This window comes from Pelobates fuscus, chromosome 13 (assembly GCF_036172605.1).
Source record: "Pelobates fuscus isolate aPelFus1 chromosome 13, aPelFus1.pri, whole genome shotgun sequence".
In the NCBI taxonomy this organism is placed as follows: Eukaryota; Metazoa; Chordata; class Amphibia; order Anura; family Pelobatidae; genus Pelobates; species Pelobates fuscus.
In genome coordinates this window covers 78,257,120-78,318,067 of record NC_086329.1, presented here as the reverse complement: position 1 = coordinate 78,318,067, position 60,948 = coordinate 78,257,120, and the positions used below count along the sequence as shown (strand labels likewise).

The following is a 60,948-nucleotide window of genomic DNA, read 5'->3' as shown; positions in this document are numbered from 1 at the left end:
TAAAGGTTGTCTATTAATATTGCTTAACCTCTACAATCTAATATTTGGGGGGAAATCCTAGGAATAATAAAGGTTAATTTTTTTTAGCAGTGTTAAAAGCTCCAGTATGTGAAGCTGTAAATTCTGTGTATTCTGCAATTCATATCTTTATTGGCACACACCTACCACAGGCATTTACGACCTCTGTGTGTCGCTTCTAATTACATACTTACTAGCATACCAAGACAGGAGTTGGGGAGATAAAGACAACAATCCTATCATCCTATAGCTCCATGTTACATAGAGCCACTGCTGCCCTGAAGATTAATCCCCTACCAGTCGATGTATATCCTAAAAGCAAAAGGAACCTTAGCCCTAAAAATGTATGCAATAAAAAGGTCTAAAAATGAATAGTGCATTAAGAGAAAATAAAACCATCTCATGGTTATGGAGACGAGTGAAAGAGTTAGAGAAATATACTTAACAATATAGGAAAATACCACCACTTGATCATTCAGTAGACATAATAAATGGGCCAAGGAAGAGTGGCTTATAAATGTCTCCACCCCAACGATTATTTTCCACCAGTACCTGACAGGTCTAGGGCTAGTGTCCGGGTTAAGGATAATATGCTAGTGTCAGGATTAAAGCCAGTGTTCCAATTTTAGGGCTCCTATAATTGTAGGACAGAACCAGGACATACATATTCCAGTATGCCAAAGATTGGTGGGAGTTAAAATATATGATCTCACTCTAATTAGATTATCTTTAACACAGTGACGATTTCATGATTTCTACAGTCCTACACAGTAAATTATATTTCTTACAGAGGCAGTCCAGGCACCATAATCTCCACATGCCGATGTTATTGCTATGGTGCCATTAGATTGCATGCAGTGTCCCCTCCCAGTAATCCTGCTAGGCCATGAATGGCAATAAAATATGGCCAAATGGATACTTCTAATCCAAAGATACAGCATTAGCAATGGCAAAGCAGACTGCTGGGCACGGTTCATCAAATTGCTTGCTATATGCTGGGCTGTCGTGCTACAGGACCCTCGGGTTTTGTCAAACTATTTAAAAAGCGTTTGACTAAGAACTAGGCGACGGTGCCCAAAGCTTGATGATACCATAACCACAACAATGCCGAGCACTGGTTATGGTGCCTAGACGTGATGTTCAGCATCCTATTGACAAAGATTGTTTATCAGACATATTTTTCAGTATGTTGGCTTTTCCGTTCACCTCATGATGATCTTGACAGCAACTGCATGGGTATTGGTACTTTCATATTGTTTAATATATACTTTAACTTGGACCTCTAGATGTCGATTACCCATCCTGGTTGAGTTTGAGATTAACAAACGATAGTATCCATTTCTCTGTCTACTATAATTCTCTCTCCTGTAATCTATAGAGTGATATTATGACGGATACCTATGCTTCTTATTTCTATTAGTGTTTTGATCACATGACTTAAGTTACTCCATCTTTGTCTCTCCAGGTACTCCTTAGTCCTCTGTTACTCACCACCAATTATTAATAAACCAATCCGTTTGGTCCGAGGAATATTTCAATGCTTTTCTTAGAAGCCGCCAGTAGAGCCTCATCAGGGTGAAACCCGCATTGGGCATTTTGGCTGTTAGTGGATAAGCTAGTACTTATGCGGTTGTAATTAGGACTGAATTTCACTTCCATATTCTCTCCTCATTGGGTGGTTTTCTGGCTTAGTTCTTAAACTAGTTTATATTAAAGATAATTAGTGTAGTTTGCAGATCAGCCAGTAATTTTCTGTGTCCTCATTCCTTACTTCTCTACTACCAAACAAGAGATACAATTAAAGATTTGTCAAAAGGACACATACGAGTTAGCATAGAAGACTTATTTTTGCTTAGGACTCATGCGCAAATATGGTATAATGCTGACATCTATTGGCTACTCAATGCAACTGCACTTACTCTCTCTCCTCTCTTTATCACAGGGCTTTAAAAGTTAGTGTATGCATATCTTGCGATCCTCTGGTAAATTCTAGTTACTTTAAGTTCAATTAAGACCAAAAATTACATCAACTTTTTTTTCTTTAATTTGCGTCAATTTGTTGTTTTTTTTGCATTTAGTAAAACTTACATTTTAAATTGACCTATTCCTGGATCCTTTTAGTGTTTAATTAAAGCGTTACACCCCATCGGCTCTCATTAAAGCATGGTCCATTAATCAGAATCTGTTTTGGTTGTTTCTGACCTTAAAAGCAATTATTTGCTTTAAAAAGTCTTAAAGGGAATTCAACAAAAAATGAGACAATTTAATGTATCCAATCACGGCTGCATTTGCATTCAAATAAACACAATATAAGAAAGAAACTATAGAGCTTATACTACAAAGACACAAAACATGAAATGCAAGATATTCAATAATGTGCAAAGTGCTATGTGTTCTACAAGTCACACTTTTTTGTTTGGTTGCAAAAGGTATTGAAAGAAAATATACACTCTGGTCACCAATATAGTTTCAAGACATTTGATGTGTAAATTAAGAGGCTGTATTTTTGGGGATGTTAAAATCTTTATAGTTTTTGAACACAAAATGAAATGTTTTGCAGAATACTGCACCAGAAACCTTTCTCGTTACCCATCATACCAGAAAGACTAGCTTGTCAGGGTGTACACAGCGCTGAGTCTCTAACAGCACTGAGTGAGCGGTTTTTAATTCACAACTTGGCTGGAGGCAGACATAGAAACTACAGACAAACAGGTAGTGGTACCCTTACTAACATTTTCCCTGGGTGTCCTCTCCTAATGCAGGCTGCTTTGTAGTTCAGATCACTCATTGTTTTCCATGACTCATGCTGTGCACGAATGTGATAAGGAAGCATTTTTCTGGAGTGAAGGGGTGTGGCTAAGGGGGCTGTACTATAGTGCAGCATTCAACAAAACATTTTTTTGTGCAAAAACTATAATGATTTGAGCAAGCAAGACAAATACAGCAAATTAACAAATCCAAAAGCAATCAGATGCATTGAAGTTGCATTGGTGCCCGGAGTGTCTCTTTAATTGTCTATATAGCTCTAAGGAGTAGAAACCAAAATTCCTCAAAGTTTATTCAATAGAAACAAAATTGCAGCAAACTGAAAGCCAACTTTCAGGCTAAAATCGCCAAACTGTGACTATAGCCGGATGGCAGAATTTTTCCAAATCAGCTATTTTGGCTTAAAATTGTGCTATTGTGTTTTTAATTCATTACAAACTTAGTGAGTTATATATTGTATAACTCCCAACATATGTGTTTATAACTTGAACCCAGGCAGGATTGATAATGATTTTGCCCAAAACATGTGCGTCACCAACATTCCAAGGCTTTATTTAATGAAAGAGAACAAAAAAATATAATGTTATTACAATACAAATTTTTTTGGTAACCAGCATATATAAACATAGAATCTTTCTGAAACAGATTCATTGAAGAAGAAAAACATAACTTGGGAGGCAGAAATGACCTCAATTTATAGAATATACAACACAGGTTCTTGTAAAGAAAGTGGGGGGAAAACAAAAAAGCAGAATCAATGCTCCATGGTGAAATATCACCTTCCTCGCTACCGAATGGAGCGCTCACTTACACATTAACTGGCTCACCTACAGGAAGAATCAACAGAAATTCTTAAACTCTGGGTTGAAATCCTTAGGAGGAGGTTCTTGTAAGAAACCCTTTGTTGTCAATGTCATAATCTTTCAAAGCCCTTTCTCTCTTCACTTGCTGCAGTATGCTGAGCTGCTGGAGCTCCCTAGGCAATTCAGGGCTGGACAGCTTTAAAAGAATGAAAGAAATTGAGAAATAAGCACTCAATGTTCTACACCAAGCATGTCAAACTCGCGGCGCAACCCACAATGAATATCTTTGCGGCCCATCCAAGAGGTGGCTCTCTAATTAGGCGATATAGGCGGCAGGTACTGGGGCCTCGCGGCCGCCTAAATCACCTTAGGGCAGACTAACCGAGAGCCCAATGCAGTCTGCCCTGAGAGAGAGCCGAGCACAGGCTTCTATCTGCAGCTCCGCATGGTGCAGAGTTGCAGGCTGAAGTGTCTCGCGATCTCCAGCCAATCAGAGTATTGCTGCATGTTGCCACAGAAACGCTCTGACTCTGCTGAAGACTGCAAGACACTTACCATGTGGTCTGCAGCTCTGCACCTGGCTGAGCTGCAGATCAGATAAACAGACCACCGGACCACCAGTGAGAGAGGCTACCAGGGAATGGATTAAATTAAGATTAAGATTAGATTAAATTTAAAAAAAAAAGGTATTTCTGCCAGGACAACCCCCTCCTCACTATATCATCCAGCCTTCTTCACACTATCACACCCCCCTCTCCACACTGTCACCCCCTCCACCAAACTCCACACACACACTGTCACCCCCCCACACACAAACTGTCACCCCCCTCCAAACACACTGTTATCCCCATCCACACACTCTCACTTCAGTCACCCCCCCCCCCCCCCTCTCACAGCCATTTTGGAGCTAAATCACCTTTGTCTGTTTCTGCATCCCTAGCCACATATTCACTGGCTGTGACTGACACAGCTGGCATGAAAATTAAATGGTTTTATTTTCAAACAGACATAACTCGATTTAAAAGTTCTAACCTGCTACTCTGTAAATTGAACTTTAATCACACACAGGATTCTCCTACAGGGTCAAGATAGCTATTACCAGCGCAGGAGATAAGAAATGCTAAATTAAACAGAATGTGCAATAAATTAAGTGTAAACATTAGATGACTCTTTACAGGAAGTGTTTAGGAAAGTTGTGTAAGTCAGATGCAGGGAGGTGTGACTAGCGCTGTATGAACAAAGTGATTTAACTCCTAAATGACAGAGAATTGAGCAGAGAGACTGCAGGGGCATGATCTTTACACCAAAACTGCTTCATTAAGCTAAAGTTGTTTTGGTGACTATAGTGTCCCTTAAAGCTTAAAAGAGGCAATGTCACAGACAAAAAAAAAAAAAATGTTAACATCAAATCAACCCGAAGAGACAAAAGGAAGACGTCTAACCTTGTTTTAGTAAACTTGGTATTATTATTATTGCCATTTAAATAGCGCCAACAAATTCCGCAGTGCTTTACAATATTATGAGAGGGGAGATTTAACTATAAATAGGACAATTACAAGAAAACTTACAGGAACGATAGTTTGAAGAGGACCCTGCTCAAACGAACTTACAGTCTATAGGTATGAAATATTTTATTTCATGCTTTAAAGAGACATGATAACAATTAAGCATGATAACCATTACAGCTCATTTTAGTAGTTATGGTTCAGTGAATCAAAAACTTTTTTTCAAACTGTTTTAGAGCAGGTTGACAAAAACTGGGGCTCTCTTGGCACTAAACAAATACAGATGTTACGCTGACATTATTGCACTAAACTTCCCTAGCTTAACTTAGTTCTCACAGTTAATCATTACCCTCCAAATTTGGATAGATTAGTATGGATTGTGCGCAAGTTAAACGTAATCCTATTCTCTTGGCTCGAAATGTTATGTTGCCTTCTAATTTCAAGTGAATGCAAAAATCCAGGTTTGGCATCACAGCGCAGGGATCAGCCTGTGAGGCAGTAGAAAAGAAAAGGGAAAACTTGGTACCCTAGAGAATCCTCCCACGATGCTTAGTCAGTCGTAGATATTTCAGGGTAACAAAAGGCACATGCATTGTGGTATTGACATCTCATTTTATAAATAAGAGAGCTATTAGAGAATGGAGCAAGTGATAATTGATTACATTTGTGTATATAGCCAGTACTGTCCTGTAACACAGCATGGAATATTATGGAAAATGTGGCAGTACAACATGGGTATCATAGAGGCTGAAGATCAAGCTCATCATTCTAAAAGTAGATGTGGTAATATAAAATACATGATCTTGAAATATATTATACGAATACACATAAAAGAATTGTCAGGTCTTCTCAGCTTCACATAGTTTTACCTCATTGCTGGCGAAAACATCTGCTGTCCCTTGACGGAACGCATTAAGATATCCATCAACCAATAACATAAAGTCCGCCATCATAGAGTCTAGCATGACTAAGCGTAGAATGGGCAAATGCACCACTTCCAGGGCCAATACTTTTAACAAAGAAGGAGCCAACGGACGATCAAACCAGACATTGGGATTATCCTTGAAAAGTAAAATTGAACATTATTACAATACCACAATGGTATGTTTATTTAAATTTACAGCAAGGAAATCATAGGGAACCATGTCTAGCAACCCAGGACATTTTAACACAAGCACTAGTTTAAGTGTGTACTTTTGGGGATGAAGCCCCACATGGATTCAACTAAGGGCTGAGGTTCTTCAGGAACAGCAGGTATACTAGATGTATTTAGCCTGTTTGCCAGCCCTTTACCCTGTGACTATGGCTCAATTAATAGACCTGGCTAAACTACTTCAAACAGGCTCTGTTTGTGCAATTTGGACTACGTGGTTCGTTTACCGAACAACCGCACAAACAGAGACCACCCTGGAGCTTGTTAACACTTATTAACAACTTGGAACGTTTCTTACCGCAGTGTTCTAATTGTTCGTCTGGGTGGTCGCAATTCCTATGAACAACCACAAGGTGGTGGCCATCTTGTTCGCATGAAGGCAGGCAGCGGTGTTTGGGCATGAATCACATTGAACTGAAATCGGATACAGAAACTCCCAAACACCGCAGCGATTGATGGAGGTACCCAGTCGGGGTGCCAGGCGGTCCGTCACAGCGGTCACCTACATACCAGCATCTTTCTGGGGTTTACAAATCGTTTTCATCTTTATAACTATTGACTTCTGCTATTATTGATTAAGACTTTGATAGAATCCACATATCAGTGGAAGCAACTCACCCCAATAAAAAATATTGATAATATGACTGCATAAAATTATTCTTAAAGGAACACTATAGTGTCAGAAATACAAACATGTATTCCTGACACTCTAGGTGGCAAAACACCATTTAGGTTTCAGCCCACCTTTTGAAAAAAGTAGTTTACACACTTTTTCCAGAACTGCGCAGGTCTCCTCGGAGTCGACCCCGCCCACGCTCTGCCTCCTTGGCTGAGATAATCAATTTTGATGATCTAGCCAATCCAATGCTTTCCCATTGGAAAGCATTGGAAGGCAAAATGCACGCTGTGCCAATCAATATCTCCTCATAGAGATGCACTGAATCAATGCATCTCTATGAGGAATGTTTAGCACCTCCATGCAGAGGAGCACCTCTAATGCACCCCCCTTAAAAAGTGTTCAAATGTACCTTTTTCCAGCACCGCGCAGGTTTGCCGTGGCTGGCTCCGCCTCCTTGGGGGAGATCATCAGAATTGATGATCTCAGCCAATCCAATGCTTTCCCATGGGAAAGTAATGGTAATCTATTGCGCATGAGCGACAAAACGCCGCTCTGCACCAATCTGCATCTCCTCATAGAGATGCATTGAATCAATGCATCTCTTTGAATAACATGCAGCATCTCCAAGCAAAGCATGGAGACGTTGAATACCAGTGCTGTTCACTGTGTAGAATTGACCCAGGAAGCATGCTGTCTGAGTGTCTGCCACTAGAGGTGTTCCTGGTAGTAATGTAAACACTACCTTTCTCTGCATTATACAATGCTTTCCTATGGGAGAAGTCCTGATGCGAGCGCCGCCATCGCTGCGTATGCGCATTAGGTCCCCCCACTGGCTGATGTCAGTGGCGGAGGAGGAGCCTAAACCAGTGCTGAGGGACATCGGCGCTGGAATCAGTTAAGTTACAGAAGGGGAAGGGGACGCAGGGGAGGTGGCACTAGAGTTTCCCTTTAGGCTGAAGTTGTTCTGGTGACTGTAGTGTCCCTTTAAGTGAAGCACTTTAATGTTACAATAAATTTGTATTTTCTGTAAACTTATTTATACTTCTGGTTTACTCACCTTTATCAGGGTCTCTTTGTGAGTCAGGAAGTCAACCCGCGAGAGATGTATTTTAAGGTGTCGTATCAAACACTCCTTCAATGAACTCGTACAATGAGGAAGAAATCCCCCAGTTTCAACAGAGAATAAGTAGACATCAGCCACCTATAAATGGAAAACTGAAATGCTGAGGGCATGCCGGCAGCTGCAACTGCTGGTAAAGTGCGGATAAACGCCTTCACAACATGCACTAGTATAATTTAAAGAAGACAGAATTCTAGATTAGATAATGTAGTTAGCTGAAATTTTCCACCTGTAGCATATTTCTGGATGCTGTTTATATGTTGACCCAATACCTTGAGCATAACATGCTGGATATAATGTGAAGGGTTATTCTTACAAAGTAATAAATCCACTGATGAGAAAAACGGTTTTGGCCGAGTGGACTTTTCCCAGCAAACATTATATGGTATTTCCTGACTACTCTACTACTACAATCTAATGCAAAATGTAACCCACATGCCATACTTGTAGGAGACCAACATCATTCTTACTCAACTCCTTTGAATGCTGCCAACTTTAAGACGGCAAATCCACTAGCAGGGTTATTCACTAGACTGACAAGTGTAGTGGAATTAAATCTGAATGGCAAAAATGTAGGCTTAAAAGTACATCCGCATGAAAAATTCTCCAACTCTCCTATACAGCTACAGTGCTTTAGCCAGTGGTGTATTTTGGATTTGTGCTGCCCTAGGCATGACTAAATTCGGGCACCCCCAAAATCTAAATTTGCCCCCCAATTCGTGTCAAGGCCACTTTTTTGACTGACAGGAACATGCCCTCATTGATACATGCACTGATATACACTCACTGACAGATATACAGTCATTGGCACACACATACAGTCATTGGCACACACTGTTTAACCAACGCACACTTTCACTGACAGGCACACATTGACAGGCACACACTCTCAGCTACACATAAAATGACATACACACACTGACACACACTCACAGGCACACCCATTCGCACTGAAAGACACACACTTTCACTCACTGAAAGACACACACTGACAGCTACACTCACTCACTCACTCACAGTGAGGCGGACAGCCCCAGAACATGAGGCAAACAAGGCATTTGTCTGGGAGCTTGGGGTGGCATTTTTTGGCGCGCCCCCCTGAAAGTGCCGCCCTAGGCAAATGCCTTGTTTGCCTTGTGGTAAATACATCCCTGGTTTTAGCCTCAATTTTGCTATTTGGATTTAATTCACTAAAATCTGTACTTTATTGTAAAGCATTGCTTGTGCTCTTCCACAGACCAGAAGGGCAAACCCTGCCTCCCAGAGTATTCCGAGCACCTTCTCTTCTACTCCATATTCCCCTTTCACTTGACCAAATATGTGAATATAATAGGTATCAGACCCCAACCTACACTGTTCCATGTGAAATGGTAGAAGATTTACCTGGGTATCAAACACATTGGCAAGGATAACACCATACTGATGGGACAAAAAATCTCCTAGCCAGCGGCAGTCATGGATGATCTGCAAAAGAATGTCCAATTCAGGGGCTTAAATGGTTAGTTCATCTCATTAACTTACATTACCTTAATCAATGTCACCCTTGCAGATATTAGTTTTTAAGTTTGGAGATTTACCCTAATATTTCACCTTAATGTTTACAATACTTTGATGCACACTGTTAAAAACCCAGATTAAAAGGTTCAAAAAAATATTTTAATAAATTAATGAATACATTTTTTTTTTTTTTTACCTTCACGCTGTCAACTTTATTACAAAATGTGTTTAAAATAGCCAGAGTTGACTACTGTCCTCAAATTAGCATTTTCGTTTATTTTTTTTGAAAATCTAAATTTTTGTTGAGTTTCCCCTTTCACTTGACCTTACACTCTAACATGTTGCCTACCTTTTGTTCGAAAAGCTTAAATGTTTAATGGATAATTTTTTTTTTTTACCTTCACGCTGTCAACTTTATTACAAAATGTGTTTAAAATAGCCAGAGTTGACTACTGTCCTCAAATTAGCATTTTCGTTTATTTATTTTTTTTAAATCTAAATTTTTGTTGAGTTTTTACAGAAAATATAGACATGATATGTATGAACAAGGTGAAAAATTGAGAGAAACCAATAATAATCAGAAGAATACCGAGGCTCGCAGGACTGCCGATATTTGTCAATAACATGGACCATGTTTCAAATCGCTTTCCACCAAGAATATTAATATCGAGGGTGTAAGTAGGCAGTGTGTGGCATAGGTACTTATAAGAACTGCGAAAGAGGGGTCTGACGTCCTCAATGACTTAATGTTATCTTCATCTGTGTTGTGCATTAATGTCTGTCCTCCCCATGCCAAGTAAGATATAGAAAAGGAAAAAAAGACAAAAAACCCAACCTGGTCTGTAAACATTTAAGCTTTTCGAACAAATGGTAGGCAACATGTTAGAGTGTAAGGAAAGTCTTAAGGAAATATATGAGCTACAACATTATTAGTGCCTCAGTCAGGGAAGGGAGCCCCATAATGGCGCTACAAACAGCATGGGACCGTCAGTGGTTATTCTTTTTGATATACAGCTGGTGTACATCTCGAGCTAGGGTAGGAGGACAAAATTGTGCTTCATGCAGCTGGGGGAAAAGATCAATAAAACTATGAATTTAAACTACACAAGACACCCTTGGAGTGCCAACCTTTTATGATTATATATATATGTGTGCATTATGTGTGGGTGGGTTTTTTTTTGCTTGTAATTGAGATATCAGGTATGAATACCAAAAAAATAAAAACTTTTGTCAGTCTCAATGAGACTGTTTTAGTTCTATCAACGGCCAGATAAAAACTCCTGCGGTTTCGGGATTATGGCTATTTAATTCAAATACTACTACATTGCAGTTTGCCAGCACCTTTAGGATGCATTTATCTTCCAGCACTGTCTGGAGGCCATTTCTGAAGATGATTGGTCCAAGAACAAGAAAATCAAACAGATATATTCGTCTTTTGCATGCCACCTGCCAGGAAAGCAACAATAACCCTGTATTATAATAATGACAAATAAGTGTTTGTATAGATACAGTACGGCTAAATAAAGTATCACCTATTTTAAACATAGAAACATAGAATGTGACGGCAGATAAGAACCATTCGGCCCATCTAGTCTGCCCAATTTTCTAAATACTTTCATTAGTCCCTGGCCTTATCTTATAGTTAGAATAGCCTTATGCCTATCCCACGCATGCTTAAACTCCTTTACTGTGTTAACCTCTACCACTTCAGCTGGAAGGCTATTCCATGCATCCACTACCCTCTCAGTAAAGTAATACTTCCTGATATTATTTTTAAACCTTTGCCCCTCTAATTTAAGACTATCATAAATTGTATCAGGTAATACGAAAAATATTCTAGTTCAGGCTCTGTGTTAAAATTGCAATCCTCCAGTGAAACGCAAACAATTCACAGCTCAGCGAATAACGTTTGAAATTGATCAATTTTATACTCCTCAGGGTCACATACGGATGTCCTGCGTCGCTCAGCTTAATACCTCACCTGCAGCCATAAAAGCTTTCCATGGCGACATAGATTTAATCCAACAGCACTTATACCCAGGACCTTTTGATTCAGAAGGTGTCGTATCTGATTAATAAAGACAAGCAATGATACACATCACAATAAACGTGGACAGTTGTCATACAATGGAATATTTGTAGCATTTTAAAGTGTGACTATCCCTCTGGTGTGCTGAGCATTTTTGTTTAAAAATAATAATAAGAATTAAAATCCCTTGGTGTCAAGGATCTCCTGGCTATAATGCTGTTTAGGCAGGTAATTCATAATTTACAGTGGCACTGGAAGCACCATAACCACTAAACATCTGACAGTGGTTATGGTGCCAAGAGTTCCCAGTTAACATCTCACATTCATATGACATTCAACAAATTAATTTCACACAAAGACAGCTGGGATTCCTAGTTCCTAGGTAAGTTTCAATATATTAGAATAACAATGTTACTGTGCTTACTGTGGGACTGTGAGCTGTAGTAGTTATGGTGAAGTGCTGGACCGGCAAGTAAGAATTTTGAAATTTTCTTCCAGGCTAAACCTCCCTTTATTCTATTCCAGCTTTAAAGGGACACTCGAGTCACCAGAACTACAGCTTAATGTACCGTATATACTCGAGTATAAGCCGACCCGAATATAAGCCGAGGCCCCTAATTTTATCCCAAAAAACTGGGAAAACTTATTGACTCGAGTATAAGACTAGGGTGGGAAATGCAGCAGCTACTGGTAAATTTCTAAATAAAATTAGATCCTAAAAAAAATATATTAATTGAATATTTATTTACAGTGTGTGTATAATGAATGCAGTGTGTGCGTATGTGTGTGTGTATGAGTGCAGCGTGTGTGTATGAGTGCAGCGTGTGTGTATGAGTGCAGTGTGTGTGTGCATGAATGCAGTGTGTGTGTGCATGAATGCAGTGTGTGTGTGTGTATGAATGCAGTGTGTGAATGCAGTGTGTGCAAGGATATTTGCCGCCGTAGGCAAAAAAAATTTGCCGCCCCCTCCCCCCCCATATGTCCTGACTTCCCCTCCTCCTCCCTTAGTGGTCCTTACCTCCCCACCCCCGTGTTCCTTCACCCCCCCCCTAGTGGTCCTGACTCACCCCTCCCCTAGAGGTCCTTACCCTCCCCTCCCCTAGTGGTCCTTACTTCCCCCTCCCTTCCCTTAGTGGTCCTTATCCCACCCCCTCCCTCTCATAGTGGTCCTTATCCCCCTTCTCCCTCCCATAGTGTTCCTTATCCCCCCCCCCCATCCCTCCCATAGTGGTCCTTATACCCCCCCTCCCTCCCATAGTGGTCCTTATACCCCCCCTCCCTCCCATAGTGGTCCTTATCCCACCACCTCCCTCCAATAGTGGTCCTTATCCCCCCCCTCCCTCCCATAGTGGTCCTTATCCCCCCCTCCCTCCCATAGTGGTCCTTATACCCCCCCTCCCTCCCATAGCGGTCCTTATACCCCCCTCCCTCCCATAGCCGTCCTTATACCCCCCTCCCTCCCATAGTGGTCCTTAACCCACCCCCTCCCTCCCATAGTGGTCCTTATACCTCCCCCCCCCCCCATAGTGGTCCTTATACCCCCTTTTTTTTGTTATTATTAATTTTTTTTTATTATTATTATTTTTTTATTATTTCTTTTTATTTATATATTTATTTTTTTTCGTCCCCCCTCCCTGCTTGATATATGGCAGGGAGGGGGGCTCTCCTTCCCTGGTGGTCCAGTGGCAGTTCAGTGGGGGGGAGAGGGGGGCTGGCAGAGCTGTAACTTACCTGTTCTGCAGCTCCTGTCAGCTCTCTCCTCCTCTGCGCCGTCCGTTCTGCTCTTCTGTCAGCTTACACTGTAAGTCTCGCGAGAGCCGCGGCTCTCGCGAGACTTACACTGGGAGCTGACCGAGGTGCTGACCGGACGGCGCAGAGGAGGAGAGAGCTGACAGGAGCTGCAGGAAAGGTAAGTACAGCTCTGCCAGCCCCCCTCTCCCCCCAGTCTGTATTATGGCAATGCAAATTGCCATAATACAGACCTTGACTCGAGTATAAGCCGAGTTGGGGTTTTTCAGCCCAAAAAATGGGCTGAAAAACTCGGCTTATACTCGAGTATATACGGTAGTTGTTATGGTGAATATAGTCCGTCCCTGCAGGTATTTTAACGTAAACACTGTCTTTTCAGAGAAAATGTTGTATTTCTGACCCTATAGCGTTCCTTTAATGCTGGTTGAGTTCAGAGGAGTTGTAGTTTACCAATAGTTGGAAATATAGAATTTGCCCAACTTTGCTCTGCAACAAAAAAACAAACAAAACAAACCGTACAAGATGGGCTTAAAGGGTTAGTTCATCTCATGTTCTAAGAATGTCATTTAGTTCTTAGAAGTCAAATTATAGTATGTTGAAAGAACTATGAGGGATCTTTCTACAAGAATAGGAGAGCAGTTGCACAATATCATATACAAAGTGATGAACCATACAGTATTAGTGCACTTTGCTGTGTACCATGGGGCTGATACCAGACAAGTGAAATTTGAAGCCATCAAAAAGGTTAAAAGAATCTGAGCAGGGGAAATCATGTTAAAGGAACACTATAGTCCCCTAAATTACTTTAGCTAAATACAGCAGTTTTAGTGTATAGATCATTCCCCTGCAATTTCACTGCTCAATTCACTGTCATTTAGGAGTTAAATCACTTTGTTTCTGTTTATGCAGCCCTAGCCACACCTCCCCTGGCTATGATTGACAGAGCCTGCATGAAAAAAAAAAAACTGGTTTCACTTTCAAACAGATGTAATTTACCTTAAATAATTGTATCTCAATCTCTAAATTGAACTTTAATCACATATAGGAGGCTCTTGCAGGGTCTAGCAAGCTATTAACATAGCAGGGGGATAAGAAAATCTTAATTAAACAGAACTTGCAATAAAGAAAGCCTAAATAGGGGTCTCTGTACAGGAAGTGTTTATGGAAGGCTGTGCAAGTCACATGCAGGGAGGTGTGACTAGGGTTCATAAACAAAGGGATTTAACTCCTAAATGGCAGAGGATTGAGCAGTGAGGCTGCAGGGGCATGTTCTATACACCAAAACTGCTTCATTAAGCTAAAGTTGTTCAGGTGACTATAGTGTCCCTTTAATGCTGTGGGGAAAAAAAGATATGAGATGGATCTCCCAGATGTTGCTACCAGAAAGCCTAAATGCAAAGTTAGATTGTTTTTTAAGAAAAATGTTTTCTGATATGTATATAGAATATTTATTTCATTAAGCTTGTATTTTTTTTGCGGGGTTTTCAATATTTTTAAATTACATTTTTTTTCTTTCATAACTCTCGTGGTGCGGCCTTTAGTATGTTGAAAATCTTTAGTTATTTATCAGTGTATCATTAGATGGTGATGTAAGGAGCTGTTTATTCTCCTTTTTATATTAGTCCTCATGACAACCCAGTCCCCATTTCCTAGTCCTCGCTATACAGGAATAAAATCAGCGCTTTTTCATTTGTGATTAGCTTCAGGACCAGGATCGCGGGTTGCCATGGATATCGACTATATGTGGAGTGACTGTAGATTGAAAATTAATAGCTCAATTTTTAATTTGCAGTATGTGTTTGAACTATTTGCTGATGTATGGATACGGTTTTATTAATATGCATTAGGACTAGAATTACACCCGGATGGAAAATTCAGGTTGTCCAAATAGTTACATAGAAAGGGAAAGGGAAAAGGAGGATATGGGGGTGGTGCCAGTGCCGCAGCGATAATGTGTTTCCCTCTTGCCCTATATAAAACCCATTTATACGTACTGCTGTGCTCCTTACTCTCTGACCAGTATTTAGTGCAAGTTCTCATTATATATTATTTGCCTGGTATTTGACCCCATGAATTGACTTTTCGCCTAAGAACCTTTGCTGCCCGGACTAACCCTTTGCTGTACCTTGACCCATCTTTGTCTTATCCCGATGGGTACCTTGCTTTGGCTTATACTTTTCCAGTCTATTACTGCATCCAGAGTTCCTTCTGGTATAACAATGACATCCACAATCGAACCCATAATCCTACTCCTGTCATTAATACATCCCATAATCCCACATCAGGGGGATTCCCGTCTGCTGAAGTATGCACTGACATTGGCAGAGAATTCATAGAGCATACAGTACAAAGTGATCTGAGAGCCCTCTGTACTGTGTGATTACAGAATGAGAGGGAGATAACCCTCTCATGCTGCAGTTCCAGGAACTGTAATCAGTCCAGGACAGCTGGCAAAGCCCAGCACAGATCATTGAGCAGGGAGTCCTCTCTCTTTTCGAACCCTATGAGCTTCCTTAATATTGGGTACAATTTAAAATCACCACGGCTTAGCCGCGGCATGCAAATTAATTTAAAGGATTATCTGCTGCACTAACTATCTTATATGCCAGTCTGGGGCCCACTTATGGTAGCCTCATCTAATAGTGAGGACCCTCGGGTATCCAAAGACACCTGGGGTTTCTTCGTAGCAGCAGGGATTTAGCTCTGCTGGTATGTTTCCTGTAAGTGTTTAAAAACAATCTCCAAGTCAAATCTGTTTTCAGTTTGAATTTCTGGTAATTCTCACTCTAGTGGAAAACCCTGAAATTTTAAACCAAATTGCAATCTTCAGGCCAAAATAGTTAATTTTGCAAAAGCAAAATAAAAAAAAAAATCCAATTCATCTACAGTCACAGCATTGCTCTTTCAGCCACAATTATCCATTTAGGGTTTCCATGCAACATCATTCTTTGTTGACTGAATGAATAAACCCCATTGTTTAACAACACTGCCATGAATTTGAAAATGTAGGTAAAGAAACTATAACATAGTCATTACTAATTGTAGACAGTGATCAACACTTACAGCTGGCCCAAAATGTGGCTGGAATTGGTCAATGACTGTATATTCCACCTCCTCTTCATCCACTGCAACAGAAAAACATGATAATCTCAAGCTTCTCAATGTTTTGCATATTACAGCTACCAAATGGATATAGCAAATACTGACTTCTAATCACCAAGCATTTTACTGGACTAATACAGATACTGGTCAAATGAAGTTTGACTTTAAGCTGAAAGGGACATTCCAGACCTCTAAAGGACTTCAGCTTGATGAAGTGCTGTATGTGTGACGAATGTGTCCTATTGATTTCATTTGACAAAAACAAAAAAAGTGCATATACATACACACACATAAATAACATTGTCTTCAACATCATATCCAATTTGTTGTTTTGCTGCATTACAACTATCCTGTTCCTGCACATCCTCGGGTGGGGATTATACCACCAAGGCTTTTTTTTTTTTGGACAATCTTTATTTATTCATTTTTTCCAATGTTGTCAGGTAAGAGAGGGGTTTTATAGAAGGGAATAGAGGGAGAGAAGTCGAACAGTCGTTTAGGGTATACAGAAGCAGTAGTAAACCTTCACAATTACATAGCATAGCTTATTTTCGTGTTTACATATACCGAGATAGTTGAGGACTGGAGGGTATGCATAGTGTTGATTGCTATTTACACCAGTCTGTATTGGTGTGCGTCTTATGGCTCTCATAGTATCGTACCCCTACCTTTTTGGGTCTTCATGAAGCCCCAGGGAGAAGTGTAGGCAGGGCGGGTGTCGGACCGTACCTGAGTCGCGTTATCAACAAGTCATGTATGTGTGTGGGTCCGTCGGTAGCGGCACCTCCTCCAATAGCTCCGTTTTGGGTTTGTCGATGCTATAGATGGAGCATCCAGACCCACCTCACCCGTGCTCAGGTGTACGTACTTTGTAATGTGTGTCCCTTTCAGCGTTTGGCAGGGTTTGGGTGTTCAAAATGCCCCTTACATATGTATGCAAGGTAGGAGTGTGGCCTGTGTGTTGTTGGGCTGATCCTGGTGCTTGAAGTGGTGTGGCCTATCGTGCGGTTATCTTTGCCATTGGGTCATGTATTTTTCAGGCTTTAGAGGCATCCTGTGTGTACCTATCACTTTGCATCGGTTTTTAGGGGTTTTATCTACTGACCTTCTACATGTCCGAGCTTGGTATAGCACTCTCTTACATGTACTCTCGGGTTGAGTATCCTACTCTAGTACACGGTGAGGGGTGGTCCAGTCAGGATGTGGTCAGGAGGATGGGGGGGGAGGGGTTAGGGGATAGAAGGGGGGGTATAGTCTAGTTTGGAAAAGGCATGGGGAGGGTTGGGATCAAGGGGGAGGGGGGTTCTCAAACTGATCTGAGTGTAGTTTTTCATGAGGCTGAGCCTCCTGCCGCGATGTACAGAATCCAGGGGGTCCAGGTTAGATGACATTTCTCCGAGCGGCTGCTGTCATAGTCTCCATGGTATGTATTTCTCCCACTCTATCTACCCATTGTTGGAATGTGGGGGCGGTCGACCTTTTCCACAGGGTGGGTATCAGTGATTTAGCTGCTGTCAGTAAATGTCTTGTGAGGGATTTTTTATAGATTTTCAGTGACATGGTGGTGTGGTGTAGTAGCATGGGGAGGGGCTGGAGTGGGAGCTCCGGGTCCGATATTTCCCGTATTTTGGTACGGGATGGCTGGGCAAGTAGACCATATGTGGATCATAGTGCCTCTCTCTGCACCACATCGCCAACATTTCGCATCATTGTCTTAGTTCATGTGATGTAGTACGTCTGTACCAGGTGGTTAACAGGTAGCTCATCTCCTGAAATTTTGAGCTGATAGAACTTTTGTGCATGAGTAGGAATATCTTATCCCATTCTCGGGCATCGAGCACCTCCCCCGTCTCTCTCTCCCATCTGGCGATGTATTTCGGTGGTGGCCTGTTCTCTCCCTCCAGCAGCAGTGTGTATAGCGCAGAGATTCCCTTTTCCATAGGTCGCCTATTGATGCATATTGTTTCAAAGTATGTGGGGTCTCGGTGGAATCGTTGTTTGGCCGTTGTGGAGTTGTAGAAGGATTTGACCTGGTGGTATCGGAACCGGTCGAGCATCGTTGGGACATTATCTGGTATTGGTTCGGATAAGGTTTTTAGGGTGCCGTTATTGCACCATTGGCGTATGTAGGCCCAGTCTGTCCGTCTGAAATTTTTTAGATCTGCCGGTGTCAGACCTCCTCCGATATCTGGGTTATGGGTGAGAGGTGTGAGCGGCCTGTTGTGGGTTGTCAGCTGTTGAGGGTAACGGAGTGCACACCAAGCCTTTAGGGTTGCGTCTATCAGAGGGTTGCCAGTGCTGAGGGCGTTAGGTGTAATTCCCGTCCTCCATAGTTCCGAGGGTATTTTCCCCTCGGCCTGTGCTATTTCTGCTTGCACCCATAGCTTCTCCGTCGGGTGGGAGTGCCAGTCAGTGACCCTCAGCAAATGGGTTGCCCGGTAGTAGCCGATCGAGGGGAGTCCCGTTACCCCCAGCAGTTTGGGTAGTTCCAGTTGATGTCTACTGATTCTTAGCACTCCTCTCTTCCATACAAAGTGTCTAATTGCAGTGGAAATGGCGTGGAAAAAGCCAGTGGGATGGCGATCGGGATCGTCTGGAAAAGATACAGGATGCGTGGGAGGATATTCATTGTTATTGCGTTAATACGTCCGAACCATGAGATGTAGAGGTCCGTCCATTTTTTCATATCTGCCTGTAGAGAGGCAAGGATTGCGGCAAAGTTTGCCTGGTAGAGGCGTGAAAGTTCTTTGGTCAGCCAAATGCCAAGGTATTTCAATTTAGTGCCGCACCATCTGAATCTGAAGTGGGAACGGAAATGCGCCCCAAGATCAGCGGCGACCGAGATGTTTATGGCCTCCGACTCTTCGGTGTTACGTTTTAGATTCGAGATCCTTCCGAATTGTCGGAATAGGCCTAGTGTGTTTGGAATGGAGATCAGGGGTTGTTCCAGGAAGAAGAGCAGGTCATCTGCATACGCCGCCACCCGGTGTTCCCTATTGTGTATCCCGCGATTCCCCCATCCATCCTGACCGCCTCTAGGAACGGTTCCAAAGAGAGGGAGAACAGCAGGGGGGATAGGGGACACCCCTGTCGTGTACCATTTCGTATTGGAAATGGCTCTGAGAGGGCGCCGTTAACTCGTATTCATGCCGTGGGTGACGTGTAAAGCGCAGCTATCCAAGTTCGGATGTTGGGTCCGAGTCCCATGTGTTGTAGAGTAGCCGCTAGATAGGACCAGTCCACTCGGTCGAAGGCCTTTTCAGCGTCCGTGGAGAGGAGGACTAGACCCCTTCCTTGACTTTGAGCAGAGTGGATAATGTTGAGGGCCCGTATGGTGTTATCCCGGTATTCTCTGCCAGGGATGAAGCCCACCTGGTCCGGGTGGACCAGTGAGGGCAGGACCCTGGCGAGGCGGAGGGCCATGGCCTTCGCGAACAACTTTAGGTCTGCATTTAAGAGGGAGATGGGGCGGTAACGTGCGCAGCAAGCTGGATCTTTACCCTCTTTCGGCAGGATTGTTACTACAGCCCGGAGTGTGTCCACCGGGAGTTGTCCGCCATCTAGCAGCGAATTCAGGCCTGTCAACAGGTGTGGCAGCAAGAGGTCCCTATGCGTTCGGAGGTAGCTCGCTGGGAGTCCGTCTGGTGCCTTATTTGATTTGGTTAGCTTAAGCGCCGCGGTTAGTTCTTCCAGGGATAGGAGTTGTTCCATGTCCGTGGCTTGGTCGGGGGTACGTTTCTGGGCTACGTGTCTGTCAGCTCACATCTATGTTGTGTTGGGGTGAGTGTGCTGGGCGTATCGGCCAGATTGTATAGGCCAGTATAATATTCTCTGAATGCCTGCAGAATCTCTGCTGGTAGTCTCGTTTATTTTCGGCCTTGAGCTTTTATTTTGTGAATGTGGTTTTGCCTCCGTCTCTGCTGCAGAGCCCTGGCCAACAGTCTACCGCATTTATTTGAGTACTCATAAAAATAGCGGTGGGACCTGCGTACCACTTTGAGTAACTTCTGAGAGAGCTGTCTCCTTGCGTCAGTCAGATGGAGGTAGACATAGAAACATAGAATGTGACGGCAGATAAGAACCATTCGGCCCATCTAGTCTGCCCAGTTTTCTAAATACTTTAATTAGTCCCTGGCCTTATCTTATAGTTAGGATAGCCTTTTGCCTATCCCACGCATGCTTAAACTCCTTTACTGTGTTAACCTCTACCACTTCAGCTGGAAGGCTATTCCATGCATCCACTACCCTCTCAGTAAAGTAATACTTCCTGATATTATTTTTAAACCTTTGTCCCTCTAGAAAAATGTGATTGACTTAGAAAGAGTGTGATGTGGGAGTGTAAGAGGCCCCAGTGAGATATGAACTCACGACCCCTGGTTTACAAGACCAGTGTTCTAACCCCTGAGCTATGGAGCTCAAATCCCTTTTATATGTGGTTTCAAGTTCGGTTATCCGTTTGGTCAATTCCAGGATGTGTCGGGTGTTCTCCCGTTTGCGCTGTGTGCAAAGATTTATGTAGTGCCCCCTAACTACACATTTATGTGCCTCCCATGTTATCAATGGGGATACTTCTGGGGCGGCGTTGGTTTCGAAGTATTGGGTGAGTACTTGCGTGGTCAGCGCCGAGCATTCTGTATCTGATAGTACAGTTTAGTTTAGTCTCCAATGGCGTTCCGTCGGCTTGAAGAGAGGCGATTTAATCTGGATGGACACGGGAGAGTGGTCAGAGTCTCCTCGGATCCCTATGTCCGCGGAAATGAGCAGGGAGAGGAACTAAAGATGTAATCTATCCTGCTGTATTGATTGTGTGGGCGGAGTAGCAGGTATAGAGTCTATGCTGTCGAGGTGCGCTGCCCGCCAGCAGTCGGTCAGGCCGAGTCTATTAAGTGTTTGTTTGGTCCTGCGTATGCAGTGGTCTGGTATGGTGCTGTTACCCCTTGATGTGTCTACTCGGGGGTCCAGGGGAGTGTTCAAGTCTCCCGCTAATATCAGTAAGCCTTCCTTGAACTTTTCTAAGCAGGCCATCGCTCGAGCCAGGAATGTGTGTTGACCCCAATTGGGGCAGTATACATTTGCTAGGGTATACGGGCGTTCCGCTATGGTTCCTTTTATGAAGAGGGATCTTCCCAGCGGGTTAACCTGTGTGGCGGTGCATTGGAAAGGCACTGTCCCCGCAAAAAGGATCGCCACTCCTGATCTTTTGGAGTCCTGGTCGTTCGCGAAAAAGCCCTGGGGGAATCTTTTGTCTTGTAGCGTGGGAGCACACCCGTCTTTAAAGTGGGTCTCCTGCAGAAATGTCACTGAGATCCTCTGGGACCACAGCGCCGCAGAAGTTGTGTGCGCTTCTCAGGGATGTTTAGGCCTCTTGTGCTATTGGACCAGAGCCTTAGCGGTGCAGGTTGGAATTTCCGTGACATTGCGGCCATATGTGTGAGGAGGGATGGATCAGGGTAGGGAGGAAGGGGGGGGGGGGTGAGGATGGGATGTGAGAGGGGGGGGAGAGTTAGATATAATAGACAAGGGGGAGGGTTGAGCGACAGGGTGGAGGGGTGTGGAATGTGTCTGGTGGGACGAGTCTATCGGTGGTAGTCGGTGTGGGGAGGGATGGGTTGGTAAAGTCAGGGGTGGTCAGACAACAATGACCCAAGATCGGTCTTTTGCTCCAGGGTATGTCCGGTCCGTCTATGGTCGGTAAGATCCCTGGGCCCGATCCAATTTACAGGCCGAGTCAGTTGTGTGGGGTCGTAGTGACCAGGTAGAGTCGAATTCTCTTGTGGGAGTCGAGGCTGCTGCCTGTATCCGGCTCAACTGTGTTGCTCAGGTTGCCTGAGCCTAGGGGAGCAATTACTCAAGAGAGCATCACTGCCATGGGCTGCATACCTTTTGTGTACAGTGCAGGTATTTAAGCAAAAAGAAAGGAAAACAAATAACTTGAACAGTATAGCATAACTGAGTAGAACTGAGTATATTATTTAACAGCTGGAAACAGGCCGATCCCGCTCTGGGGTCCCGCTACGGGCCTCACCTACTTCTAGAGTACCTCCCGTGGGTGTCAGCCCCTCCCCGGTATTTCTGTAGTGCACATCTGGGTTCCCCCCTCTCTATTGGGTGTGCAACTCAGATCTCCCGTGCCTGGTTAGCGCTTCCGCCCATTGTTCCTTCTAGTCCTCTATCCCAGGGGCCTGGTGTGATTCCCCCCTGTCTGTGTGGGGCCTAGGTGTCTGAGGGTCTTGGTACCTATCTTTATGGGCTATGTGGGGCGTACTTGTCCCAGGTAGCTCTCCCCGTAGGTCTCCACAACATTCAGTCTGTCCTTATTGGGCAACTGGGGTCCATCTGACCGAAGCCAATTAGCCACACGTTGAGGTATATGGGAGTCCAGGTAGTCTGCTTACGGCCTGCCCGTACCCCTCTGATGGAATGTTTTTAGCCGTAGTTTGTGCCTGCCCCCTTTGCTGGGGAGGGAGAGTCTCATACCCGTGGCCCCCACCCAAACAAGCTTTTCCCACCCGCTGTTACTCTCTGTATGGCTTAGTGTCATAGGATGAATCCGTAGGTCTGGGCTAGGGTTCTGAGGCAATTGAGTCCCGGTGTAGGTAGGGACCCCCTGAGGGGGAATCAGCATGCGTAACCCCAACTATGTGGCTGGGTATTAGTGCTATGAGGGGGGAGTACATACCGCCCAAAGGTGAATCGGCTTCAAAGTCCAGTGCGTCTGTACTGGTTGGGGGTGAGTCCGGACCTGGAAGGGGGGGGCCTCCAGCCCGCAAGGACCGGAGGGTTCTCGGACCTGTATTCTGGGTTTTATTCTTCGGGACCATCTGGTCCCACTCTCCTCGGAGGCCTATCCCTCCGGTTGCCAGGAGGGACCGGCCCGGCGGAGCCTGCAGAATGCTGTGGAGGGCCCATCAGGATCCAATTTGGTATAGTTACAGCCGGCAGGTCCAGGGCTCTCAGGAACCCGGGGACATCGTTCGGCCATCTCAGTGTGCACCACGCGTTATCCTTCCGGGCCTGCAGGCTAAATGGGTGTCCCCATCTGTATGGAATCCTCCTGTCTTGCAGCATTCGAGTGAGTGGACGTAGTGCCCGGCGTGCTTCCAATGTCAGGGGTGAGAGATCTTGAAACAGGGACACCTGGGTATCCATATAGATGATGGTTTGCGGTCTGGCTGCCTTCATAATAGCTTCTTTCAGTTGAAAGGATAGTGATATATATTCTTTTAAGCAAACAAATAAGTTTGAATGACTATCTGTTCCTGTCCAAATTTGAGATGATTAAATTGCGTATACGCTGAAGTAAATTCACACTGACACACGGAGTTCAGGTTAAAAGAACTTCGAGAAAATTTAATGGCATCTGAATAAAAAGCGGGCTCGCAGACCCTTATAAAAGCAATATTACATCATCATAGAATATCAAGATAACAACAAATAAACATTATTAATTGGATTAGGTGTTAAGTGGTTAAGTCAATACCCTCCCATCAATATTATTAATTGGTCTAGGTGTTAAGTGGCTAGTTGGGCATCCTCCCATCATGGGATGTCGTCATCTTTGACACGGGAGTGGACATAAGATACAAGCGCCATTGTTGTTTAGCACGAGGCTCGCTCGATGGGAGGGGGGATCTGGCAGCCAGCCATTTTGAGTACTTGGCACCATTTAGCTTCAAGGTTAGTTTCTCAAGCTTTAGTGAATAGACATTTTATTAGTACAGTTCTCATGATCTAACTATGGCATACAATGTTTCATACTACAGGAACTTGACTGTTCCGGTGCTGCTCATAACCTTCTAGAAAAGCATTTCCTTCTAATATTCTAAATACTGTTAGGAAAATGAATAATAGTCAATCAATAATAGGTAATTCTACAACAATAGTAGGCAGTATATAATGTCCCTGGGGAGTCCGTCTTTCCTAGGGGGTTGGAGCGCTCTGTGGGCTCTCTCAATATTGTAAGTATCTGGGGCGTCTTCCCCCAGTACTTGCGTGAAGAGTCGCGGCAAGATGGTGCTGAGGTCTTCCCCTGCTTGTTCCGGCAGGCCTCTCACGCGGATATTAATGCGGCGGCCGCGGTTGTCCAGGTCTTCGACCTGTCTCTTTAAATCTAGGAGAACAGTGCCTTGCCTCGAGGTAGCGTTGTCAGCGGCTTGGGAGTGTTGAGAGGCCTGCATACAGTCGGCTTCCAGCTCAGTGACCCGCTGCTCCAGGGCGGTTAGGTCTCTTCTCACCTCCTGAATCTCTTCTCTGATGGCAGAGCACATTTCCTGCACCAGGGCTACCTTGTCTGCCTTTGTCAGCATGTTGGAGGCAATAGCTGACAGCTCTGCAGAGATCTGGGACAGGGTGCTTGTGTAGAACCTGCCACAGATTCAGCTATGCTGCTGGCACCTGGCGAATCCGGCGCCATTTTGTCCGACGGCCGCGTGGGTCTAACGCCGTCGGGTGTGGACAGAAACTCGTCCATTGGACCCGCCTGCCATTTCGGCGATGTCGTCCCCGATGGCGTCTTGATTTCCCCATAGTGGCTGCAGGTATGCTAGTTTTAAAGGGCTTTTGAGCCGGGGACCGCAGAGCCTCGCAAACGTGTGACTTACTCCATCTCCGGTCGACCACGCCCCACCACCAAGGCTTTATACCACCAGAGTAAGTTTATTGTTCTCCATCGTGTAACTAGGATATTTTGCTTCTGTGCACCTTATATATTTTAACAAATTGCAATATTAGACCCTCTCTGCTTTATTTTATAGGCTGGAGTCGTACTGGACACATTAAATTGAGGATCTACATATATCCCAAGACAGGGATTGTACCGTCAAAGCGCCAAACAGTAGCTAATAAAAGTGTGAGTGAGACACCTATATACTTAACTGTCTGTAAAACCATTAAGACATATTACACTATTTTTTGTTGTATTTGTTTTATTTTGAGGATTTCTTGGTACCAAAATACTAAATCACTTTACTCCACAGAGAGTACGTATATACATACTTTATTACACACTATTAGGTTATTGTTAAGATTGAGTATACACGTGTGATTTTTTTTTTAGTTCTGTTTGGTTGGTTTATCACCTGTTGTATTGTCACATAATTCTACTCCTGTCTATTGAATCACTGTTTTGGGGTTTTACCCCCTCTTTCCTTCGTAGACTATTAATTTAATCATCCATATGATAACTGCTGCAAAACTGTCCACAGTCCCTTCTCAATACTTTTAGAAATAGCCTACTTGGGGGAAATAGAGCGTTTAGCACAGTCATTCAATAGCTCTAGTGCTAAATATATATTGGTTATGGGCACAGTTCTGTAATAAATGCCCAACGTTAGCCCAGTCTTAAAGGTCATGCCTTTCTAGTTTTCATATGGATCTGGGATTGCATCCACCAGCTTGAGATCGAGACTACACTCATTTCCTTATCCCCTCCCACGCTTCAGGGGCAACTTGCGATTTTCCATTTCAAACAGTTAAAGGAAACACCATAACCATTACAGCCTCCTATAAGGGTTATACCAGGAATGCCCTAGCACAGTGCCAAAGTAGTCAAACAGTTTAGCAGGTTTCACAATACCTGGAATCCGCTATTTTCTCCTTTGATGCAAGAAGCTCTGCCACTGAGCTAACCCAGCAGAGCTGGGCCACGTTCATTGGCTGGCAGTGCTCAGCTGACATTCTAAGCCAATGAATTGGACCTGCAGAGCTGGGCTTAGCTTGCTGAAGCCACCGAAACCTCCTTGCAGGAGCTCCCAACACCAGGGGAGGTGACGATGAGCATCCGGCAAACCCCAGGTAAGCTGTTGTGGCCTTCTTTAAAGGTTTGACTTCTTACTCTGGGAGGTTGTCAGCGGGTTGTAGTCGTTATGTGACTGTAGTGTTCCCTTAACTATGTTCTATAACCTTGTTTCCAAATTAATGTGGTCTATTTGCAAGTTTTATAACCCCATATTATAATGTTTCATACACATAATTGTGCCTACTATTCAGTTGAATACACACATTTTCTCCACCTCTGCTTGTAATGGTTTAAGGTTCTTGATCTTTTCCATCTACTAAAATGTTTAATAAAAACTTTAAAGGGACACTCCAGTGCCAGGAAAACAAATAGTTTTCCTGGCACTGCAGGTCCCCTTTCCCTCCCAAACCCCATACCGGAGACCAGCGCCGATGTCCATCGGCGCTGGTTTAGGGAGCGCCCACGCTCCTCCCCCACCAACGTCATCCATCGGGGGAAATGCTTCCAATGCTTTCCTATGGGGATTTTGGCGACTAGTAGACAGCCACAAGAGGAGGAGTTAACGCTGCAATGTAATTATTGCAGTTTATGAAAACTGCAATATTTACAGCTGCAGGGTTAACGGTAGTGGGAGTTGGCACCCAGACCACTCCAATGGGCAGAAGTGGTCTGGGTGCCTGGAGTGTCCCTTTAATTTGAAAGAAAGAATAAAAAATATATATTTTAATCATAATATTTTTGCATAATCTATCATGATCAAGCCTAGGAATTTAAAATAAAAAATAAATTTAAAAAACTCCAATCTCACATACAGAGAAAGAAGTAATATCATATGATACATACATTTAATATGGATCTGTACCTGAATGCTTTATGGCTTGTAAAGCACTGTGAATTTCATGGGAGGGTGGAGTGTTACGGCTTTCTACATTCTGATTGATGTCCGTTCCGGAGCAATCCTCCTTTGAGGCAGTGTTATCTCTGCAACAAACAGTGCATTGAATGTGGGCTGGAACATCGACCCTTTATTTACTTTACATGAAGATGTTGTGTTACACACTCTATACGTAGAAGAGTCAATATCTAGCCAATACCTACAACAGAGACACAACTAAAAAAAAAAAGCAGCACATTAAAAGGTGAAATAGCCCAATAAATGTACCTTCTTAAAAACAAAACTACAAAAAATAAGGCACGCTGTGTCTTAAAGACAAAAAAAAAATATATAAAAAGCACATCAAATATAAGGTGCGGTATGAATATAAAGTGCAATATTTTACAGTGCAATATGTTGGTATACCTTGCTTTGCAATAACATGTGTGCAATATGTGACAATCAAGTGTACATAATAAATAACACCCCTTACAATATATGTGTCATGTACGTTCACTCAATGCCATAAAACAGAAAATAAAGAATATATCGTGTGATACTGCGAACGTATTCTAACTCAAGGTAAGTTTATGGATAAACCACTCACACAGTGATAGTCTGCTCAAACAATGACAGCTCCAATCCATCATTTCTGTGGAATTCCAATATTCAGAAATCCAGGCAGAGATGTCAAGTGACAAACGAGTTTAACATTTTATTTTGCAGATTAAAACATTAAAGTTAAATCCCCCGCTTTGTAGTTCTGCTCCTTCCTAGTGAAGGCACGCTGGAAACCTTTTGTCTGGACGCCGGCACTATCAGTCCCCCGGTTCTCGGGCGCAGTTCAATAATTCCAGGAGGCGGGGCTTAATGCTGGCAGCATGATGATGGATTTGTCAGATCTTCAGAGATCTGATGAAATCATATAGAAAACAGTAGTTGGCCAGTGAAGCCTAATTGACAAATCATTATCACCTCCAGTGGTGGAAAATCAACACTGGATGTGTTGTCCCCAGGCAAAGTAAGACAATGCAGGGTACTTACCTAAATACTCCAAGGAGTGGAACCGAAATCGAGTGCATCATTAACAATGCCTCGCTCACCGCTTGCAGGTTTGTACGTGCAACCCCTTTAGAGGTACATCAATAACCTTAAAAACTCAAAGTAGCCTCATTATAAAACCAGTCACTAACTGCATATCATGTTGTGGATAGATAAGAGTAATATCATAGAACCAAGATGATATTCTCTGCCTATATTTGGTGTACCACATGGGATTACTAGCGATCTCTTGGCCAATCTTAGCACATTCCTCAGTGATTTTAGGTAGGTGCCTTGTTGTTAACCCAGTGCTCCATGTACGATGTACGTGCCTCCACTGAAATGCTCTACTGGGCCAGCAGCATTGTCCCATCAGTAACAGATGAAATCACTTTACTTACACCATTCAGTTTGCTGGGGTATCCCCATGTGTATATAATGTTTTCCGATAGGAGTGCCTTAACCCCTTAAGGACAGAGCTTCAGAAGCTTGACTTACGCTTAATGACACAAGCAATTTTTGCATTTTCTTGCTGTTTGCGTTCAACTGCAATTTGCATCTCTCTCATTTATTGCACCGACACATATTATATACTGTTTTTTAAAGGACAGAAAGGGCTTTAATTTGATATAACATATAAATATATAAATGCTTACTTATTATAAAAAAAATACAGAAAAATGCAAAAAAAATGAAAAATATTGTTTTTTTTTTACAGTTTTTGCAATCATAATGTGTGCATAATTAGTGCAGGTTAAGGAAAGTAATTAAAAATAAATTCATTTATTTGTTCTGATTTACAGAATATATAATGTGTCTGGGATTTTAAGTTTTTTTTGGTAGTTACAGGTCACAAAGCACAAGGAGTAAAATAAAATTTTAATATGGAGTGATTTTAGAATTTGGTATGTTTGTCTTGTAAGCCTAATAGCCATAAAATAAAACAAAATTGCCACACAAAAGTATATATTTATATAAAGTAGACATCACAGGCTATTTACCTAAGGTTGTTTTGACACTTTCTACGTAGCCATTTTACCGCCAACCTCTGCTAAATATTGGAGTAAAATTGTGTTTTTGGGGGGTTTTCGCACACAAACGTATAACAAAGAACTTCTCATGTGTATTTTGTAAAGTTGTTGTGTGCTATTCCTGTACAAAGTTTTATTATGTGTTCAGTTACTTCTGCTGAGTACAACGGTACCCCCATTGTATGTCTTTGGCACTATTTTGTGAAGCTACAGTGCCATATAGGAGACCTGTCCTTTTCAGTATTCACAGTAGAATTTTGAGAGACGTATATAATGAGCCTATGCTTCCATTTGGGGTATTATAACAGTTTGACTGTTCAAAAACCCCCACAAAGGCCTACCATTTGTAAAAGTAGACACTCCAGGGTATCTCATAAGGTGCATATTGTGCCTTAACATGCCCCCATTTTTTTACCATTACATGCCAAAGTATGTGGTAAAAAATAATTGTGTGCATTTTTTACATACGGATTGCATTTTTGCTGGGCATTTTGTATATTTCATATGTGCCACTAAGTTCAAACCCCCCAAATTATGCTCAGCTAAGTCTTCTGAGTAAAAGGACACCCCCATTGTATGTCTATGGCACTATTTCGTGAAGCTACAGTGCCATACAGGAGACCTGTCCTTTTCAGTATTCACAGTAGAATTTTGAGAGACGGATTTAATGAGCCTATGCTTCCATTTGGGGTATTATAACAGTTTGACTGTTCAAAAAAAAAACCACAAAGGCCTACCATTTGTAAAAGTAGACACTCCAGGGTATATCATAAGGTGCATATTGTGCCTTAGCATGCCCCCATTTATTCACCAATATATGCCAAAGTATGTGGTAAAAAATAATTTTGTGCATTTTTTGACATACGGATTGCATTTTTGCTGGGCATTTTGTATATTTCATATGTGCCACTAAGTTCAAAACCTTCAAATTATGCTCAGCTAAGTCTTCTGAGTAAAAAGACATCCCCAACGAATGTCTTTGGCACTATTTTGTGAAGCTACAGTGGCATATTGGAGACCAAGCCATATCAGTTTTTACAGAACTTTGAATTTTGACGCTGGACCTATGTGCAATTTCCAAGCATCTTCGTAAGTTTTAAATTCAAACTACCCCACAAAGGCCTACCATTTCTTAAAGTAGACACCCCAGGGTATTTCAAAAGGCATATTTTGAACCTTAGCGTGGGATAATTTTTCCGCTAGCTTGTACCAGGTGTAGTGGTAATAAGCGTTTTTTCTGCCTTTTTGACACACAAAGTGAGTTTGCACAGTATATTTTGCAAACCTTATGTGTACCACCACTCTATAATACTTTATATGTTGCTCAGCTATGTCGGCTGAGTACAAAAATACCCCCGTATGTACCTTTGCCAGGTATATGTGGACATCGGAGGGGCACATTTGGGACACAGCCATTCCATTTTTTTTCAAACTTTACATTTTTACGCTGTGCCCATGTCCCATTTTAGAGTATTTTACCAGGCTATATAATCCAAATACTCCATAAAGCCATACCATTTCTTAAAGAAGACATCCCAGGGTATTTCAAAAGGCATATTTTGAAAATTAGTGTGGGATAATTTTTCCGCTAGCTTGTACCAGGTGTAGTGGTAATAAGCGTTTTTTCTGCCTTTTTGACACACAAAGTGAGTTTGCACAGTATATTTTGCAAACCTTATGTGTACCACCACTCTATAATACTTTATATGTTGCTCAGCTATGTCGGCTGAGTACAAAAATACCCCCGTATGTACCTTTGCCAGGTATATGTGGACATCGGAGGGGCACATTTGGGACACAGCCATTCCATTTTTTTCACACTTTACATTTTTACGCTGTGCCCATGTCCCATTTTAGAGTATTTTACCAGGCTATATAATCCAAATACCCCATAAAGCCATACCATTTCTTAAAGAAGACATCCCAGGGTATTTCAAAAGGCATATTTTGAACCTTAGCGTGGGATCATTTTTCCGCTAGCTTGTACCAGGTGTAGTGGTAATGAGCGTTATTAAATGTATTTTTTTACTTTTTAAAACTTTTTTTACTTTTTAAAACTATTTTTTAAACTTTTGTTTTGCTTATTCATTTTTTTAAAGTTTCCTAAACTTTCGTAAAACTTTTTTTTACAGATTTAACATTTTTCTAAGCTTTTTCTTTTACCGTTAACCCCTAACTAGCAGTAAGCAGCACTAACAGTAAATTCCCCATTTTCCCATAACTCCCACCCACCCCAGCTAGCAAAATATTTAATTATACAATATTTAAATTAGTTAATTAAATTAATTTAACCCCTGAGGGTTAAAAAATAAATAAAAGTTAATCGTCAGGGGTTAAAAAAAAAATTAGATCACAGTATAATACTGTGATCTGTATTTTGATCACTGTAGGCAGTGATAGACTGGCAGGCAAGGGGTTAATTTTTATTTGGACTGGGTAAAGGGTTTATTTTTTTTTTTTTTTTTTACTTAAACGTTATTAAAACTTTTTTTTTACTTAATTTTTTAACTTTTTAAAGCTTATTTTAAAACTTTTTTTAACGTTAACCCCTAGTTAGCCTAACACTAAATCCCCCAATTCCCCACTAACTTCCACCCTCCCCAGCTAGCTAAATTTATAATTTTAAAATATTTAAATTAATTAATAAAATAAATTTAACCCCTGAGGGTTAAAAAAAAAAAAGAATTAACCCTCAGGGGTTAAAAAAAAAAATCAGATCATATTAAAATGTAATCCCTGCCAATTGATCACTGTAGTCAGTGATCAATTGGCAGGGAAGGGGTTAATTTTTTATTAATATGGGTAAAGGGGGGGTGGGATTTTAATTTAACTTTTTTTTTTTAACACCAGGGGGCAGGATCACTGAAGATCCGTCTCCCTGCACTTCACACTGAACCCGGAAGTGCAGGGAGGCGGAGGTGAGTATAGAGAGCACATGTGCCCGCTCTGGCATGCTGTCAGAGTGGGCACATGTACTCTGACAGCCCGATCCGGTGCTCCCGGTCTGCCTCTAATGCAGAGGCAGACCGGAGCACCATTAACCCCACGATCGCCGCGATTGCGGCGATCTGGGGTTAATTTTACCGCGTGACGGGCATCCCCAGGATGACGGACCTCGTCCGTCACCCGTTGTGAAGGGGTTAATCTCTGCGTTTTCTGCAGTGTTGTTGCTAATAAATCAGTAAACAGTTGGATAGAGAAAAAGTCATTCCCTCTCTGGCCATTTTCATGATCTAGGCTAGGAAGCTTTTGTACTTTAACCAACAATAGATCCTTAAAATCTGCGTCTGGTAGTAACCAATTGAAAAAAATTACGTGACATAGCCCCACAGCTCCTCTGTAGCTATAGTTTCTAGCACGCTCCTGAGGCGAATCTGACTAAGTCTCACCCAGCATTTGTAATCCGCCATTTTGGTATCCATACCGATCACCCAAGCCTCCAAAGATACGTGGGCGTACGCCATGAAGTTTAGTGCCTGAACCATCTCTTCCATTTTTGTTTCTAGGTGACCTGTTCTCAGCGTGAATGTCCTGCCTTATCTCATCCGCTATCCTGTTAAAGCTCTGTTGCAAAGAGTGCTGTAATGTGTCCAAAAACCTTTGTATAGTAGGCTCTGTGATAGGCTGTACAGGAGCATTGGAGATTCTAGCGACATTGCTCCACTAGACTCAGGTGAGGAGGCCCTGCTACTGCAATCAGCTGCAGTCAGGCACATTTGAGAGCTTTCCTGCCGCCATTTGCATCAGGAGCACATGGAGTCAAGTCTCCGGTTCGCTCTCCTATCAACATTATTGTGTTTCTCGGGCAGCGCTATAATAAACTTTATTTTTGGGTAATCTGCGGCGAGAGCTCGGCTCCTATGCGTCCGTCTCAAGTTACATCTGGACATGCCACCTCCAAGTTTAATAGACATTTAACACAGATCTGTTGCATAGGATGGCTTTTAATTTTCTGCAATAACTAAGCCACTAGACAAGGCAGTCTGGAATGTTGATATGCGTTCAAATTCACTGTCCCCAAGTCCTTCCATTTGTAGCACCATTTTTTTTTTCTCATTGTGGCGGAACCCAGCCTCGCCACTGGGCATTGGAGAAGACTGATTTCCAGCCTCCTGCCATGTGACTATGGCCCCTGGGAGACTTTGCCCTGTGTAAGCATTATTTGGGCTTATTGGATTTTGAAACACTTTTTCTGCCCCTTTGAATACATGAGAAGGTGTGCCCCTCCCCCGTTTCCTGTCTATTGTTCTCCAGCAGGGCGTTGTCCTAGGGACACTGCCAGACCAGTTGGAACTTGTTGCTAAACTTGCTAACCCCATGGCGATTTGACTGTGTTTGTGGGATCTGAGCGCTGTTTGGATATAGTGAGCGCTTAGATCCAAGCTATCTGGGGATAGGTTGAATGTGGGGGGATTTATTGTATGCTGTTCCAGTTCGACTGTTAGGAGTGTAAACCTATTTGTATGGTTTTTCCTATTCAGCAGTTTACAGCATTCATATGGTTCCGGTTCGTCTGTTTACGGCATTCATATTATTTCCTGTTCGGGTGATTGGTGTCTTCAGTAGCTGCCTGTATATCTGGAAGGGAATATCTCCTAAACGGCTTTTAGTCCCTTCATCATCTGGCACACCAGACAGCCAGGAGCCGTGCTAAAATTGCACTGCCAATATAATACTGCTAGTTCTATTTTGTTAGCTGTGCATGACGGCTACTGGTCTTAATTTCATGTTTATTTATTAAACAGCAAACTGAAATAAATTGAAAACCAATTTGTGAAATGTATGCCAAAACAGACAATCTGTTACTATATCAGAATTGTAAGGGGGAGGGGGGGCTTGTTACCAAATCTGCTATTTTAACCTAAAAGTATTCCAATGGAACTTGGTTTTTCATGAATAAACCACTATGAATTCAGTTTGAATTTCCAACAACTCCGTTAGTAAATAATCCTATTGAGGGCATCACATACCATTGCATGTTACAATCCATTTAGCAGGGATCTTGCTATCTGCCTAACGGACTCTTACTATACCTCTTCAGACATTGTGGAAATATACAATACAAAGAAGTTATAGGAACTGGGAAGGAAAATTCCTCCCCATATTGGAGAATGAAATGTGAGACCAGATTTACAATCTGCTTTACCCAAAAACAATCCATAATTAACTTTATACCTACCCCACCTCAGCTGTATGGCTTTCTGATCCACCTGAGGATTCATCCTGTGGTTCCACTAAAAGAGAACCAAAAAAAATTGTATCATTAAATTGTATACACAGCTGGAAGAAACATGTACTGGTGTATACCGCAAAGCATATTGCTTTAAAATGAGAGTAATGTAATCCTGAACACATATATATCCATATAATCCATATATATAATTATATGGATATATATCCATATATATCCATATAATTAGATATCTATGATTGCTAAAGGGTCAGTCTGAGTGCCATTAGAAGCAGATAGATCGAGTACAGTGTAGCAGAATGGAGAACTCAAAAATACTTTAATTTCACTTTTTGTTCGGCTGTCCGTATGCCCCGTTCATTTACCGAACCCCCTCGCACCTTCATAATCACCGACCACCCCAGCTGTTAACCACAAATTGCTTATTAGTTCAAGTGCTTTCCCTGTGTGGTCGCCGTTCGTATAGCTGTTCAAACAATTGGCGGCCATTTTGTCTCCCAAACGAGGGTAGCGGTACATAGTCGACTACGGCGTGAAACTAATTTCGGATACGTGACCCTGCGAACGCACAGGAGACTGATACCGCGGCCCATGCAACTTCCCTAACACTTAGGAGAGCGGCACTCGGGAGGCATAAACTACCAAACAGGGAGAGCATTTGGATACGAACAGCCAGGGGATAGATTCATCACACAGTGTTCGTGTGAGAACCCCCGAAATAGGGCATAACCTCGTGGCTGACCGCTCAAAACTTCATTCGAATGGCGTCCTCGAACCACCGAAGGGATCTGAGTGATATTTTTGCAAAGTGTGCGCTCAGATCAAAGTTATTCGGTGATATGACTTTCGTGGGGTTCTGAAGTTTCTGATGACTTAAAGGTAGACAGGCAATGTAATAGAGCAGCAGGAAATGCTAGCAGAATGCTTGGTTGTATAGGGAGAGGTATTAGCAGTAGAAAGAGGGAAGTGCTCATGCCATTGTACAGAACACTGGTGAGACCTCACTTGGAGTATTGTACGCAGTACTGGAGACCGTATCTTCAGAAGGATATTGATACTTTAGAGAGAGTAAGAGAAGAGCTACTAAGCTGGTTCATGGATTGCAGGATAAAACTTACCAGGAAAGGTTAAAGGATCTTAACATGTATAGCTTGGAGGAAAGACGAGACCGGGGGGGGGTATGATAGAAACATTTAAATACATAAAGGGAATCAACACAGTAAAGGAGGAGACTATATTTAAAAGAAGAAAAACTACCACAACAAGCGGACATAGTCTTAAATTAGAGGGACAAAGGTTTAAAAATAAAACCAGGAAGTATTACTTTACTGAGAGGGTAGGGGATGCATGGAATAGCCTTCCAGCTGAAGTGGTAGAGGTTAACACAGTAAAGGAGTTTAAGCATGCGTGGGATAGGCATAAGGCTATCGTAACTATAAGATAAGGCCAGGGACTAAAGAAAGTATTTAGAAAACTGGGCAGACTAGATGGGCCGAATGGTTCTTATCTGCCGTCACATTCTATGTTTCTATGTTAAGTTATTAAAATGTATTTTTGGATGTTTTTAAATATTGTAGATTTTTCTGTACCTGAGAAATAACGGAGTTATAGTTTTTTCTCACGCAATTATCTCCCAGTCACAGAGGATCTTGGGAAGAAAAGCCCTGTAATTGTGACTAAGAAACCCCATGCTAGGGCCAATGTATAAAAGCCGTGTGTGGCAGGAATAAAACCAGTTGTACTCCCAGAACTGTGTGTCGTCCAGTTGCTGGGGAGGAGGTGGAATAACTACTTGGTGTTTTCTTGTTCCTGATTTTACTCTTGGGTGATCCAGCGGAGAGGAAGTCCCTGCTAGGACTAGGGCTTCGATACATACAGTGAGCTCACTCATTTATGAGAGTGGCTTCTACTGGCACTATATTTGTTAAAATCATTGCTGGTATAACACTGCCCAACAACTACTACGAATAGCACTGCTGCGTTTCATATAATTGAATTGGTTCTAGTGCTTGCAGTGCACTGGTACTGTCCCTGCATTCAGTGTTAATCAACTTTTGGTTTGGTTTAACACTAAAAAGGGTCCCTGATCACCCAAAGCGTAGCCCCTACTCATTACTTCCTTATTACCCAAATCGGCACTAATACATTAAAAATGGTTTAACAGTGAATGGAAGGATGGCGCCAAAAGACATTACAACAACTTCAATGCATTTATAGTGTTTACATTGTCCCTTTAAAGCAACAGGAAACACTTATTCATTAAGGTAAGAAATGCAGAAAATTCTAAGTGAATTTCAAGATGTAGGCCAAAACAGCCGAATTAGCTATCTTGGCCTTAAAGGGACACTATACTCACCAAAACAACTTTAGCTTAAATAAGCAGTTTTTGTGTATAGATCATGCCCCTGCAGTCTCACTGCTCAATTCTCAGTCATATAGGAGTTAAATCACTTTGTTTATGAACACTAATCACGCCTCCCTGCATGTGTCTTGCTCTGTCCTCTTCAGCTCCTGACATTTCAGCTGCCAGGAGACATGTCAGTGTTATACTCTCGCGTATGTTGCTAGAATACAACACTGAGCTCTATGGAGCATCCTGCAAGACCCTATATAAGCAAAGCCTTTTTCCCAACATTCATGTAGCTTTGCTTTTTGTCAAGCATAGTAAAAAATACGGAGACAAAGTAGTCTCTTTTTTGACATAATATACCTTTTGACTGGGTTAGAATTTCAGTTAAATTCTAACACAGTCAATGGGAGTATTTCATAAAGATTGTGTATTAAAGGAGAATAGTATTAAAGGAATACTATAGTGTCAAGAATACAAACACAGGAAAGCATTGGAAGGCTTACTGTGCATACGCAGCAAGACGGGCACTGCGACAATCAGCATCTCCTGCATTGAATCAATGCATCTCTATGGGGAACATTCAGAGCACTGTGCAGCACTGGACTAGGAAGCACCTATAGTGGCCATCTGAGTGACTGCACCTAGAGCTGCACCTAGGCACCAATGTAAACACAGCCTTTCTCTGCCAGGGACAGAATTACTACATAAAGCTGTAGTGGTTCTGGTGACTATAATGTCCCTTCAAATGCAGTCAAGTTACCTATTATTCAGCCTATGTAACTGTATATTGTTGAACCGCTTTGGTTACATTTTAATCAAAGTTAAAGGAACACACACAAACACATATTCCTGACCCTATGGTTGTTACATCTAGCCCCCCTTGGACCCTCCTTAATATAGTACAATCTTACCTTTATTCCAGTCTACTTGAATCAATGGATCTCTATAAGGAAAGTTCAGTGTCTCCATGCAGAGGAAACACCTCTAATAGCCATCTGAGGAATGGCCACTGGAGGCACAAAGCCTGCAGGGACTGACTAAACTCACCAGAACAATTACAATAAGCTATAGTTGTTTAAGTGACTATAGTGTCCCTTTAAGTTAAAGGGTTAAAGGGTTATTAACTATATTAAGCAGAGCTAATGTTATTGTATTGTTTTTTCCCGGAACTAAATTTTAAAAAGCACCATGGCCGAGCCCATTAAAAATGAAATACAATGTTTATTGAATTGCCATTATGGTGGGAATTCAGCAATTTTAATGGAATTTTGCCCATCCTGAAAAACCCTGCGAGTGTCAGTATTGGAGACATATGTGCTAACCCTGGAAGCAACTATTTTACATTGTCACCACTATATTTTCATGGAGCCTACTGGGAAACTAATGCTTTGCGAAGACAACTCTTTTCAATGTAAAAGTGCATAGACAATTTGCTTGTAACCTAGACATCATAAAGTGCTAAAAACCCTTTCAACATGGTTGGAACTTTAGAAGAGCAGCAGCAAAGGGGTTAAATAAATTGCTAACTAAGCATTTCAGGCAGGGTGTAAGAATCAGCCTGAAAGTGGAAACTACTTTTTCCAATAGAAAGTTCGATCTTTAACATTGCCTTCGGTGGTAATTTAGGATAATGACCAACCAGTCCTATACAAATTGGCTGTAAGACAAAAATTATTCTGATTTATCAGACAACAAATATGTAGTCTTACTTTCTGTGTAAATGGATAGAGATGAGAGACATAACACATTATGTAGACAACCATTACTAATCACTATATTGGGGGGGGGGGGGGGGGGAGGAGAAGATGGAAAAAGTAAATCATTTACCATTCAAAATGTTATTTCCAAAAAATAACTGTGCTCCAGGAATTTTCCTGCCGGTTTTCAGGTCTTTGACTGTAATAGAAGGACAAAATAAATAATGTATAACAAGAGATAATGGTAAGCCTATGCACCGCATAACTACATTGTGATGTTATTAAAATTGTTAGCAATCAAAGTTAAAAAATGTGTTAATCAGATATATAGCACCACCATCTAGCCCCTCTGGGCCCCTCATGCCTCCATAAATATAGCAACATCTAACGGTATTTAAGCCTGAAGCTGTAACTCTGCATGCTGTTAGACTCAGAAAAACATGCAGTCTTCTGACATCATTAGAAGTGGTGGCCTGATCCAGTCACAGTGCTTCCCCATAGGATTGGCTGAGACTGACAAAGAGGCAGATCAGGGACAGAGCCAGCATGATTCAAACACAGCCCTGGCCAATCAGCATCTCCTTAGAGAGATGAATTGAATCAATGAATCTCTATGAGGAAAGTTCAGTGTCTGCATGCAGAGGGAGGAGATACTGAATGTTTGGATGCATTTTAGGCAGCCATGACCCAGGAAGGATATCTAACAGCCACCTGAGGAGTGGCCAGTGAAGTTATCACTAGGCTGCAATGTAAACACTGCATTTTCTCTGAAAAGACAGTGTTTACAGGAAAAGGCCTGAAGGTAATGATTCTACTCACCAGAACAAATTCAATAAGCTGTAGTTGTTCTGGTGACTATAGTGTCCCTTTAAGTTGCTATAAATCTACGGGTGGCATTTTCAATATTTTGTTACACCTCTTGCGTTCATCTTTTTAGACAACAATAATGCAGAAATTAGGTTTACAAGTGATAAACATAGTGTTGGGCTAACCACTCCCACTGCTTTCAGCTTACCACTGCTGTCATGGATGTCAGAATCGCACTTAAGGCAGAGCCAACGGCGTTCAGGAGCAGACGCCATTTCACCCAGCTCCTCGATCAACCCCCGAAAAATCGCTAAAAAACGGCGCAAAAGTGAGCAACCCGAGCTGAAACAGAGACCCTTGCATAGGGGTTTACATTCCGGACCCGTGGATGCCTTTTTTATGCCCGTCGGGCTCGAAACTCCCGCGACAGCCACACATCACCTCCTGGGACGGAGATTACTGGGACACGATCCCTCTGGCAGCGGACGTGACCGGGGCCATACCAGAAATCCCGATGGGCCGCAAATCACAAAAAACAGCTCCGACCGCGGCAGCCACAAACCACGATATCAGCCAGATGCTGACCTCAACGCCCCGCACGCGGGAGCCTCCGTCCCCCAGACGGGAAACTACACCTGGCCCAGTGGAGGACATTGTGCCCGGGAAAGGTACTCAGGCTTCGCCTGACACAGAACCACCTGTAACAAAGCGAGACATCCACGACCTCTTGGCACACTTCCAGGAAATGTTCTTTGCAGAACTCAACCTGGTTAAAGCCGAATTGCGGCTCCGAGCAAGCGAGGAGGACTCTGCAGACACGAAGCGAGACATGGCCTCCCAGGGGGAAGCTTTAAAGCAGCTACAAACCTCTCACTCCCAAATCGCAGCCAGATTGGATGCGTTGGAGGACAAAAGCAGACAAAACAACGTCAAGATAAGAGGAATAGAGGACAGAGTACCAGCTGACGAACTGCCTCACCTCATCAGGCGACTCATAGCAGCTATTCTCCCAACCAAGCACGCTAAACTGTTTGCCCATGACGGACTTTACCGCATCGCAACACCCCTACAAATGCCAAACTCCCAGCCTAGGGATGTTATACTCTGCTGTCGATCCTTTGCGGATAAACAATGACTGTTGCAGGCACTACGGGGGAACACCCCATTCCAGTTCGAGACTCACTCACTTACATTTTATCAAGATCTCAGTAAAGCCACACTCCTGTGGCAGAAAACAATGCGCCCAATAACGCAGCCACTACAAAAGGCTGGCCTCCCTTATCGATGGACTAACACAAGATCACTGATGTGCACTAAAGGAGGAAAAACCTACAAAGCCACCAACCCTTCCGAAGGCCCGCAACTCCTGAGAGATCTGGGCCTGCCTGTGTCGGATCCAGCGACGCAACCCCAAAGAGTATGGGATGTCGACAACATACCTCCTTTCATTCCCGGAGGGGAACGGGACACTGTCACTTGATCAAGACCTCGACTGCGCCAGGTTTCCCTAATAAGAAGCCTCAAAGTTTTGAACTGTTACACCATTTGCAGATACGTCTATCTACATTTACAGTAGTACCCACATAGTTCAATGTTCTAATGTTCCCCTGTTAACCACAACAACCACTCTCACATTGCAATACACAAATGCTCCTGACGCTACCATACACACGACCTCAGAGGCCCTTACATCTGTTCAGCCACTACATACATCCACCCCTATGGGACTGTCTGATACCGACACGCACTTGTCCTCCCCCATACACCACCCAGTAAAGCGAGGGAATCTTAGTCACCAGGGCTTTCTTTCCTATTGCTCTGCTGCCCTCCCGATACTCATGTCCCAGCTACACCACTATCAGGCACACTGACAAAGCCGGCAGACCATTAACGTGAACAGCTCGTACCATATACAGCATGAACACCTACCTCCTATAGGTCCGTACTCCACGTCCACTCACGGTACGAATCAGTACACATTCCAAGCTATACGTGAATTATAAAAGTTTCTGTATATACACTATGTCAGTGTTTCCAAGGAATGATTAAGCTTGTTTAGTTGTTACTGGTGTTACTGGTATATATCTTGTATTTCCTCAGATCGCAACTGCAGGCCTATGTTCCAGCTTGTTTATTTAAATTATAAAATTGTGCAAATCCTAACTTGCCATGACGCTGTATAAACCTATGATACTATATTGCGCTTGTCAATGCTGTCGTGGCATCACAAGCTTCTATGTTATAACATGCACTAATAAAATAAAGAATAAAAAAAAAAAAAAAAAGAATCGCACTTAAAGGAACACTCTGGTCACCACAACAACACAACTTCATCTAAATGAAGTTGTTATGTTGCACGGAGGCCACCGGGCGCTCTGTTTCCATAAAGGGGTTAAACTCTTCTCGAACAATTTAACCCCAAAGACTGCCTCCAGTGCCCATTCTCCAGACACTGAATCTTGAGAACAGAGTTTGAATAAGCACGGTGGGCCACCATTGATTGGCCAGAGCAGTCACCTGACACTCTAACCTACCCGATCATAAAAAAGGTACTCTGTTAGTGTTTCACCATTACCTACCATGTATACTACATTTTGTTAAGCATACTCATTGGTTAAGATAGAATTGTTTAAATATTAACAGAAAAAACTGTGCATGTACTCCTGCCACTGTTTACCATGTATACAACGTGTGCGCTGTTGTGGCGCTTGACCTAACAATGTACCTACCTGCACAACAAAAATAAAGAATTTAAAAAAATTAAAAATGCAGGTGTTGGGACAAAGGATTTGATTATTTACTTTTGTTGATAACGATGGTTCGATCTGAGGAAACACTAACTAATTCTCCCTGTAAGCATTCAGTGGCAGTTGTAAGTTTGATGGTCTTCCCAATGACCCTGCTCAAGAAACTTGCATCAGTGATGGCAGCCATTTCTGTTATGTAACTCGATCACCTGCAAAAACAAAAATAAAATAAATCAGCCTTTTTAACATCAGACAAAACTTGAGTTTCAGGTTGGCGAATGTCAATTCTGTGCAACTTTCATTGCACAAAATGTCAGTACATCTTATTGTGAGAGGGCCCCAAGTGATTCCTTACACTATAACTAGATTGTAGTGGTTATGGTGACTAAAATGTCCCTTTAAGGCGATACTATAGGCATCAGAACAACTTTATTTTTATGAAGCCGTTTTAGTGTACAGATCATGCCTCTGCAGTGTCTCGGCTCAATTCTCTGCCATTTATAAGTTAAATTACTTTTGTTTCTGGGGACGGGGCTTGGCCACCATACTAGACAGCCGCATCTCGCATGAGCTCCATGCCAAAGCTGCTTTAATTGACACCTTGGAAGCTGAAAACTTCATAATTCTAGGCACCAGGACTTTCGAGAACCAATCTGGCTTGCACAGTGTGCATTTTCGGCGTAAGTAACAAGCGTGTGTGGGAGCAAGAGAGAGCTGGTGTTGCGGCCTGAGGACTAGGGTGTGGAAGAGGAGGCCAATGACTCCCAGCGTTCCTTGTGAGAAGGCTATACCTGACTGGCCTCCAAACGTTGACAGTCGTTCATGAGATCCTTGTGGGCCCGTTTACACTACTTTCTGATCATAGAGGCGGTGGTTCGGCAGTGGCAACGTGGCGGGCAACACCCGCTGAGCATCATTGGGATGTTCTAGAGGCCTTCGACTCCTTATATGCCAACTTCTGTCTGATGCTGGAATCCCGACAGGAATCTTCAAAACTAGCACTACAACACCAGTATTGTCACCAGAACAACTACAGCTTATTGTATTTGTTCTAGTGATTATAATCATTCCCTTCAGGCTTTTTGCAGTAAACACTGTCTGTTCAGAGAAAATGCAGTGTTTACATTGCAGCCTAGAGATAACTCCACTGGTCACTCCTCAGATGGCTGCTAGAGGTGCTACCTGGGACAGTGCTGCAAACTGTGCTGTACTGCCATTCAGTGTCTCCACCCTCTGCATGCAGACACAGAACATTCCTCATAGAGATGCATTGATTCAATGCATCATAGAGATGCATTGATTCAATGCATCTCTGAGAAGATGCTGATTGGCCAGGGCTGTGTTTGGCTCTGCCCCTGATCTGCCTCTTTGACAGTTTCAGCCAAATCTAAGTGAAAGCATTGTGATTGGCTCCGAAAATCACTTCTGATTATGTACACTGTAAGCAGGTGGATCAGGAGCAGAGGCAGCAACTGCAGACTTGAACACAAGTAAGATTTTATTATATTTAGGGAGGAGAGGGAGATCGAGGGGGGGGGGGGGCGCTATATGGTGGTTTTAGCAATGTACGGTCAGGAATACATGTTTGTGTTCCTGATCCTATAGTGCTCCTTTAAGCTAACTGCTCAGCGATTCACTCTTGCATACTCCCCTTGTTTTAATCTTCAAAAAAAAAATGTCTATTTTAATATGTACACATTTATTGATGGAACTGTATCCTTTTTTGTGCTGACTTGCTTATGTCTGTATTGTTTTACTTGATATAAACAGTGCCTTGATGTGCCATCAAAAAGAGAGAATTTTAAAAAGATAACTTTTGTTTCTGTACATGCAGTCCAACCCACACCTCACCTGGCCTGCATAAATAAAAAATATAGTTAAAATTTTCAATCAGACCTTAACTTGCCTTAGAAGCTTTTATCCCCTGCTCTGTGAAATTAACACAGGAGGCTCCTGCAGGGTCTAGGAGGCCATTAGCAATACAGGAGATCCAGAGTTCTATATTAAACAGACTGTTTATATAGGTTCATTTTCAGGAAGTGTTTAGGAAAGGTTGAAACTAGGAAAGTATAAACAAATTTATTTAAAGAAGCACTATAGGGTCAGGAACACAAACATATATTCATGACCCTATAGTGTTAAAACCACCATCTAGCCTCCCTGGCCCTCTCAATATAATAAAATCTTACTTGTATTAGAGCCTGAAGCTGCTGGTTTTGTCCCTGTTTGCCTCAGAACAGCAAGCTGTCTGCTGACATCATCAGAAGTGTTGTTCTGAGCCAATCACAATGCTTCCCCGTCGGATTGGCTGAGACTGTGAAGGAGGAAGATCAGGGGCAAAGCCAACACAAGTCAAATACAGCCCTGGTCAATCAGCATCTTCTCATAGAGATGAATTGAATCAACACATCTCTATGAGGAAAGTTCAGTGTCTGCATGCAGAGGGTGGAGACACTGAATGTTTGGATGAATTTTAGGCAGCCATGACCCAGGAAGGATCTCTAACAGCCATCTGAGGAGTGGCCAGTGAAGTTATCAATAGGCTGTAATGTAGACACTGCTTTTTCTCTGGAAAGACAGTGTTCACAGCAAAAAACCTAAAGTAAATAATTCTACTCACCAGAACAAATGCAATACCTTGTAGTTGTTCTGGTGATTATAGTGTCCCTTTAACTCCTAAATAGCAGAGAATTGAGCAGTGATCAAGGGCATCATCTATACACCAAAACTGCTTTAAATAAACTAAAGTTGCTTTGGGGCCAATAGTGTCCCTTTAAATATAATGGTTTAATTAATCTTTTTAATGCACTGATATTTGATTTGCAAAAACTTATAAATAAACAAGCAAATGAGAGTCAATTTAAACCATTTTAGAAGATGAATAATTCTGCCTATCTTTTTCTAATGTGCTCCTACACTCAATAATCCACACATTATGTATGCAATTTTTTATCTTTTTTTTTTTTTTTTTTAAATTATCCAGTTTAATGCACATATTACTCTTCAAATGTACCGTAAACACCACCAAGGACATAGTTCCGATCATTAACCTCTTCAAATTACATGGAGACTGAAATGAGGCCCAAGCCCTTTCCTACTAATTTATTATGCAATTACAGAAATCGTGATCATTACTGCGAAGCAAGGCGCCATTAATCATTTAAACTGCATTCTTAGCATAATGGAATTCTAGTTAAATAGGCAATGCCGTTTTTCAGCATTTGTTAAAGTGTAATATGTAGCAAACTACTCAGCAGGGGTGTCAAACTAATTTGTTCTGGAGGGCCAAACTGTCCACTGAAATAGGTATGGAGGGCCTAATGTAAACATGTACCGGTATATATACCAACACGCGTGCAAATAAGAAAAAGTCACAAATGTAATTTATAATTTTCTTATGGTGTGTTTGTATGTACTGTTTACATCTGAATACAGGGCTGTGTTTGTAGTAATAGAGTTTGAATGCAGGGCTGCACTTCTGTGCAGTGTTGGTGTTTCAATGCAGGTCTATGCTTTTGTGAATGCTGGGATGTGACCTGGTTTCTCAACCTGTGGTATGCGTATACCAGGGGGTAAGCCCACCACAGGCAAAGGGCACGCCAAGAGATGCCTGGCTGATCACCTTAGAGCCCACCCGGACGCGGGCGGCTTTAAAAGAATGGAGGCAGAGGAGGTGAAGTTGCCGTAATCTTCATGGTCTTTCAGCACTGCGTCCTGCGGTGATGCCGGGAGCCGAGATATTACATCATTCCGGTCCCAGCATCACTTAACAGCGAGCGAGGTAGCAATGCTACAAGAGAACGAAGATGACAGCACCACACTAGACCCCAGCAAAAGGATGCACTCCAGCTCTCCCAAAAGGTAGGGAGACTGGGTGGACTTAAATAAAAATAATAATTTAGAGTGTGTGAGAGAATGTGGGTGTGTGTGTGTCTGCCAATGTGTGTCAAATCAGTAAGTGTATCTGTCACTGTTTGTCAAATCAGTGAGCGTGTCTCAGTAAGTGTGCCTATCAGTACATGTCAAACAAATGAGTGTGTCTGTCAGTGAGTGTCAGTGTTCTCTGTGTGTGTTAGTTTACACATGTGTACGTGTGTGTGTCAGCATCCTCTGTGTTTAAATGTGTGTGTCAGTGTCCTTTGTGTGAAAGTCAATTTTCACTGTGTGTAAATGTGTGTGTATCAGTGTCCTCTGTGTGTACCAGTGTATGCGTAAGAGTCCTCTGTGTGTCAATGTGTGTGTCAGGGTCACACAAAGGAAAGCATTGTCAGTGTGTGTGTATAATCAATAGGTGTGTGTTGGTCAGTGTCCTTTGTGTGTGACAGTTTCCTCTGTGTAAATGTGTGTGCGTCAGTGTCCTCTGTGTGTAAATGTGTGTGCGTCAGGGTCCTCTGTGTGTAAATGTGTGTGCATCAGTGTCCTCTGTGTGTAAATGTGTGTGCGCGTTCTTGTGTTTTCTAATTCTGGTATCTGATTCTTGGCTTGATTAACGTTTCTCCTGACCTCTGTACTCCTTTGACCTTGGCTAGTTTACCATTTATCCAGTTTTCTTCTATCCTTGACCAGGGCCATTTACTCTGACAATATCCACCGTTCGTGTACTGGCGACTCTAAGAACATTTGTTGTGTTCTGCCATGCACTAAAGGTGGATTAAAAGGGATAAGGATTCTGACTGCGCGGACACGGAGCCCCTCTGAATGGCTATTTCCCCGTTTTCAGGGGGAAAAGGGGAGGGTTTGCAAAGACGAGAACCGTAGCTTTTGCAAACGGTTTTAAGATACCCCCAATGAATAAATTCATGAAAAGTTATTCATTGGGGGTGTATCTACTAAACAGTAATTTCTATTCCCCCCTTGCCAACCCCCAGTGTGGGCAGTAGAATGTTCCTTTAAGACTGCCTCTAGTGGCTTTCTATCAGTCATGCTATGCATGAGGACGCCCACTATCTTGCAAAACCCAACAGGAAATAATTGATTCAGTGCTTTCCTATGGGGAAGGCCTAAAGTACATTCAGCATTCGGTTCCTCCTGGTGATGATGGAGGAAGCAGAGAAGGAGCCAATGCAGAGGGACCTTGGTGCTGGAACTGGGTTTTGTCCAGTGCCAGCACCAAGAATGCCATCAGAATGCCATGGGGGAGGGGGTGATGACACTATGGTGTTGCAGTATTATACGGCTTTGTTATTCCTAACACTATATTATTCCTTTAATCTTGTAACGTAATCAATGCAGTTTCTATTAAACACAAAAATTCAGCAAAATTCTGAGGATTGCAAGGGTGGAAGAGTAGAAGCTGTGCCTGTTTGCTGTGGCCAGCTTGTGGCATCGGCTGATGAGTTGAATCACAAAATAACCTTTTCTCACTAAGCACTGCAAGGAGGTGTGCAGTTACCTTATGTGTATGTGCAGCTTCATTCTTTATTTTTTGTCTCTTTATTACCCAGCCTGTTCTAATAGCAAGTTGTTTGATGCTACCGTATATACTCGAGTATAAGCCGAGTTTTTCAGCACATTTTTTGTGCTGAAAAACCCCAACTCGGCTTATACTCGAGTCAATAGTCTGTATTATGGCAATTTACATTGCCATAATACAGACTGGGGGAGAGGGGGGCTGCAGAGATGTTACTTACCTCTCCTGCAGCTCCTGTCAGCTCTCTCCTCCTCCGCGCCGTCCGTTCAGCACCTCGGTCAGCTCCCAGTGTAAGTCTCGCGAGAGCCGCGGCTCTCGCAAGACTTACAGTGTGAGCTGACAGAAGAGCTGACCGGACGGCGCGGAGGAGGAGAGAGCTGACAGGAGCTGCAGGAGAGGTAAGTAACATCTCTGCAGCCCCCACAGCCCCCCCCCCACTGAACTACCAATGCTGGACCACCAGGGAAGGAGAGCCCCCCTCCCTGCCATGTATCAAGCAGGGAGGGGGGACGAAAAAAAAAAAATCTAAATCATAAAATATTAATAAGTAAAAAAAATAATAATATTACAAATAAAATAAAATAATAAAAAATAACAATAAAAAAATAGTAAAATAATAAAAAAATAATAATAATTAAATAAAATAAAAAATAATAAAATAAAATATTAAAATAATTAAAAATAATAATAATAAAATTGCCCACCCCCCACCAAGGCTCTGCAACACACACACACACTGCACTCATACTCATACACACACTGCACACATACACACACTCACTGCATTCATACACACACTGCATTCATACACACACTGCATTCATACACACACTGCACTCATACACACACGCTGCACTCATACACACACGCTGCACTCATACACACACGCTGCACTCATACACACACGCTGCATTCATACACACACGCTGCACTCATACACACACGCTGCACTCATACACACACACTGCACTCATACACACACGCTGCACTCATACACACACGCTGCATTCATACACACACGCTGCACTCATACACACACGCTGCACTCATACACACACGCTGCACTCATACACACACACTGCATTCATACACACACACTGCATTCATACACACACACTGCATTCATTATATACACACACTGTAAATAAATATTCAATTAATATAATTTTTTTAGGATCTAATTTTATTTTGAAATTTACCAGTAGCTGCTGCATTTCCCACCCTAGTCTTATACTCGAGTCAATAAGTTTTCCCAGTTTTTTGGGGTAAAATTAGGGGCCTCGGCTTATATTCGGGTCGGCTTATCCTCGAGTATATACGGTATTTTACCTTATCCTTACATTAAACAACATGTCTATTTAAACCTCTTGTATCGCCAGTACCCTTAGCAAGATGAGAGGCTTTGGAATCTGTTATTTTTGGGCCTTGCTAGCCATACTTACCTTTACACTCCATGCCGGTCATATTGAGCCTAGCCTGCATAAGACCCATGTTATATAACGCAAGACATGACTGTTTAGCATGTTTATATTTCTTTTCCCTTTTTATATTTTCATAAAATGAGGCTGATCTGCATGGGTGTACATATTGTTACTTCCTGATATTCTTGTGATGTATATTATTGATATATTCCCTTTTACCTTTTTTTGTACCGTATGAATCGCTTGCTTCAATAAAAGAAAAATCGTAAAAAGAAAAAGAAAAACAAAAACAACCCCATGTGCCAAACACATGCAATGTATTTTTTTTTTCTTTATTCTTTTATTATTTTTGCAGTACATTGAGATATAACAAGTGAGCATGTGGTACCCCAACGGCAATCCTCATGCTTTTTGAGAAACAGTTCTAACATTAGGGTTTTCGGTTAGTACTTGCACATTTACGGTAATTCACATAGAAAGCATTGAATTCATTTTTATATTTATACAAGGGTAAACAAGCTAGGTGCAAATATCTAACTGCAAATCATTCATATAGCATATGTAAGCAAAACTTTGCATTAGAGGATCTGTGTGCGTTTGCGTGACTAATGTCCCTTTTCTGCAGGCTGTACATATTGGAAGATCTAACAGCATGGTAGTGACATGCATACATGTGATAACAAACATGAGGGCTGGACATGAGCCTATAAGTGTAAACTAACTAATAGCTAGGTCTGCAATGCTTATTAAATGGTGCCATCTATGTAATAGCATGCTTATCAAACAGATATCAGGTAACGTTGTGTTGCCGAGTACTTATCAGTTAACATTAGTGCGAATCCTCATTAAGTCCCGCTCTTTCCTTAGGAGGGTGGCTGGAATAAAAGCAACCTCACCCTATACCTCTGGTATGCTATAATGGAAGTCCATTTCCTGGCCCGGCAGGGTGTCTCCTGTGGTATTCTCTCCAGGTGTAGCGATGTTGGCGGTATCGGGGGGCATGTTCCAGTGACTCTCTGCATAAAATTGGAGACCACCTAAGCCAGAGTCTCTGGGTGTGCCGAGTGAGTCAGCCGATGCCCCTTCTGGAGGCCGTGTTTCCAGGTGCTGAAAAGTAGCTGCCTGTAGCTGCCTGTCCGGCCTCTGTGAGGGTAGTTATCTGTCCTGCTTCTGCTTAGGCCACTGTACTGCCGGGGAGGCAGTGCTAGACGGGAGTTGGTTCCAGCGTCTCCTGCCGGTATGTCTCCTGCTCTGCCTCCTCCGCCGGGCGTTCGTGCTGCTTCCGACGTCCCAGACCCAGCTCAGCTCCTGATTTAGTAGGGGCTGCTCCCAGTAGGTGCTTTGTCAAGTCCCCTGTGCACTGAGTGGCTTCAGCTTGCGAGCCTGGGCTTTCCTGGCGGCGAGTGTATGGCGAAGGTGGTGTCGCCTTTCAGAGGGTTTCATGCTTGGGTGTATGCGTTGCCCATCTCGTTTGTGCGTGCATTTTGAGGTCGGTTGGAGAGTGGTGTGCTGAACCGGAGCTCTGGCTGGGGGTTGCGCCATAGATACGGGCTTTGTAGAGGGTTTTCGCCGCTCCCCGCAGCCCGTCCAATACTTTTGGCACATGATGTCAAATCTTTGACATAATTGTGCTTCCCAGTTGCTGTGTGGTAGATGAGCTAGTGCAGTTTCACCGTCGGCCATCTTTTGGAGGCCACGTGTCGGTCACTTCTATCGAGGTCGCCCGGGAGCACTGCAGACGTAAGTACTCGCTTGGTGGGGGCCGGGATATCCCCCGCCGGCCCAGAGTGGGGGGAGTGCAAGGCTCAGACTGTTCACGCGAGTAAAAGCCGGGGCATCCCCGGCAGAGAGATCGTCCGCTTCTCCCGCCAAGGCTTCTACAGGCTGCGAGAGGGTGGAGGTCACAGCTGCTGGTTTGTGATAATGGTGGTTCTGTAATCCGCTCCAGAGTCGCACCAGCGATGCAGGTTGGGGTTATTCGTGTGGGGATTATCGATTTCGGGGTAATTGCCCCTTTTAAAACCCTTTATTAGCAATTTCAGGCAGGAGCTCAAACTGCCTGCGACCTTCCAGGATGGCGTCCAAGCCCCGCCCCCACATGCAATGTATTTTAAGAAACTCATAAGATATATGTTGATGCAAAATTTACAGTAGGGCTCGACAAATCCCAGGCACCAAGATTTGTGAGCCCTTTCAGCTCCTGAGGTGACTGTCTGCCTGAGAGCGGAGGCATGCAGGTGGCAAGAGGAGAGAAGCAGGGGGTGGCTCATGGAAGCAGAGAGAGGCAGGCGGTCTTACTCCCCAGCGGCAGTGTACCATACAGGGAGAGGAGAACATCGGTCCCTCATCCCCACAGCAGCAAGCATCCCTGGGAGTGGAGATAGTCGGTCTCACTACCCAGCACCAGGCAGCATCACAGGGAGAGGAGATTGTTGGTCCCTCATGCCAGCAGCAGCAAGCAGCCCTGGGAGTGGAGATAGTCGGTCTCACTACCCAGCAGCAGGCAACGTTAACGGGAGGCGAGTCAGTCGGTCCGACTCTACCAGCGGCAGCTTACTTTACAGGGAGAGGAGACAACCAGTCTCTCTCCCCAGCGGCAGCTAGAGACACCTTGGGAGAGGACAGTCGGTCCCCCTCCCCAACCACAGGGAAAGATGCGGGGAGTGGAGACGGGCAGTCCCACCCACCAGCAGCTGGGGCTGTCGTCCAGAGACAAGCCCCCTAGCATCTTCCCAGCAGAAGAGCTGGTATCCGGGCAGAGAGCAGTTGGCCTCTGCCCGCCCCTTTCCCTTTGTCCAGGGTCTGAGACCAGCCCAGCAGAAGAGCGCCGCTGGCCTCTGCCCTATCTGCCCCCTTGTTACAGGGCAGGACTATATACCAGTCCCACCAGCAGATGCGCTGGCACCAGGGCAGAGAGTAGTTGGCCCCTGCCTACAAGAGTTCTTACAACTTTATGCCGGGGAGCACAAGGGAGATCGGGGGTGGCGGACGCTCACTCTGCAGCATGGGACAGACAGGACAAAGCTGGATACCCAAGAGCTACAGGTCAAGTACTTGGTTGTGGGTGGGTTCCTCGACTAACTCAGGTACCGACCGACAGGAGGTCAGGTACCTGGTTAGTCTCCCCTTGGGAGGGAAGATATGACCTTGTCACTTTATTTTGGAGGAGCCTGTATGCCAGCCTCTTGCCTCAGGACTATGGGCCCTGCAATATACCTTGCGCAATGCACTTTAAAAGGCTCTGTTCATGGGGCGGAGTCTGACAGCCTAAGCGGACGGTCGCATGTGTGTGGGGCTCCAACCAACGAGGGTAATATTCACCCACTTTCTGGTGCCCAGACCGGCTTTATCGTGCCCTGAACATCCCCTAGCATACCTATATCCAAATGAGGAAGAAATCCAAAAAACTACGGCAAGATGCTCCCCGAACAAGCATGAACATAGGGGACTTGTGGCGGCAGGCCCAAGGCGCAAAAGGGTCCAAAATGGCAGCCATCACAGGGGACTTCTCAGATCTCTCCGATGATTTCTCATGTGGAACGGAGGAGGGATACACGCCGACACCGGCGCTTCCACCACCGCCGATCTCACCTACGAAGCCGGACGCAGCTCCGGTGACAGCCGCAATCCTAAAGGAGCTACTGGCGGAATTACAAAAAAACCTGCAGGCAGACATGGCTACGATACTCCAGGATCTGAAAGGTCTGACAGGCCGCATAGGAATGCTGGAAAACACCTCCCTCTCCTGCAAGCAGCAGCTCGGACCCTTCAACAAGAGGTCAGAGACTTGCAAACACAGAATTATTCCTATGAATGCCGCTTTGCCGCACTGGAAGATTCCCGCCGCAAAAATAACCTGAAAGTTAGGGGAATCCCTGAACACATACCCAAAGCTGAGCTCCCACACGCAGTAAGGAGATTGCTAGCAGTCCTACTGACACCCAAAATCTCCAAAACGATGATGATAGAAAACATATTTCGGGTGCCTAAACCTGCTAAAGCGCCACCCACATCAAGGGACTTAATGATACAATTTCAACACGGAAGGGACAAAGCCGCTCTCATGAATGCACTACGGGGCAATACACAATACAACTTTAAGGAGATGTCGTTATCATTTTATGCAGACCTCAGCGGCAGCACATTGGCATGGCGCTGAGAGCTAAAACCGCTCACTATCCTATTGCAACAACACAAAATCGACTATAGGTGGCGCCCGTCCAGGTCCCTATCCATCCTCCATGGAACCTCTACTTACATAATTCGCAACCTTCAAGAAGCCGCGACGATTCTGCAGCGCATGGGACTACTCCAACACTCTCTCAGCATGGACACTCCACCTACAGCCCCCCAACCAACCCACAGATGGGACCTGGGAACCACTGCAGACTTTGTACCCAAACAGGCCGCTTTGGGCGCAAAAGCCAGACCCACAACTTGAAACCACAGGGGACTGCCTCTTACGGGCCCAGTGCGGGACTCATACAATTGAACAGCCCTCTACACACAGGGCACAAAAGCCCATACCTTCACCTCCACACACAGCTAGAAGCTTACCTTGACCTCTCTCAGACCACGTAGCAATTTTTCTCCACATGTTATCCCCCCCCCCCCCCCGGTGGGCCCCAGGATCACACGGGCTAGGAAGGCTTCCTACGTAACCATAGTTAAGGCACACAATCTGGATAAGGATGGCCCGACAACACGCACAGGGTACCTAAGCTGTTTGCGACCTCACCGTTTAGACAAAGGTTTGCATTTTCATACCCCCAGGCATTGCCAACAAGGGGCGACCCAGGGGTTACACCCATGAGTTTATGACCATAGGTATTCATTAAAAGCTAGGTTAGACAGCTCATTAGGGCAGCATGCTTATGTTTATAGATACCTAATGCTAGATCATCACAGCTGTCCTGTCGACCCCCCTTTTACTCACTACTTACCAAGTGCTCCAAGTACTGTCTACTTATCAATAATTTGCCTAGCATGTTAACCCAATCGTTTATAATGACAACGTTTAAGCCTCTATGTTTTATGCTCACATGCCTATTGTAAATGCCACTATGTACAACCCTTTAACACTGAACATACGATGATATCCTGTAATGTTGCTATATAAAAAAAAAAAAAAAATGTGCAGACTGTTCCACATGCTGACCAAATGTTAACATTTGTTTAGTAATATGCTTGTCAAAGCAGTTGGGGCATGACAAGCCCACTTGTTATATTTTCATGCACACCAAAATAAAGAATAAAAAAAAAAGGCTCTGTTCATGTGAAGTATGTACTTTTGTACTCCAGACAGAGAGACCGACCGTTAGCCCTAATTCTCTCGAACTGTTTTGGGCATCGGACCGTGTGCACGGACGGTACAAAATAAGACTTCCAGGAAATTCCTGAACTCCTAAACTGATCTGGGTGATTTTTAGATATGTTGGTCACCCAGATCAGCGCTATCAGGGGATGTACCATTTGTGGGCTCTTATGTATTTTTAGGGTACTTCTGGGGTGTTTTTTAAAAGTGTGTTTTTTCTGTGCCTGGAGATAATTGGATTCGAATTTGTACAGTTACTAATCCAATTATCTCCCAAGCAGAGGGGAGGAATTGTGTGCTGTGTATGGGAGTGTCGTGCATTTTATCACTGCTCTTATTGGTCTGTGTCTTTGTGTTGGAGTCCCCAACAAGGCCCATGTGGGCGTACCCCTTGCATGGGGATTGTCATAAAAGGCCAAGTGTGGCTCCCATTAAAGAGAGAATGCTTTACCCGTTTGTGAAGTCTTGACTTATGTTTGGGGGATTGGGAGTTATAATCACTACAACTTCTTCTATGCTTGGATGTCGGGAGATTGTACACGGATATACTCAGCTGGAGTATAGGGGATCCGTTACACATGCTGAGATGCATACAGATGTACAGACAGACACAAACACTGCCACACATGCTGATACAGACAAACAGATGCAAACACTGACACATACAGTAGCACAGACACACATGCAGATACACAGATACAAACACTAAAACATACAGAGCTAGACACTGACACACATGCAGATGCACAGAAACACAGATACACACATACATATGTATATACACACAGGTCCAAACAATGACACATACAGATACACACACAGACACACTTGCAGATACATAAACACACAGATACAACCACTGACACATGCAGATGCACGGACACACTGATACACATACTGACACACATACAGATGTACAGATACAAACACTGCCACACATGCAGAACCAAACGGAAACAATGACATACATACAGATACACATACTGACTAATGCATATACACACAGATGTACAGACACAAACACTGCTATACATGCTGATACACAGATGCAAACACTGACACACATACAGTAGCACAGACACACTGATACATATGCAGATACTCACACACACCCACATGCAGATACATAGACACACGGATACAAGTGCAGATACGCAGATACAAACACTGATACAGATGCAGAAACACAGATATACACAATGCAAACATGCAGATGTACAGACACCCAAAACACACATACAAGTTTAACATTTAGCTACCCTCCCATTTGTATATCTTATAGGAGCAGGTGGTTGGCTTCAGCTGGCTGGAGCTGTTGGGAATTAGGAGGCAGACAGAGCCAAAGGGTCCATTAGAGGCAGGGTAACAATATAGGGGTGGTGTTATTCAAACAGAGGCGGTTAAATTTTGACAGGAGGGGTTAAGCTGGAAAGGGGGCGGAGTTATGCTATCAGAGGTAATCCAGCAAGTGGGATGGCTTTGAGATATTGTGGGTGGGAGGGTCAGGCACTAGCGTCTCTCTGTCTTGCGCAGCACATTATGTTCGACTTGGGCGGAATTACCTGGCTCTCCTCCACTTCCTCCCAGCTCTCCATGCGGTTTAGAAGAAAACCAGTCACGCTTTTAAAAACACCGGGCCCCTCATGGCACATTTCCATCGGGTGGCCTGAGTACATGGGCCACCCGATGGACCTGCACCCAGGTTCCCAGCCCGTGCAGTTACCGGTGTTTTTCTGCATAACCCCAGAGGCACTGAATTGTACACCTGGGGGTACGCGTACCGCGGGTTGGGAACACTTGCTGTAGAGTTGCCATCTGAGGAGTGATCAGTGGAGGTATCACTAGGCTGTAATGTAAACACTGCATTTAATCTGAAAAGACAGTGTTTACAGCAAAAAGCCAAAAGTGAATGATTCTACTCACCAGAATAAATACAATAAGCTGTAGTTGTTCTGGTGACTATAGTGTCCCTTTAAATGATCTACCTTAAATATGCCTTAAATGGATTACTTACATATACAGGCATTTCTCACTTTATGAACTCCCGATTTTATGAACTTTTTTCTGGATGTGCCGCCATTTTGTTTCACCGCCATTTTGTGTCAGTGGTCCACAGATCAGGACCGAGAAGAGTGCTTTGGAGTACAAACAAGAAGAGCAGAAGAAGAATTTGTGGTCAGGAGTAGACAAGAAAAGAGATGAGAATCAGGAACACAGTTCCTGAAGATAAAGGGAAGTCTAAAAAACAGATTTAGATTGTACTGTATTCTTTTTGTGTTTTCATGTTCATACATTACAGATCTTGTAATATTATTGCACTGTGTGTTATTGAGTAAAGATTTGACTTGATTTGTCTGTGTCTGACATAGCTGTCTGTGTGTATGTGTGTTTGCCATTGTGCCATGTTTTGGCAGGCAGCAATAGTAAGGAGCAGGAGGAGAGCTGAAAAGCCTGAAAAAAGGGGAGAAGGAAGAAAGTTTGAGAGCTGTAAAAATAAAAGGAGTAAAAGAAAAGTGATAAAGGAGAGGGGGAATCTGATAATGAAGAAAATGAATAAGTATGAGGGTTTAAGAGAGGCGCCCCCATTCAACAAGTGCAGCATGTCTCTTCATTGAATAGTATGAGGATTGATGATGATTTGATGAGGATTTCAATATGGTATGCATGCCTTTAAAATTCCTACAACATACATGTATTTGCTATAAGTGATGTCCCGAATAGTTCGCCATGAACCGTTCGCTGGCGAACATAGCTTGTTCGTGGCGAACATAGCTTGTTCGTGGCGAACGCGGCGGGCGAACATATGAGATGTTCGGTCCGCCCCTATTCGTCATGGAGGTGGGAGGGTCTGCTGCTGATTGGCTGGAATGTGTCTGCTGACTGTGAGGTACAGGGTCAAAGTTTACTCAATGACGAAAAGGGGGAGGACTGACCATCGCATATGTTCGCCCGCCGCGTTCGCCACGAACAAGCTATATTTGCCGGCGAACGGTTCCTGGCGAACTGTTCGGGACATCACTACTTGCTATGCTTTCATGTTGTATTTGTACTTAATAATTTAGGTTTTCAATGGTAAGATTTGTTGGTCAGGAACAGAACCCGTGTTTATTACATTGTGTCTATGGGAAATTAGTTTTCACTTCATGAACTACGCTTCGGAACCAATTAGTTCGTAAAGTCGGGAACCACCTGAAATGAATTGGCCTGATCCATGAAGAGACTACACGTTGCAATTTGTAAGCTCGATTGAGCTGTGTCCTCTTAAACCTATTGGTCCTGTAAGTTTTCGTAATTGTCTTATTTATTGTTAAATCTCAAGCGATTATAATATTGTAAAGCGCTATGGAATATGTTGGCCCTATATAAATGCCAATAATAATAACTTGATCTGTACTGGGTCTCTTCATGCAAGTACAGAGGAATGTGCAGAAAGCAAACAATTCCCACAGTTACAGTAAATATACCTCTGACTTCCATTTTGGATACCAAACCCTTTATGAATTACTCATTTTTCAGGAGGGAGGGAAGGGGGGTGAAAGTGTCCCTTTAATAACACCTGCAGCACATGTGAAACAGCAAATTAGATCTGGAAGGATTCACCTTGCTAAACAGGTGTGGTTTGATAAATGCAATGTAAAAGCCTTGTGGTCTGTCAGAAAAGGCCTAATTTATTTTCAAGTAAAACCCCTTAAATTAGGGTTTTTAGGAGTGAAGATTTCCCAATACATAAAGTAGATTTTTTTTACATTTTTATCAATAAGGTCTGTACTATCTTTTTACACTATTTTACACACATATAGATACAGACATGGGCATAGAAACCCAAAAGATCTGTCGTATAAGAAAATATGACAACGCTTTACCGAGATCGCATGTGTCCAACAACAAAAAGGCATTCTATATATATTGCATTATATTATTATTATTATATATATTACACCAAATACTTTCACTAGGGGGGGTTGATTTACTAAAATCTGAATTGTCAGATCGATTATCAGTAGTGTTGGTACCATTGAGGTGTTGGAGATATTTCCCAGATCAGTCCTTTTCACCTATATGTTAAAAATCTGATTTTACTACAGCTTACAGTTTAGTCCAAGGTTCCCCAAACTCCGGCCCTTCAAATGTTGCTGAACTACAACTCCCATGATTCTCTGGTTATTTCATTCATAGAATCATGGGAGTTGTAGTTCGGCAACATCTGGAGGGCCGGAGTTTGGGGAAGCCTGGTTTAGTGAATAAAGCCACTCTCTCATCTTTCTTACATTGCTCTATGTCTCTCCTTCCTTCATTTCTCTCACATTCCTCCATCACTGTTAATTCAAAGTAAATTACAAATTTAAGGCCAGAGTAGCAGAACTGAAAGCATAGCTGACCCAGATAATCCTTCCAGTTCGGGTACTATCACTTTAAATCTGAAATTCACTTTAAATTCTCACTTTAGTGACCCTGACAATCTCTCCTTCATGCTATCCCCACACTGTACCTCCTCCCTATTCTCTTACTATGGCTGCCCCACCTTACCACATGTCTCTCTCACTCTTTCCCCCATTATTTTACTGTCTTTCACCCATCCTATCCCCACCCCCCATTATTTTACTGTCTGTCTCACCCATCCCCCCATTATTTTACTGTCTCTCTCATTTCACTCCCTCCACAGCTCTTGTCTCTACACATTTCTATCCCAGCCTGTTGTCCTCTCTCTCCCACCCTGTGAGGTCCATGCTGGGGCAGTAGCCATGTGGTCAGCACTAACCTGACTTCCTCCGGCGTGTCTGCTCTGTGTGAGGATACAGCTTGGAGGAAGGAATGTAACTCCACCTCTCAGCTCAGTCAGCCAGGAGTGCAAAGCCAGAGCATCCTGCTCTGCACAGGAGGGAACAGCCAGAGCAATTCTGACCTGCACACCCTGCTCTGCACAGGAGGGAACAGCCAGAGCAATGCTGACCTGCACACCCTGCTCTGCACAGGAGGGAACAGCCAGAGCAATGCTGACCTGCACACCCTGCTCTGCACAGGAGGGAACAGCCAGAGCAATGCTGACCTGCACGCTCTGCACAGGAGGGAACAGCCAGAGCAATGCTGACCTGCACACCCTGCTCTGCACAGGAGGGAACAGCCAGAGCAATGCTGACCTGCACACCCTGCTCTGCACAGGAGGGAACAGCCAGAGCAATGCTGACCTGCACACCCTGCTCTGCACAGGAGGGAACAGCCAGAGCAATGCTGACCTGCACACCCTGCTCTGCACAGGAGGAAACAGCCAGAGCAATGCTGACCTGCACACCCTGCTCTGCACAGGAGGAAACAGCCAGAGCAATGCTGACCTGCACACCCTGCTCTGCACAGGAGGAAACAGCCAGAGCAATGCTGACCTGCACACCCTGCTCTGCACAGGAGGAAACAGCCAGAGCAATGCTGACCTGCACACCCTGCTCTGCACAGGAGGGAACAGCCAGAGCAATGCTGACCTGCACACCCTGCTCTGCACAGGAGGGAACAGCCAGAGCAATGCTGACCTGCACACCCTGCTCTGCACAGGAGGGAACAGCCAGAGCAATGCTGACCTGCACACCCTGCTCTGCACAGGAGGGAACAGCCAGAGCAATGCTGACCTGCACATCCTGCTCTGCACAGGAGGGAACAGCCAGAGCAATGCTGATCTGCACATCCTGCTCTGCACAGGAGGGAACAGCCAGAGCAATGCTGACCTGCACATCCTGCTCTGCACAGGAGGGAACAGCCAGAGCAATGCTGACCTGCACATCCTGCTCTGCACAGGAGAAACAGCCAGAGCAATGCTGACCTGCACATCCTGCTCTGCACAGGAGGGCAGGACCTCGGGGATCAAAATATTTAACCCATGCACTTCATGACATCACAGACCACCATATGGTCCCTGAGTGAGTAAAGGGAAACTAGACAAGGAATGCAAAATTGTGCTCCCCTGGTGCGCACCCCACCTTGAACTGCAGAAAGGGTTAAAAAAAAAAAAAACCTTTGTCACTTACATGAATTCTGCGCCAATGTCCTTTGGCGGCACTGGGTCAGGCTCCGCCTTCGCTCCTTCTACCCCGACATTGTGGATCTAATGCGCATGAGCGGCAAGCACTGCAATAACATTATGATAACCACATAGGAGAGCATTGAATCAATGATTTCCGTTGGGGTTTTAGCTGACTCTGGATGTCCTCGTGCATAGTGTAAGAAAGTCCAACATCAGCTAGGTGATCAAAAGTCGCTAAACGATCTAGAAGTACCTCTGGAGTTCATTGCTCATTTTTTGTTTTAATTTCCCACCCTTATTCTCAATTACACTCTCCCCCCCCCACCAAAAAAAAAAAAAACTTTGGAGTAACACTAAGTAAGATAAGCTAAGAGATTACCATAAAATATGGTAAATGAAATGGCTATCGGACAGTCAGAAGGAATAATCTTCTTGATTGCTTTGTGTTCCAGCATAACGCAGTGTTTCCCTTAGAGCAGGGGTTCCCAATTAATTTTTCCTGTGTAACCATTTCACATAATGCACTAACAACATGGAACCCCAAAAAATGTTTCGCACCATAGCACAGATGGTAAACAGAGTAGTACTCTGTGTGCTTTTGTGTGTAAAGCTGGTGTTTGTATATGTTTGCGTTTTGATGCAGGGGTGTGTTTGTATGTAATGTTTGCATGCAGGGGTGTGCTTGGATGTAGTGTTAGCTTTTAAATGCGGATGTACATTTGTGTGTAGTATTAGTGTTAGTATATAAATTTGAATCCACGGATTTTTGTATGTAATGTTTGTGTTTGCATGTTGTGTTGGTGTTTGAATGCTGGGATGTTTGCACATGTATACGTATTTGATTGCTGGGATGTATGCACATATGATTGCTGTACATACATACACAAACAAATTAACACACATAAAACCATTGACACACGCAGGGCCGGTGCAAGGATTTTTAGCTACACAGGCGAAG

The 60,948-nt window shown here is 43.5% G+C and overlaps 1 protein-coding gene across 3 annotated transcripts; it reads right to left on the bottom strand.

The window, feature by feature from the left end:
* Nucleotides 1–3,315: 3,315 nt before the first annotated feature.
* Nucleotides 3,316–59,619, bottom strand: EXD1 (exonuclease 3'-5' domain containing 1). Of its 3 annotated transcripts, none has more exons than XM_063438998.1 (13): nucleotides 59,599–59,619; nucleotides 58,740–58,849; nucleotides 41,890–42,044; nucleotides 38,412–38,480; nucleotides 34,223–34,277; nucleotides 26,960–27,078; nucleotides 16,323–16,384; nucleotides 11,463–11,549; nucleotides 10,823–10,927; nucleotides 9,368–9,448; nucleotides 7,922–8,065; nucleotides 5,962–6,153; nucleotides 3,316–3,783 (listed from the first exon to the last, which is right to left on the bottom strand). In XM_063438998.1, the coding sequence occupies exons 3-13, from the start codon at nucleotides 42,020–42,022 to the stop codon at nucleotides 3,658–3,660; spliced, it is 1,173 nt and encodes a 390-aa protein (XP_063295068.1). In that variant the 5' UTR covers nucleotides 42,023–42,044; nucleotides 58,740–58,849; nucleotides 59,599–59,619; the 3' UTR covers nucleotides 3,316–3,657. The 3 variants fall into 3 exon arrangements, with proteins under 3 accessions (XP_063295068.1, XP_063295067.1, XP_063295069.1); XM_063438997.1 differs by lacking the exon at nucleotides 59,599–59,619 and adding an exon at nucleotides 59,215–59,284; XM_063438999.1 differs by lacking the exons at nucleotides 5,962–6,153; nucleotides 59,599–59,619 and adding an exon at nucleotides 59,215–59,284.
* Nucleotides 59,620–60,948: the final 1,329 nt, after the last annotated feature.

What these genes read in the sequence shown, in the direction of transcription:
- EXD1 (XM_063438998.1), bottom strand. Translation starts at nt 42,022, where the DNA reads ATGGCTGCCATCACTGATGCAAGTTTCTTGAGCAGGGTCATTGGGAAG. An exon ending in ACAAGCCATAAAGCATTCAG is followed by an intron (nt 16,385 to 26,959) that starts GTACAGATCCAT and finishes TTTCTGTTGCAG; the next exon opens with TGGATGAAGAGGAGGTGGAA. An exon ending in GAAAGCTTTTATGGCTGCAG is followed by an intron (nt 10,928 to 11,462) that starts GTGAGGTATTAA and finishes CTTTCCTGGCAG; the next exon opens with GTGGCATGCAAAAGACGAAT.